The sequence below is a fragment of the Chrysemys picta genome, chromosome 13 (genome assembly GCF_011386835.1).
Source record: "Chrysemys picta bellii isolate R12L10 chromosome 13, ASM1138683v2, whole genome shotgun sequence".
Taxonomy (NCBI): domain Eukaryota; kingdom Metazoa; phylum Chordata; order Testudines; family Emydidae; genus Chrysemys; species Chrysemys picta.
Genome location: NC_088803.1, coordinates 6,112,220 through 6,182,111, shown reverse-complemented (window position 1 = coordinate 6,182,111; position 69,892 = coordinate 6,112,220). Strand labels below are relative to the sequence as shown.

The 69,892-nt window shown below is 54.5% G+C and overlaps 2 protein-coding genes across 2 annotated transcripts in view; both read left to right on the top strand.

Moving 5' to 3' along the window:
- The first annotated feature begins 19,452 nt into the window (after nt 1-19,452).
- On the top strand, nt 19,453-37,488 carry LOC103306609 (immunoglobulin superfamily member 1-like). Its single transcript, XM_065565374.1, has 10 exons — nt 19,453-19,655; nt 20,203-20,240; nt 21,198-21,290; nt 22,534-22,572; nt 28,401-28,709; nt 31,660-31,947; nt 33,472-33,807; nt 33,913-34,014; nt 36,037-36,158; nt 36,920-37,488. The coding sequence occupies exons 3-10, from the start codon at nt 21,260-21,262 to the stop codon at nt 36,968-36,970; spliced, it is 1,278 nt and encodes a 425-aa protein (XP_065421446.1). The 5' UTR covers nt 19,453-19,655; nt 20,203-20,240; nt 21,198-21,259; the 3' UTR covers nt 36,971-37,488.
- A 22,940-nt stretch (nt 37,489-60,428) lies between these two features.
- Nucleotides 60,429-69,892, top strand: part of LOC112060484 (Fc receptor-like protein 5) — a 21,080-nt gene continuing 11,616 nt past the window's right edge. Inside the window, exons 1-5 of the mRNA XM_065565369.1 lie at nt 60,429-60,657; nt 65,951-66,017; nt 67,420-67,743; nt 68,336-68,632; nt 69,565-69,852. Coding sequence (XP_065421441.1) covers nt 67,644-67,743; nt 68,336-68,632; nt 69,565-69,852 — 685 coding nt within the window. The 5' untranslated portion in view covers nt 60,429-60,657; nt 65,951-66,017; nt 67,420-67,643. The remainder of the gene's footprint in view (nt 60,658-65,950; nt 66,018-67,419; nt 67,744-68,335; nt 68,633-69,564; nt 69,853-69,892) is intronic.

The window sequence follows — 69,892 nt, the reverse complement described above, 5'->3', positions numbered from 1 at the left end:
TCTGCTCTACGAGCTGCTCCGCTCACCAACCTGTGAGCCACTCCAGTTGTCCCCACAAACAGCTCCACTCACCATTCCTTGGGCTGTTCCAACCATCCCCCCAAGGCACCATGCCACTCGTTGCTCCACCAGCCACTTAGCAATATAGTTTCAGGCTTCCCCACTATTTAACACAGTGCTCAGTGATCTCAGCTCTTAATAACTTTAGCTCTTTTATGATTTCAGCTCATAGTAGGGAAGCCCCACTGCTGGTGCACCATTGGCCCAAAGTGAACTCAGCTCAGCAACCTGTAACTAGATTCCTAAGGGAATCAAAGTTAGCTCTGACATTCAACAGTGGAGAAAAAGAGAAGGTGGTACAATTGGTGCCTTGAGCCCTCAAAAGGGGGCAAGGCAAGGTCATCAAGTACAAGTATCTACCATCCCCCTCTCCTCTCTCAATTCACTGGGTTGTGGAACCCACATCCCTTGTCTAGCGAGTGCTACTTAGGTGATGGTGAGACCCTCTGTCATAAAACAGTTTCATTGTCCTTGATTCACATAATCAGGGTAACAACACTTTATTCCTCCTGCCCCAATAACAGAGAAACTGGGGATCCCACCCCATCCAAAGTAACCACTATCAGTTGCTGTTGTCTCATGCCAGGTGGGTGGGTGTGCCTATGCAAAGAAGATCAGCCCCTGGAGTTCTTTTCCACACTCACCATAATTCACCACCAGATGTCAGGGTAGAGCTCATTCTGACTCTGCTTACATCCTCCCCACAACTGAGAATTTGTCGTCCCGACAAATCACACTCCCTATTATACCAACTCACTGGTTCCCTCCAAAGGGCCTCAGATAGCCCACTTTAGCTTCCACAAGCCTGTGTGCTAAACATATTGGTTCCCCACTAGTCACCCCAGGTGCACCATAAGTCAACCGTTTTACTGGTCTTATTACCCTGTCTCGTCTATCGAGAATCTCTGTTGCCGTGGTAGGAGGAACAGCCTCTTGAACGACGGATGGAGAGGTTTCCTTTGACGGCCCCTCGGTTACTGGGATAGGCCTCTGCATTTCTATTTCTAACAATGGAGGATCCAAGGTGCCCAGGACATCTTCCACCTGTATGTCTCCACTGTCCAATAACCTGTGTGTGTCATCACATGGGGGTCCCACCAGTGGCTCAGGGGTGTCAGGAATGGGCCTAAATACTTCTGCCATGGGGTTTAGGGCGGAAGAGGAGGCGCTCTCTTTTGATTCAGCTGATCGAGACTGAAATCTTGTCTCCATCCCAGGATACACCATGGTTGTGTCTTCCTCCTCAGACTCACTCTTGGATGTGCTGCATAGGGGTAGGTTAGCTGCAGGGGGCTGGCTGTCCACGTTGGAGAGCAGCTTTGGTCCAACACCTTCGTTCTGCCCGGTTGCCCTGTTGTGGCCCATCTCATAAGGGGTGCCTACCAACTGCCCCACAGGGAGCAAAAGGTTTCTATGCACTGTCTTTGTCTGCCCTGGACCATCTTCAGGTTTGATCTTGTAGACCGGCAGGTCTCCTAGATTTTCCATCACCAAGTAAGTTATTGCCTTCCATCTGTCAGCTATCTTGTGTTTGCCAGCAATACCCAAATTTCGCAGCAGGAGTCTGTCCCCCGGCTGGAGCTCTTGCAGACGTACCCTAGCATCATATCGCTGTTTGTTGCGGTCTGCGTTCTTCCAAGCTGCAGATGTAGCTAAGTGATAAGCATCCCGCAGCTTTTCTCTTAGTCGGGCTACGTATTGCTGTTGAGTTTCATAGCTATCTCCATCCTCTGATACATCAAAGCACAGGTCTATGGCTAATCTTGGTTCTCGCCCAAACATTAAGAGATATGGGGTGATTCCTGTAGCATCATTCTTTGTGGCATTGTAGGCGTGCACCAGAAATGTGACATATTGGCTCCAAGTTGCCTTCTGCTCTGGCCGCAAAGTCCCCAACATATCTAATAAGGTTCGGTTGAACCTCTCTGGCTGAGGATCACCTTGCAGGTGATAAGGCATTGTCCTAGACTTTTTAATTCCCGCTATCCTCAGCACCTCCTTCAGACTCTCAAAGTCCCGCCCCTGATCCGAGTGTATCCGGGCTGGAAATCCATAAACTGAGAAATATTTCTCCCACAGTACTCCAGCAACAGTGGTGGCCCTCTGATCACGTGTGGGATATGCCTGTGCATATCACATATAATGGTCAGTCACTACTAGAATGTTCCCAATATTCCTCTTGTCTACTTCTAAAGACAAGAAATCAATGCATACCAGCTTCAGAGGTTTGTTGCTGGTGATGTTCTTCAGATATGCAGCCCTCGTGGGCAGAGTTTTCCTTTGAACACATCGAACACAGGTCTCATATTTCCTGCGAACATCTTCAGCCATCCGAGGCCGATAGAATCTACTACGAATAAGTTCCAGGGTCCTCTCCATCCCTAAATGTCCAAAGTCATCATGAAGGGCCTTCATGGCCAGGGCTCTGTACTCTTTTGGCAGCACTAGCTGTGCTCGTTGCTGTGGTCACTCGGTGTAGTACTCCCTGAATCAGTTTTAGTTTGGTCCATTCTCTCAATAGTAGTTTACCCTCTGGGTTAGGTGGGACAACCACAGCTGGGCTTCGCCCCTCCTTTTTGGCAAGTAGTGTATCACGAATGTCAATATCTTGCAGCTGGGCTTCCTGCCAGACAGCCACATTGAGCATGGGCAAAGGAGATTGGTCCAATGCAATATAGTTCACTGAAGCAGAAGGCACGCATTCAGGGGGAGGCCCAAAGCTTCTGCAGCACATCCATGAAGACTCTCATGGACCTCTGGCTCTCGGCGACTCACACTGCATTAGTGGATATCACAGCAACTCCTGGTGCCTGTGGACGCCTGGACAATGCATCTGCATCTACATTGCTTCTCCCTGATCGGTATTGAATGCTGAAGTCATAGCTAGCCAAAGCGGCCACCCATCTTTGCCCTGTAGCATCCAGCTTAGCACTTGTTAACACATAGGTCAGTGGGTTGTTGTCTGTCAACACCTGGAACTGAGCACCATACAAGTAGTCTTGAAATTTCTCAGTGATGGCCCATTTCAAGGCCAAGAACTCCAGCTTGTGGGTGGGATAGCGAGTTTCACTATCAGACAGTCCTCAGCTGGCAAAGGCTACAGGTTTACGTTTTCCTTCCACTTCCTGGTACAGTACTGCTCCCAGACCCTCCAAACTGACATCAGTATGCAGGATAAACAGCTTGCTTGGGTCAGCAAAGACTAGGACCGGAGCATGAGTTAGGCAAGTAACGATTTCTCGAAAAGCCCTTTCACATCTCTCATCCCACCGTGGCCCAAATGATTTGAAGGGGCCATAATGTCTCTGCACAGGAGGCTTTGGGGACCTCCCCTTATTCTTGGGCTTAGATTTGTTCTTGCTGGACTGGTATCCCCTGGTAAGATCATTCAGAGGTTTTACAATCGTAGCATAGTTGTTCACAAATCTGTGGTAGTAGCCACTAAACCCAAGAAAGGTCTTGAGTTCTGTGTAGTTACTTGGACATGGCCATGTAGTGAGTGCTTCTATTTTATCGGGATCAGTACTCACACCCTCTTGGGATACGATGTGACCCACATACTCCACTGAGGTCCTGCAGAACTGGCATTTGTCAATTGAAAGCTTCAAACCATAATCCTCTAACCTATCAAGCACTTTAAGAAGTCTTTCTTCATGCTCCTCCAAGGTTCTTCCAAACACAATCAGGTCATCCAAATAAACTAACACTTGCAGTAAATTCATGTCTCCCACAACTTTCTCCATAAGACGTTGAAATGTGGCAGGTGCTCCAGAAATCCCTTGGGGCATGCGTTCAAACTGATAAAACCCTAATGGGCAGATGAAGGCCATCTTCTCCTTATCTTCTTCACCCAGAGGGATCTGGTAGTATCCACTCCGAAGATCCAACACAGAGAACAACTGGCTTCCCAGCAAACAGTCTAAGGCATCTTGGACTCAGGGCATTGTGTACTGGTCAACCACAGTACAGCGGTTTAGGGTGCGGTAGTCAATACACATCCGGATTTTCCCATTCTTTTTATGGACCACCACAATGGGTGAGGCGTATGGGCTGCGGGACTCCGTAATGATGCCATTTGCAGCCAGCTCCTGAAGATGTTGTCACACATCTTCCATCTCGGAGAGGGCAATCCTCCTAGATCTCTCCCTGAAAGGTCGAGAGTCATGTAGTCTGATGTTGTGCTCTACTCCTTTTGCACATCCCACATCCCGCTCATGCAATGAGAACACCTTGGATCTTTCACAAAGTTTCCTCCTCAGGCGATCTTTCCACTCCTTGGACAACGGTGAATCTCCAAAGTCAAACTTTGCAGGGTCTATTGTCGGAACTTGAATCTCACACTGGGGTTTTACAATTGATTCAGGCTCAAAGTGGTCTGCTATCTTTTGTCCTTGCTTCACAACAACATCTCGACTTGTTTCATTAGCAATCAGTATAGTCACCTTTTCCTGGGCTTCAGCAGGTAGGGTTATGACTCCACTGGGGACCAGCACTCCTTCCAGGAGCTCTTCTTCAACCGCCTGCTCTACCATTGCTAATGCCCCTTTACTGCCTTTCAGCCGGGTACTCATGACAAGCACTTCTTGCTCCGTCCTTGCAGGCACTACTAAGGGTGTTGTGCCCATGTACTTCAGTGCCCCAATCGGTAGCTCAGATGTCTCCTTTTTAGCACCCTCCATCTTCCTATAGGCTTCAGCACAAAGCGTATGGATCATCAGGGTATTCAGGTACTGGTCCCCAGCCCGTCGTCTGCAGTAATCTGCGAGCACCTTGAAGAGACTGGAGTTGGTCCCTATCAGCACAGACACATCAGAGGTCCTTTTAGGGTCAGGGCATATTAATGCAGCTGTGTCCACCTCTTCTCTTACCCCAGCAACCTCCTCTGGGAATTCCAGGTGCACTATGACATATCCTTGGTAAGGGTATTCATCCATGCTGAGACCACACAGACCAAGGCCAGTCAGTGGCTGTATAGGCAGGTGCCTAAGCATTTGTTGGTAGAATGACTGAAATATAATAGTCACTTGAGATCCAGTGTCAAGCATGGCTTTACACTCCGCCCCTTCAATCCTCACCGTGACCTCTGCTCGAGGCCCTATCAGTCCTGCGGGGATCTCAGCTGGACGGTCTTTTCTGGGGAATCTTCAAATCTTGCAGGCCTGGGTGGTCCCCATCCCCGGACTCGTTGGCAGCTACCGGATCTCTCCCAACTGATCCTCAGCTTTCCATACACTAAGGAGGGGTTTTCTTCATTATGGCACTTGGCAGCACTGTGTCCATCCTGACCACATAGGTAGCAGAAGAATTGTCCTTTCCCCCTTCGCCCAGATGGGATGGTGTCTCTAAATGCTGACTTCTCCATCGCCACAGTCAGAGGCTCCTTATTCCTGGAAATCTTAGCTCGGTCAATGGTGCTTTGCAGTTCAGCTATCCGTTCTGTCAGGACCTGCACTTGTTGGGCAAGTTCCTCTGTGGTGCTCACCATCAGTACACTGGCCATTTGCAGTGGTGTTGTGCCAGCTGGCTCCAATGTTTGGGCTTCCCAAAACTCGCTGGCAGCCTGCCTTTCTTCCTCTTCTCTGACCTCCTTTATCAGCTGGGAATAACTTGGGGGATGTTCCCGTCATTCTCTTAGCCGGAGATGGAGTAGAATCGGGTTCTGGTACTGAGCTCCTCTTACAATTTGAGCCAGTCTGGTCTGATCCATCTATTGAGCAGTCACTGCTCCCCTCATGACAGCTCTCTGAAGCAGTCTCTCCAGCCTCTGTATATAGGCTGAAATCTTCTCACCCTATTGCTGTCGGGAATTAAGGAACTTACAGTAACTGTCTTCAGGGCCCTCTACGCTCCCAAAGGTCTGATCAAGGGCTTCTAGGCAGTCCTTCACACTGACCCCAGGGTCAATGAGCTTCAGCGTGCGAATCACATCTAATGCTGGGCCACTAAGGCTCTCTATTAGACATCTTCACTTTTCTGCATCAGGTACGGCCCACTCCTGCAGCATTTCAGTGGTATGCTCCAACCAGGGTTCGAACTCCTCTGCCCCAGCAAATAACCTTAACTTATGACGAGAGTTTGACGTAGCCTGGGACAGCACAACCTTTTCCAATATTTGCCCCAGTGCTTTTGCCCAATCATTGGCTGAGGCTGTGGCCCCTGAGCTAGAGGCTGCAGGGCCGGGGCCCAACAAACCTGACATATTCGCCATTATACAAACAGTAATTTCATCAAAATATAAACACAATGGTTTCCCAATGCAGTGGAATACTCAACAAGTGCTTGTGAGGGGTACTGACCCCGGGCATCCTGGACGAGCCCCCAAAAATGTAACCCTCCTGCCCATCTAAGTTGGCAGCAACAAGGGCCGGGTTCTGTATCTAGGGGTTCCGTTTCAATAACGCAATGCAAAACCGTCTCGAGCCCCCACCCAATGACCTGGGACAATTACATACCACCCCCTGGGCGCCTCTAAGAGGAAATACTTCCCCTCTCACAAGCATGGAGTCTTAGTGTAGCAGAAAATGTTTAATAACATAAGGTAAATGACATCAGCATTAAATTGGACAAACACCACAAACAGGATTCAGCATGAGCAAAAGACCCACCCCAGCAAATTGGGCTGTGTCCTTTCCCTTTGGTTCTTGAATCCAGCAACCCAAAAATCACCCAGAGTCCCCAAAGTCCAACATCCCCAAAGTCCCAAAGGTCCAACAACCCCCAAAGTCTCTGTCCCTGGTCAGTGCAGCCCCAGAGTAAAAGGGGGGGCACGCAGGGTGTTAAGGGGCACCTTACGTGATCCGAGGCCGGCCGGCCGTCTCTCCGTGGGGTTCTGCCGCAGCCTTCACCACAAGCCAGTCCACTTCCTGCCGTCCCACAAACTGCTCTACTGTATGAGCTGCTCTGCTCCGCTCACTGATCTGTGAGCCGCTCCAGCTGTCCCCACAAAGGGCTCTGCTCACCATTCCTTGGGCTACTCCAACCATCCTCCCAAAGCACCACACCATTCACTGCTCCTCCAGCCATCCCCACAACCTGCTCTGCCAGCCACTTAGCAATATTGCTTCAGGCTCCCCCACTATGTAACAGAGCACTCAGTGATCTCAGCTCTTTTATGATTTCAGCTCAGAGTAGGGGAGCCCCACTGCTAATACACAATTGGCCCAAAGTGAATTCAGCTTAGCAGTCTGTAGCTAGACTCTTAATAGAATCAAAGCTAGCTCTGATATTCAACACTGGAGAGAGACATTGGTCATCACTCTCAAATACAAACACTCATTCCCATCCTTTCCCAATTCACTGCATTGTGGAACCCATGTCCCTTGTCTAGCGAGTGCTACTTAGGTGATGGTGAGACCCTCTGTCATAAAACAGTTTCATTGTCCTTGATTCACATAATCAGGGTAACAACACTTTATTCCTCCTGTCCCAATAACAGAGAAACTGGGGATCCCACCCCATCCAAAGTAACCGCTATCAGTTGCTGTTGTCTCATGCCAGGTGGGTGAGTGTGCCTATGCAAACAAGATCAGCCCCTGGAGTTCTGTTCCACACTCACCATAATTCACCACCAGATGTCAGGTTAGAACTCATCCTGACTCTGCTTACATATAGATCACCTCAAAAACAACATCTATAAAAAATGCATTAGTGCGCCTCCCCTGGTGGTCTATCACACTCCAACTCAAACCTAAAAAGTGCCACAAATGGTCTGCTGTTCTAAAAAAGGGCCTCAGTATATCTGTAGGTGTAACGTGTTTAAAACAAACACTGTTTTGTATAAACTACAAAAAAATACAAAATTCATCATCGTCAACCCTGGAAAGGCTAACCAAGTAAAAAACTCCAATAAGAAGGGTAACCTATGCTAAAAGTAACCAATTTTGCCTGGTTACCAACCGAAAAAGGTACCAGTATGGTGCCTTAAAGTGTTCTGTCACAAAGATTCAGGGTTATTACATGGGTTACGGTTATTTTGCCAACACTGGTACCTAGGGAATTTAGGAACCCCTTGTTTTAACCCTGGTGGAGGTTGAGGTTTCTTAATTTTTACAGTGGGATTACTTTGTGGTTTTGAAGTACTGCAACAGGAGCTTTACACCGACCTATTTTAGAGCCTTTTTGTGCCTACGCCTTGGCCAGTAAGGCTAATGCCTTTCTAAAAGAAGTATTACTAGTTATATGCATAGTAACCATTTCTTGTAACTGGGGAAGAGAGTTATTAACCAGCAAACTAACGTGGGGTGGCTTATTTGTTTTTGTTTTTTTATATGACTTTGCCAGGCTGCACTTAACCACAGATGAAACTGATGTGGAGTTTTAGTTTTTTGCTTTAGGTTAGACAGAATTCCACTTCAGCTTGCCCCGGATGCTGATTATGGTTTAATAGGGCTACTGTTTTTTTAAACGTTTTTTTTTTTACCCTATACTTAGGTGGCAAAGTACGTTATAATGCTTGATTTACTGTAAGTTGTAAGATTTTAACCCAATTTTTTTTTTTTTTTGGTAAGCCAAACACTTTTGCTGTTTTTTGCACACGTTATGCATGCGTTGCAACTGCAGAATTTTTTATTATTTTTACTTACTTAGCTACCAGGTTTAGGGTTTTAATATTTGTAACAACTGCTACAGGACAATTAGAATTAGAATTTGAGGATTTTTTTTTTTTTGGATCAGGATTTGGGCTTTTATTTGAGCTTGAATTTATAATTTTTATGTTTTGACTTTTTTTACCTAAATTTAATTTTTTTTTATTTGAGCCATTAGAACTTTTTACTTGAGATAATGTTGGATATGTTGGATAATTTTTTATAAAACCTTTATGTTTTACACTTAGGGCATTTTCACACTGATGCAGGACATTACTTAGGCCTTGGCTACACTGGCGCTGTACAGCTCTGCAACTTGCTGCGCTCAGGGGTGTGAAAACGCCCCCCCCCCGAGCGCAGCGAGTGCAGCGCTGTAAAGCGCCAGTATAATCAGTGCCTGCAGCACTGCACGCTCGTTAGCAGCGCTGCAAGCTATTCCCCTCGGAGATGTGGAGTACAGACAGCGCTGGGAGAGCTCTCGCAGCACTGGCGGTGTGACTACACTCGTGCTTCACAGCACTGCCACGGCAGCTCTGTGAATCCCCAAGTGTAGCCAAGGCCTTAGTTTGCTAAAGTTTGGTGTAGTGGGGCATTTTACCGGTACACCAGGTGATACCAGCATATACCAAGAGGGTGTAGAGAGTTTACGAAATTTTGGGGGTTTAGGCAATGTTGATTGCCCAAATGCCAATAAATGTCTACCCAAAAGGACTGGATTTTTTAATTGATATAGTGCTAATGTAATATTGGGTGGAGGAGCAGGAATTTTATTTTTTGATTGTTGTAGTTTTTTTTGTTGTAACTTAGAGATTACTACATTACATGCACTTGTGTCACTTGTGACACTGCATTTTTTAATTTTTGAACAATGACAGTTTTTAAAGGTACTGCCTTTTTACTATTAGGGGCTGGCACTAACAGAGGAGAGAATATTTCCCCCCCCTTTTGTTTTGCTTATTTTATTTGATTTATTTTTTTTGTATTACTAGCCGCCTTCTTTATGACACTTATTTTCACCTCCTGTGGTGCCTGAGCTTGTTAACCCTTTACAGGTAAAAGGATTTTGGTGTCTCTGACCAGGAGGGATTTTATAGTATTGTACACAGGAGGGCTGTTACCCTTCCCTTTATAGTTATGACAGTTCCACCATACCGATAGGGAAAGGAATCAATTTTTTATTTTTTTACCACACCTTTTTTTTTAAAAAACTTATTTTTTTTTAACATTTGACCATGGTTTAATTTATAGGCCTTTAGCATTTGCTGATCTTTTTTGAATACCATTTTTTTTTTAATTTAATTTTTTTTCCAGTGAATTACAAGCCATGAGCAGGCATTTAACAGCTATTTCCTTTACCAGTTTAGCCCTTCTTCTTCTTCTTTTTTTTTTTTTTTTGCTTTGTTGTTACATTAAATACCTTACTTATAAAACCCCATGGGTTACCATGCTTAGAAATTATTTTAGTATTTTTTAGCTGTTTTAAACCTTTTTTATGTTTTTTAATATATTTTTGGCAACGTTTTTTAAAGCCAGACTGTGGGCAACTTTCAGCGACTTTACTTTTGCCCTTGCTTTACTTTTAACACAAAATATAGAACTCATTTTAATTTTACAACTTTACTAACTAATTTAATAAAGTAGAATAAATACTTTGTTGCTTAACTTTGAAACTGAAGGCGTTCCTTCTCAGAAACAACAGGAAATAACACCCCTTACCGGTTTTTTACATTTTGTTTAATAAGTCCCAAGTAAATAATAGAGGGATGGGGGTACGTTCCTTCTTTTTCCTCAATGGCTTGTAGCAAATCGAGAGGTCTTTTTTCCTTGTTGGGACCTGCCAAATACTGGGGAATACTGAGGCAGACGGATTAGAGGTGCAGTTTGGGAGAGTTAAGGAGACTGAGATAAGGTATTTTTGAACTGTTTAAGTTTTGACTTATTGCGGCCTTTTTGGCAGCGATTAATACCTTCATTTGTTAACTTCCCCGCCACCCTAGTGTGGGTCATTGGATTTAATGCTACTGCTAATATTTTATCGGTACCATTTGTTATAACTTTAACCTTTACAAAACCCCTTAAATGCGCATATTACTTTAAATAATATTACTTTTGTTAATAACTTTATTACTTTATCATATTTAATTTTTATCTTGTAGTATCATATTTAAAACCTTAAACTTAAACTTTTAAGTCAAAACCACAAATACTTCTAAGTTAAAACCACAAAAACCGGAAATACTGGGACTGCTGCCAAGCCGCAGTCACAGGAAATTAGGTTTCTGCTTTTTTTAAGAGAGAGAGGGTGAGACGCACAATTTGCAAGTCTTTGTCATTTTAACCATTTACTTATGCCTTAGGTGAGATTTGATAAGGGTCTAAGGATGCCTGGAATTTCTGAAAATTTCTGTCACACACTCCTCGAAACTCCTGGCTGGCTCGCCACCCTGTAGCCTGATTTGGGGTGTGTTAGTAATGTTGATTGGATTTATTAACTTAATGTAATTATATTTTAATTAATTTTAATTAATTAATAATATTAATAATTATTATTAATGTTAATTACTATGGGTTTAGGCATGCCAATTTATTTGATTAGAAGATAAAAGTGTGTATCCCAAATCAGGATCCACAGAATTTATAAAGGGACCTTTGGGGGTATGACAGGAAACTTACACTGAGACAGATATAGTTATAAAGACTTTTTATTAAAATTAATGAAATAGTAAGTAAATGGTAAAACAGTTAGAATTACAGAATTACAATTGTATTAGTGTTATTTAAGAGATACATATGGTAATACAATATTATGTGCTGCAAACTTTGCTTAATACTTACACCCTGTTTTGATAACTGTCACGGAGTGTCGGGGGACACAAGGCCCTGCACCCCCAGCTTCCTGCGATTCACCATAACTCTCAGCCAGCCAGTAAAGCAGGTTTATTTAGACGACAGGGACACAGTCCAAGACAGGTCTTGCAGGCACAGACAACAGGACCCCCCTCAGTTAGGTCCATCTTGGGGTCCCAGGACGCCCCAGACCCCTTGCGAGGTCAGAGCCCCGTCTGCCTCCCAGCCAGCTCCTGAAACTCTGCCTTCAGCGCCCCCCCCCCCCCCACAGCCTTTGTTCAGTTTCCCGGGCAAAGGTGTCACCTGGCCTCTAACCCCTTCCTGGGTTCTCATGTTACCTGCTCAGGTATTCTCGGTCGGTCAGTCTCCCATCCCCCAATGCAGACTAGCCTAGCCACACTCCCTGTCAGCATTCAAAGACCACATTAAGAACAGTCCCAGTTCATCACAATAACCTGGTGTTGGAAGACACAGGACCTCGCCTTTGGCGGTTTCGGTTCTACACCTTTTGCAGAGGCGTGCAGAGGAAACTAATGTGAAGAGCTGTTAAAGCTACTTTAGAATTTGCTTTTTAGCTTAACTAAAATAATGTAATACACAAACTAAAAATAAAGTTTAGGGAGACCAAGCTTAGCTGAGTTCCTTTTGAACTTAAAGTATGAAAAGAAAATAAGTACGGCCTATTACTGGTTAATAGCCATCGTAGATGGATAGCATCAATATGTACTTGAAGATGAAGATAGTGAAGTGTAGTGAAGAGAAGAGGAGGAGAGTAGGGGAATAGTGTGGTAGGTTACCTCTTTTTCTAGGAATAAATGCTGGAAATCTTTTCTTTTATGCCCAAATTTTATTTTTCCCCCACAGAAATGTTAGGGTACACTTATCCTATAGGCTAATATGTATGTGTCACGGAGTGTGGGAGAGTCAGGGCCCCGCACCCTCACTTCCTATGATTCACTGAGACTTTCAGCCAGCCAGTAAAATGGAAGGTTTATTGGATGACAGGAACACAGTCCCAAACAGAGCTTGTAGGTACAACCAGGACCCCTCAATGAAGTCGTTCAGGGGGACAGGGAGCTTAGACCCCAGTCCTGGGGGTTCCCTCCATTTCCCCAGCCAGCTCCAGCAGTCTCACTCAGCCTCCCCCCGGCTCCTCCCCCAGTCTTTGTCCAGTTTCCCAGGCAAAGGTGTCACCTGGCCCCACACCACCCCTCCTGGCTCAGGTTACAGGCTCAGGTATCGTCCCTCAAGTAAAGTTACCCCTTGCTCTCCCATCCCCAATGCAGACAGTCCCAGTAAAACTAAATGACATTCCCAGGTCAATCCACCCTGCTCCCTACTGCATCACAGTATGTGCGTATGGATGACAGGTATGTGAGCATTTGTGGTGTACTTGTTAAGTCTGTGGGTACAACTTTGAAAAATCCTCTATTGTCTATTGGTCTAGGTAAAGGTCTTAGACCTAGGCGTAGGCACTTTATTTAGGTATATGAAAAACAAGATAAAAGGTCAACTTTGCCTTTCTGGGTAAAAGGGCACAGGATAGATATGCTAACTTTGCTTTAGCTTAACATGCAGGTTTTTGGCCTGTAGGTTTTTTGCATTACAGCCAAATTTATTTTTAATATGAATTTATAAACCTATTACAATACTAATAAAACCTAATACAATACAATACTCATAAGAAAAGATATATCTATGCAGGCAAGCAGATTAATCCTGAGGGCTACACTGCCCTTTGCTCCTTGTGTCGGCGATTCGCGTCCTCGCCAGGAGATCTTGCACCGATTGTTCTGTCAGCGCGGGGCATTGGCGGGACAGCTCCTGAAAGCCAGCAACAGTAGACATAAGCGACGCCGTGTCTACACTGACACTGCATTGACCTAACTACATCGCCCTTGACTCTACACCACTCGGGGAGGTGGAGTCATTACGGCAGCGTAGCGAGGTGGTTAAGTTGGTGGAAGAGAAATTTCAGTGCAGACGTTTCCGTGGTTAGGTTGACGTGAGCTACCTTGCACCAGCCTAACTCTCCGTTTAGACCAGGCCTCAAATATGGGTAGCTAGGGCTATAGTTGGGTGTGATGAAGTGGGACTGTTCTTAATGTTTCCTCTGAATACTGTAGGGGTGCCTCAGTTTCCCCTATCCATTTCTTAAGTCTCTAGCTGGTGGGATAAGGGGGTGTAATTGTTGCAGAGCAAAGGGCCAGTGTACATAAATAGCCGACACTCTATCTCCTGGCAACTAATGGCCTGGGCCCTTCCCCCCTGCAAGGTGATAGCTAGAGGTGTTGGAGAACAAAGGAATCAGGTAACCTACTGGCCCGGGAAAGGGACAAAGCCCAGAGGAGGAGGGGCTGGAGGGTGAGTCAGTTTGGGGCTGGCAGGGGACGTGGAGTGAGTGCAGACATGGGTGTCTGTCTCCCTGTCCCCCAAAATGGACCCGGCTGAGGGGTCCTGTTCTCTGTACCTACAAGCTCTGTTTTAGACCGTGTTCCTGTCATCTAATAAACCTTCTGTTTTATTCTGGCTGAGAGTCACGTCTGACTGCGAAGTGGGGGTGCAGGACCCTCTGGCTTCCCCAGGACCCTGCCTGGGTGGACTCGCTGTGGGAAGCGCACGGAGGGGCAGAGGATGCTGAATGCTCCAAGATCAGACCCAGGAAGGTGGAACCCATGTGAGCTTCTTGCTCAGAGAAAGGGGACTTCACCAGAGTCCTGACTGGCTTCGTAGGGAGTAGTTCCACAGCATCGCCCGGGGACATTGGGCACAGAGAGAGACACAGGGTTTAAGGCCCAGAAGGGTCCATCATGGGCCAGTAAAAAGCACCTAGATGCCCAGTAACAAGCCCACCCACCAGAATTCGACCCAATTAAACCCAGCCCTCGAGAGACTGAACTCTGCAAACCAGGCTCAGAAGAGGCAGGTGCTGGGCACTGATTGAGTAAGATATACCAGAGAAGCCGGGAAGAGCCTACAACCTTCTGGAAGTAAGATGCAGAATGGCCCGGAGACGGGGTGCGCTTTGTATACACAGATCTGGGCGTGCATTGAGGGATGTTGTCTGGTTCCAAGTGCAAACCTCAGAACCAGGGCCGGCTCCAGCATTTCTGCCGCTCCAAACAAACAAACAAAAAAAGCCTCGATTGGCGGCGGCAGTTCAGTGGCAGGTCCTTTGCTCCTAGAGGGAGTGAGGGACCTGCCCCCCGTGAATTGCTGCAGGTGCCGCCCCTCTCCCTTGGCCACCCCAAGCACCTGCTTGTTAAGCTGGTGCCTGGAGCCGGCCCTGCTCAGAACTGCCCAGAAAACCCACCAACAGAGACACGACAGCAGGGAAAACACACAGCCCCTTTGGGACTTAGCTTGGTCTTAAACCGGTGCAGGGCTTCTGCCAACAGACCCACTGACACCTATCCTGGTCTCCTCCGTTGGCCTGGGCTCCCAGGGCTCCTTCCCCAGGGCTGCAGTTCCTCTGCTGGCCACTGGGGGCAGCATGACACAGCTACACAAATAAAAGCCTGGCAGTCAGAAACGCTGCCCGTAAAGGGGAGGTATCCAGGTGCATTAAGGTTAGAGATGTGGGAGAGGTGGTGGCACCGAGGGAGGCAAAGGTGCAAAGAAATGCAGACTGGGCTGAGGTGAGAGAGCAGTGAGGATTAGCCTCCCCCAGGAGCCATCCAAATCTCCCCACAACAAGCACAAGACCCACAGCTCTGACCTGTGTTCTCCAGCACAGACACATGGAGAGCCAGAAGTGCTTTTGAGATCTGCACCTGTTTGCATGTGGGATCAGTGCCTCCTCAGCCCCACAGGGGATCTCTAAGGCACAGGAGGGGGAGTGGGGTCTAAGGGGCACTGGGAGCCAGGATTCTTGGGTTCTGTACCTGACAGGGGTCATAGAATATCAGGGTTGTAAGGGACCTCAGGAGGTCATCTAGTCCAACCCTCTGCTCAAAGCAGGATCAAGCACCAATTTTTGCCCCAGCTCCCTAAATGGCCCCCTCAAGGATTGAACTCATAACCCCGGGTTTAGCAGGCCAATGCTCAAACCACTGAGCTATCCCTCCCTCCCAGTACTTAAAGAGCGGGGAGGCTGGGACTCAGGACTCCTGGGTTCTATCCCTAGCTCTGGGAGGGGAGTAGGGTCTCCTGGGTTAGAAGAGAGAGGGACTCACAACCAGGATTGCTAGGGTGTGTTCCAGGACTGAGAAAGGTTTTCAGCATTTAGCTCCATAAATTGCGAAGATCAGTGGGGATGAGTGTGTCTGCATTGTTTTTAATAAGCACTGCGGTTGAGTCGAGTCCGGCCCCATATCAGGGGCACTGACTAACTGGTTCAGGTGAGATAGGAACAGAATATGGAACCTTTCCCCTCTAGGGGGCACCGGCTCCCAACCGGCCCCAGAGCAGGGACTGGCTGGCTCAGGATGGTGGGGAATGGACATGGGGCCTTTCCCGCTAGGGGGCGCTGGCTCCGATCCAGCCCCAGGGCATTTCTATGGGAGAGGATTGGAATCGGTTCTGTCTTAGGCCCCAGCTGCCTTCTGCTCCAGGCGACTCAACACTTTGAAACGGAAGCCCTGTGTGAGCAGCAGGGGCCTTCTTTGCCCCCCGCTTGGGGTTCCAGTTGCAAAGGATGTCCGGGAGCCAAGCCCACAGCACAGCTGCAGCCGGCTCCCCTTGCCGCCTCATTTCCTGTGAATACAGAGGTGCTACTGAACGCCCAGCCACGAATGGGTCTGTCTCCCTTAGCTGCGCGGAGCCATGGCTGGGGACTGTCACTGCACTTCCTGTGTTTGTCACTTTTCTGATCAAAGCAGAGACTGGGCCACTAGCTGAGCTAAGAACCCAGCTCCCACCCCAGAGCGACCGGCTCCGCATGGCGCTAACTCTCCTTCTGCCAGTGCTGGGTAAGTGGCCTCCCTCGGCCCCCATCCCTCTGTCTATCTATCAAGAGATCCCCCTGACCCCATCCCTCCATCCCTCTCCACCCCCATCCCTGCCCAGGAGCTCTCACCCCATAATGGTCCTCACTCGGTTGGGGAGCATGGCCTATTGGTCACAGCCACAACCCCTGACTGCCAAGGAGGGTGCGGGGAGGGCCCCCCCCCATTCCACCAGGCCCCAACCCAGGGCCCTTTGGCCTACCAGTGGTCTGGCAACCAAGGCTGCTTAAGGCTGTCCTCCCTGGGCCAATTCCTCTCATCCCCGAATGGGTAAATTTAATCCAAGGCTTTCCCATGGTGGGGAATTCCAAACCAAATAAGTAAGAGGGGGTTACCAATGTCCAAGCTTCACAGGCAAGGGGGCCAGGGATACTTCCCTCTCAGTTTGTCTCTGGGTTGCAGGAAGGAGGTCCACACATCCCTCGGGGAGGGCCCCTTTGGGCAGTTGTGTCAGATCCTTAGGCTTCCCTCTTCTCTGCACTACTGGAGCCGGGGGCTGCAGGTCTGCTCACCTTTTAATGCCTCCAGATGGAGCATTTGCTGCAGGTGTGGCGGGGCAGGGGGGAGGATATGGCTGAGCCCAAAATAATCCCTTAACCCCTTGTTGCCCAGGGTGGGATTTGTACACCCCATCACATACACCCTCTCCAGCTTCTCCCCCAGCCTGTGTCCATAGAATCCTAGAATCATTGAATATCAGGGATGGAAGGGACGGGGAAGGGCTGTGGGGGCGCCCAGAGGCACGGAGAGCCAATCCCACCAGAGGGGACTGGGGGAGTTTGGCTGGTTCACCCCAGTCGCAAGCTTCCACAGGGCTAACTCCACTCGCTTCTCAACTGTGAGGGCTGCTCTCATCTTGGTATTCTGGAACTTCAGGGCAGGGGAAAGCAAATCACAAAGTTCCATGAAAGTGCCCTTACGCATGTGAAAGTTTCGCAGCCACTGGGAATCGTCCCACACCTGCAACACTATGCGGTCCCACCAGTCTGTGCTTGTTTCCCGGGCCCAGAATTGGTGTTCCACGGGTAGAACCTGCCCCATTAACAACATGATCTCCAAAGCGCCGGGTCCCGTGGTTTGAGAGAATTCTGTGTCCATGTCCTCATCACTCTCGGCTCCGCGCTGCCGTAGCCGACTCCTCCTCGCCTGGTTTTGAAGGTTCTGGTTCAGCATAAACTGCACGATAATGCGCGAGGTGTTGACAATGTTCATGACTGCTGTCCTGAGCTGAGCGGGCTCCATGCTTGCCGTGGTATGGCGTCTGCACAGTTCACCCAGGAGAAAAGGCGTGAAACGGTTGTCTGCCATTGCTTTCATGGAGGGAGGGGTAAGGCTGTACCCAGAACCACCAGCAACAATGTTTTTTGACCCATCAGGCATTGGGATCTCAACCCATAATTCCAATGGGCGGGGGAGACTGCGGGAACTATGGGATAGCTACCCACAGTGCAACACTCCAGAAGTCGACACTAGCCTCGGTACATGGACGCGCACCGCCGAATTAATGTGCTTAGTGTGGCCGCATGCACTTGACTTTATACCATCTGTTGCCAAAAATCAAATTCTGTAAATTCGGAGTAATCCTGTAGTGTAGACATACCCTTAGACCCCTTATTTGACCCCTTATTGTGGAAAATCACAGCAGCAGATGGAGTTTGGAGTCACATGGGTAAGTCATGTATCAGAGGGGTAGCCGTGTTAGTCTGAATCTGTAAAAAGCAACAGAGGGTCCTGTGGCACCTTTAAGACTAACAGAAGTATTGGGAGCATAAGCTTTCGTGGGTAAGAACCTCACTTCTTCAGATGCAAGTGAAGAAGTGAGGTTCTTACCCACGAAAGCTTATGCTCCCAATACTTCTGTTAGTCTTAAAGGTGCCACAGGACCCTCTGTTGCTTTTTATGGGTAAGTCATATGTCCATGCATGACTCAGTTTGCAGGCGGCAGCCATTGCTCACATGCTACCTTGAATGTTCCCAGGAAGTCTCCTCAGATGTGGACTGGAGTGTCCCAAGGTCCATTGTCAGTTAAGCGTTTCTTGATTGGGCACTTGCTCAGAATAGTCCTTTCTCAAGAAGCTGACCAAATGCTTCGCTGATGCTACTTAGAAGCAAATACATTGAGATACAAGTACAGAGCCAATATTCATAACTTCAAATGCAAAAATGATACACACATACAGACAGCATAATCATAACCAGCAAATTACAACTTTTCCATAGACACCTTACTTGATCATCTTGGTTGCAACAATGATCTATATGGTCACAATTTATGTCAATAACGTCACACCCCCAATTCCCTTCCATGTCCTATCGGAAGAGCAGGGAGCTGGATAATGAGACAGTGTATAAGGGGGAGGGGTCTGGTCTCCCTGGCCCTGCACCCACAGAGGACTAGTTCTAGGCTCACCCCCCACCCCCAGTCTAGTTTGCTCACACCCTCTAGGGGCAACACCAGCACATAGCAGGTCGTACAGCCTGGATGGGGGCTGGGCATTGAACTCAAGTGATAGGGGCTCCAGTCAATGGATCCAGGTGACCGGGGGAGTCAATCTATGGGGGTACTTGGCCCATGGAAAATAAAGAGGGGGATTTCTGTGGCTGGGACACTGAATGATAAGAGAGGGCTGGGGGCCATGTGGGGCATTGGATGGCTACATACTCCATGGGGTTGATCTCAATGGGGAACATGAGGGGGAACAGGGATTGTTTGGAGGGTGGGGGAGACCAGTGTGGATGTCAGGGGAAGATGCGGGGCAGGGAGACCAGGCTGGGTGGAAGGGGGTCAAATAGTGCACAGAACAGGAGGGAGGTTGGGGGAGGGGAAATCAGTAGGGAGGGTAAGGAAAAGAGAATGAAGAAGGGAACTGGAGCACGTCCAGAGAGAACGAGCAAAGGGAATGGAGCAAAGACAGGAGAAATCAATGGAGGAAAGGGAATAAATAGAAAAAGGAGGAGAGGAGGAAAAGGGGGAGGGAGGAAGGAGAAAGAATGAAGGAGATGGAGGAGGACAAAGAGGATGATCAGCTAGGAAAAGAGGAGAGAAGAGAAAGTGGCGACCCAGAATCCTTTGCAGCAGTGTGGGGTATTAGGAATCATATGGGCTGACCTGTCCCCACCCCCATAGAGCACAGGGGGCCCCAGCAGCCTCCCGCCCCACCACTGACCCTCCGCTTCTCCCTTTGCAGGTCAACCGACATCTCTGGGGTCAATATATGTGAGTAACGACTGCCCCCCGACTGCTCCCAAATCTACAAATGAAAGAGAGAACATGGAATGAATGAATTAATGAGTTTGAGAGGAGAGGAATGAAAGAGAGGATGAATGGGAGACAGAATGAAAGAAGGAGACTAAAGGAGTGCATGAATCAATGAAGGAAGGAAGTAGAAGAGATGACTGGGAGACAGAGAAGGAAGTGGTGGGTGAAAGAGGGAACCAAAGAGAACAGAAAAGTAATAATAAGAAAGAATGAATGAAAGTAAAAGAGAAGATGATTGAGAGAGAGAAAGAATAAAGAAAGGAAGGAAGGGGAATGAATGTCCAAGTTTGCAAAGAGATGAATGAGAAAGAAAGATGAATGAAAGGGAATGGATGACTGCAAAAAACAAAAGCTATAGTAACCTTCACCCAACCATCGCACCCATCTACTCTATCCCCAGTGCCATTCCCCCGAGGACCCTAAATCTTCCTGCCCTGGGATCAGAACTCCAACCCTTCCCAGCAGACCCTGCGCCACCACTGATGTTTGGTTCTCTCTCTTTCAGACCTGTGTACGTCAACAGACCCTTCAGGGCCAGCACAGGTGAGTAACACTCCCAGGTGCCCCCACAGGTGATGTAGACACATACCCCCCTGCTGGGAGACATGGGATCTGGAGTGGGGTCTCTGGTGCACTTCCCCTTTAAGGGGGGAATTTCTGACTGCCACACTCTGGCTTCCTTGTGGGTAACTGTGCGGTTGCCACCTAGCGGTTAAAGATGGGAACCACAGCTGAGGAGATATTCCCCCTCTAGGTTCCCAGCAGAGAGGAGGAAAGTACATCTCGGAGGCTGTGGTGTACAGCAAAATCCTCTCCTGATCATGGCCTCTGTGACCACCCCGTCCCCGTCCCTGTCCCACCCCCCACTGAGAAGAACTCGCATAATGCCCCATTCCCGCAACCTTACCTTCCCTGCAGAATCCTCTAACGGCCACAAATTTCTTCCTGGCATACTCTGAATGTAAGGGCGGGGGGTGGGAGCCAGGACTCCTGAATTCTGTCCCCATATCTGGGAAGGGACTGGGGTGGAGTGGGGTCTGATGGGGTGGGGTAGAGCACGGCAGGGTAGGGAGTCATAACCCCTCGGTTCTATCCTAGTTCAGGGAGGGAAGTCTACTGGCTTGAGCAGGGGACCTGAGAGCCAGGACTCCTGGGTTATATTCCCAGCTCTGGGAGGGGAGTGGGGTCCAGTACTTAGAGAGCAGGGGGGGCTGGGACTCAGGACTCCTGGGTTCTATCCCTAGCTCTGGGAGGGGAGTAGGGTCTATTGGGTTAGAACAAAGAGGGACTTCTTGGCACCCCTGCTTGGGATTCCAGTTGCAAGGGATGTCCAGGAGCTGACCCCAAAGTCCAGCTGCAGCCGGCTCCCCTTGCCGCCTTGTTTCTTGTGAAGACAGAGCTGCTGCTGAACGCCAAGCAGCTAAGGGGGCTGTGTACCTTGTGGGGGGAATGACTGTGGGCTGTCACTGCATTTCCTGTTTGTCACTTTTCGGAGAGCAGCAGAGACGGGGCCACTGGCTTAGCTAAGAACTGAGCTCCCACCCTAGAGCGACTGGCTCCGCATGGCGCTAATGCTCCTTCTGCCTCTGCTGGGTAAGTGGCCTCCTTTGGCCCGCATCCCTCTGTCGATCTATCCAGAGATCCCCCCACCCCCATCCCCTCCCAGGAGCTCTCACCAGATAATGGTCCTCACTCGATTCGGGAGAGTGGCCTATTGGTCACAGCCAGAACCCCTAACTGCCAAGGGGAGGTGTGGGAAGGGGAGCCCCGCCCACCAGGGGGCTCCAACCCAGGGGCCTTTGGCTGGCAGCCAAGGCTGCTTAAGTCTGTCCTCCCTGGGCCAATTCATCTCATCCCCAAATGGGTTCGTTTCTTCCAAGGCTTTCCCATGGTGGGGAATTCCAAACCAAATAAGTAAGAGGGGTTGACCAATGTCCAAGCTTCACAGGTGGGGGGGACAGGGATACTTCCCTCTCTGGTTGTCTCTGGGAGGTGGGGGGGTGTCCTCCCATACCTCAGGGTGGGATCCTTTGGGCAGCTGTGTCAGAGCCTTAGGCTTCCCTCTTCTCTGCTCTACTGGAGCCGGGGTCTGCAGGTCTATTCACCTGCATCTCTGCCCCCCAAATCAACTCATTGCCTGTCTTGTAATGCCTCCAGCAGATGGACCATTTGCTGTAGGTGTGGTAGGGCACAGGGGAGGGGCTGTCTGAGCCCCAAATAATCCCTTAACCGCTTGTGGCCCAGCATGGGGTTTGTACACCACATCACACATCCCCTCTTCAGCTTCACCCGTGGCTCGTGTCCGTAGGGAGACCAGCTATAGAGTGTGGAAAATTGTGACACTTTTTTTCAGGGTGCGCAGTATAGTTCTCTATATAAGACAAAGCCCCCTACTATCGGGACGGTCCCGTCGGGACGCCTGGTCACCCTAGCTGTCCCCAGCCGGGAGCGACGTCTCCTGTCCTTGTTAAGAGGCCCTTGCTGGAGAGGTGTGTTGGGTGTGGGGTGCCCTCCCCTCTCATCCCACTGCGGGTTTGAAAATGCCAGTGGGTGGGGATCATTGGGGGTCCCCCCCCCCAGGCCTCTCCCCTCCCCACGGGTGAGATGTCTCCTCTGGAATCCAGCAGCAGCGTCACTTGAGATTCCTGGCCAGGGTGACCCTGGCTCATGAGGGTCGTTTGTCCTTCCTCCCAAATCGGCTGTACCCCACCTCCAGAGTTCTTCCCTCCCCCACACTAGCCCCCCGTAATGTCATCCCCCCTTAACGATCTCCCTTCCTCTTCCATTCCCATGTCCGCTCTCCGGGGGCTCTGACCTGTTCTACTCTCCTGCACAGCCTGTCTCCCGACTGTCCCACGGCTGGTCTCACCTGCAGGTAACCGTTTCTCCTGCCACCCTGAGATGCCACCTCCGGGGTGGGGGAGGGTCTCGGAGTGGGGGGAGCTGCCACTCTGATCACGCAGCGGGGGTTGGAAGTGTGACACAGAGGTAGGCCTGTTGCATTTCCCTGCAATCTCACAGATGGCAGCTCGGACCCAGTCTCCGTTGGACGGGACTGGAGAGCATCCCTGCCTGAGGCCTGTTTGGTGAGATGAGTTTGCAGGGTCTCGGTTCCCAGCGAGACAGGGGCTCGCCACGGTCACTGACAGCTCCCTGCACTGATGGGCCCAACCGAGGGCTTGGCATTGTGTAGGGAAGGGTTTGGGGGGGTTCCAAGAAGCCCCCTTCACAGCGTCAGTCTCTCCTTTGAGCTGCAGTGCCTCGGCTTCCCCACCACGATCTCCCCTGGCCACAGCTGTTTGGAGACACGGGGCAGAGGGAGCGAGGGGGGGGGATTTGCCAGTGAGATGGGCTGACTGAGCTACAGGTCTGGGGGTCCCCTCCTGGGTCTAACCTGGGCCAGACGCTAGCACTGGCTGTCGTATAAAACCCTCTGTGATTACAGATGCCAGCCCCCAGCCCCGTCACTGACTGCGACCCCACAGGGCCCCCCCCCTGCACTGGAGGATCTCTGACCCTCGGCCACACAGCGCCTGCCAGCAGCCCTAGGCCAATGCACTCAGCACGACCATCTGCCCAGCCCCAGGGTGCTGCACGCTGGGTCGTACAGCTGGACGTGCTGGGCCCGCCGAGCTGGGCAGATGGATCCATCCAGACAGGGCCAAGCCATGTCCGTAGCTGTCCAGGGAGCAGGGGATACGGGAGAGGAACAGGCCATGGAACCTGGACTCTCCTCTCAGCCAACGAGTGTCCCTTCAGTGCAGGGGATGGCACATTTTGCGGGACCATTTGGGGGGCACATGCCTGAGCTGCCCACAGAGCCGCCAGGCGCTGCAGAGCCAATACCTTCAAGCAGCAATTGAAAACCAGGCTGCAAAACCCGCCAGTCGTGGAGGAAACCCATCCCCCTGCTCATATCCGGCAGCACTTCTCACCTTTCTCTCTCACCCGGCAGCTGCAGTTCAGCACAGACACTGCCTCCAACGGGCCCTGTGAGCCACACAGCTCAGGAGAGGGAAAGGGAGCTGGTGCACATGAGCATCACATGAACCACCTGTTGGGGGAGGCTAGTCCTCAGCTGTCACGGAGTATTGGGGAACTCAGGGCCCTGCACCCCCGGCTTCCTGCGATTCACCATGACTCTCAGCCAGCCAGTAAAGCAGAAGGTTTATTTGGATGACAGGAATACAGTCCAAGACAGGTCTTGCAGGCACAGACAACAGGGCCCCCCTCAGTTAGGTCCAGCTTGGGGTCCCAGGGCATGCCAGCCCACCCCCTTGGGGGGTCAGAGCCATCTCTGCCTCCCAGCCATCTCTCCAGCCTCCTTCCAGCCTGCTTCCAGCACTCTGCCTTCAGCGACCCCTCCCACAGCCTTTGTTCAGTTTCCCGGGCCCCGGAGTCATCTGACCTCCAACCCCCTCCTGGGTTCTCATGTTACAAGCTCAGGTATGTTCCCTTGGGCCGGCTCCCATCCCCCGATGCAGACCATCCTAGTCACACTCCCCTGTCAGCATTCACACACCCCAGCAAGAACAGTCCCAGTTCGTCACATCTCTCCCCCCTTCGAGACCGAACTGAGCAGGGTCACTTTAGCCAGTGACCCGGGGAAGTTCGAACCTACCCCCGTTCCCATGGATGCCCCCGCATCCCTCCAGTTCCTTGGTGAGAATTACACCAGGCCCCTTCCGTTCCACGCCCCCCCTTAGGTCGGGGGTGCTTGATGGCACTCGCAGTTCGCATGTGGGAAGGTTTATGCGGCCTGTGCCCTTTCCCCACCCCCATACCTCTGGGGTTCCAACTGGGCTGTGGTCTTCTCCCAGCGCTCCAGTCTGGAGGTCTGTGCTTTGGGCTCTCTTGGTTTAGAGCCGCCCTTTTAACCTTGGCCACCCTCTGGACAGGATCCTTTATGCTGGGCAAGGGTCCTAAAGCTCTTTTCCCCTTGTCCCAGGCCTTCCTCCCCCTCTGACAGGGGTCACAGGATCCGCAGTACTGTCGGACAGTAACAAAGACCCCAGGCCAGTAAAAGCTCCGTAGCAGCCTCTGCTGGGTACGCCAGGTTCCCTGGTGCCCTGAGAGGGGAATGTCATGGGCCCGGCACAGCAGCTGGCGGCGATACTTCTGGGGTACCACCAGCTGCCTCCTGATCCCCCCTGACTCCATTTTCCCTGGGGGAGCCCATTCTCGGTACAGGAACCCCTTCTCCCACAGGAACCTTTTCCGGCCACCTCGTCCCATGGTCTGTACCGCATTGAGGTCGGCCAGGTCCCTTATCTTCCGCAAGGAGGGATCTCTCTGTAACTCGGCCTGGAACTCAGCAGCTGGGACAGGGATGGCCACCTGCTCTTTCTCGCCCGCTGGGTCCGAAGCTGCAGCCTCCCTGCGCCGTGTCCCTGGGCGTTCCCTCCCCACCAGGTTAGGGTCCTGCGCCTCAGGCAAGGCACCCCCCCCAAGGCCAGGGCGCAGTGCCCCTCGCCGGCTCTGACTGCGGGTCACAACTAAGGCGGTCTGGGGGCTGCTTGGCCAGTCCTCTAGGTCCCCCCCCATCAACACCTCAGTGGGCAAATGGTGGTGCACTCCCACGTCCTTGGGGCCCTCCTTGGCCCCCCATTTCAGGTGTACCCTCGCTACGGGAACCTTGAATGGGGTCCCGCCCACCCCGGTCAGGGTCAGGAAGGTGTTGGGCACCACCCGATCTGGGGCCACCACCTCGGGCCGGGCCAGTGTCACCTCTGCGCCCGTGTCCCAGTATCCATAAACTTTCTTCCCATCCACCTCCAGGGGAACAAGGCACTCGCTCCGCAGGGACAGCCCCGCGCCAACCCTGTAAACGGAGAACTTTGAATCCGGAGCATCTGGCCCCCCAGAGAAGCTGGCCTGGGGCCCTTCTCTCTCTTGAGCAGTTGATAAGCTGCCAGCCCCTCTTGCGTTAGAAGCCTGCCCCTCGTCCGTCTGGGCCTCTACCAAGTTAACCCGGTGCGGGTTCGGTCTGCTCAGTCTGTCCTTGAGCTTGGGGCACTGGGCCCGAACGTGGCCTCTTCGGCCGCAGTAATAGCAGCTCAGGTCCCGTGGGTCCCCTCGAGCCGGTCGGTTGTCCCTGACGCTGGGCATTCCCCGTGGGAGGGGATTCCCCATATTCCCCCTTTGGGAGGTCCCAGGGTGACTCTCTCTCTGCATCGCGGCGGGCCTGTTCCTTTGGGGCTCCTCCCTGCCACCCCCTGACCGGCTCTTTACAAACTCATCAGCCAGCTGCCCGGCGTGTCGCGGGTTCTCTGGCTTTCTGTCCACCAACCACAGCCTCAGGTCGGATGGGCACCGCTCATACAGTTGCTCCAGTACCAGCAGTTTAATCAGGTCCTCCTTCGTCTGGGCCCCACCAGCCCACTTGCTGGCGTATCTTTCCATGCGGGCGGCTAGTTGCAGATATGAGATCTCAGGGGTTTTATCCTGACTCCGGAACCTTTCCCGGTACATCTCAGGAGTCAGCCCAAACTCTCGTAGCAGGGCCTTTTTGAATAGTTCGTAGTCCCCTTTCTCTGCCTCTCCCAGTTGGCGGTACAATGCCACGGATTTGGGGTCCAGTAAGGGGGTAAGGACCCGGAGTCTGTCCGCGGGATCCACCCGGTGCAGCTCGCAGGCCGTCTCAAAGGCCTCCAGGAAGTCATCCATGTCCTCCCCCTCCTTGTATGGGGCCATGATGCACTTATCAAAGCCCCGTGCAGTCCTGGGTCCCCCCTCACTCACCGCAGCCGGGGGTTCGCTGCCCTTCAATCTCGCCAGTTCCAGGTCATGCTGACGCTGTCTCTCATTCTCCTGTCTCTGTCTCTCTTTCTCCTCCCGTTCACGCTGATGCTGTCTCTCATTCTCCTCCCGTTCATGCTGTCTCTGTCTCTCTTCACGCTGATGCTGTCTCTCTTTCTCCTCCCGTTCACGCTGATGCTGTCTCTCATTCTCCTCCCGTTCATGCTGTCTCTGTTGTTCACGATCCTCCAGCTCCCTCAGTTTTAGCTCTTTCTCCCATTCCAGCCAATTCCGCTCCCCGGATGCCGAACGTCGCCGGGAGGATCCTCTGCTGGCCGGCGAGCTTCGCCGGGGGGACCCCCTGCTGGCCGGGGGGGTCACGGCGCCTTCGGTATTTGCTGGGCTCCTCCCCACCCTTCCCCTAGGCATAGGAAGGAGGGGTCTCGGGAAGCCCTCAGCAGCGGGCTGACCACTCCCAGCTGGGACAGACACTGGTGCCTGCGCTGCATTTTCCAGGCTGCTTCCCTGAGACACAGGGATCAGTTCATTCGCGCGATCTTCCGCCTCCAGCTGGGCAATGAGCTGTTCTTTGGTGAGCCTCCCAATGCGCAGCCGCCTCTGCTTGCACAGCTCCACCAGGTCGCTCTTAAGCCGCTTGGCATACATCTTCCTGCTGGCCACTCACCGGCCTGTGTGCTCACAGCTCCCCACAGTTCCCAGGGGGCCCCCTAGTGTGCCAGCCCTTCTCGAGGTCACCGCCTCTCCGCCAGGGTCGAGCTGCAGACTCCTCCGCCCCTGGGACCACTCGCTGCGATCCCCCCGGGGGACCCTGTTACTGCAAAAGTCCTTCTCGCTGGTCACACACTCCCAGGGGTAATAACCGTCTCTCTCCCACTCTTCAGCAGGCCTGGTTCCCGTCCATCCCCCTTCGTTTTACTGCTCCCCAGTCACTTACTGCAGGAAGCGCCGTCCACGGGGTGCAGTAGATCCCACCGCTGCCACCAGTTGTCACGGAGTATTGGGGAACTCAGGGCCCTGCACCCCCGGCTTCCTGCGATTCACCATGACTCTCAGCCAGCCAGTAAAGCAGAAGGTTTATTTGGATGACAGGAATACAGTCCAAGACAGGTCTTGCAGGCACAGACAACAGGGCCCCCCTCAGTTAGGTCCAGCTTGGGGTCCCAGGGCATGCCAGCCCACCCCCTTGGGGGGTCAGAGCCATCTCTGCCTCCCAGCCATCTCTCCAGCCTCCTTCCAGCCTGCTTCCAGCACTCTGCCTTCAGCGACCCCTCCCACAGCCTTTGTTCAGTTTCCCGGGCCCCGGAGTCATCTGACCTCCAACCCCCTCCTGGGTTCTCATGTTACAAGCTCAGGTATGTTCCCTTGGGCCGGCTCCCATCCCCCGATGCAGACCATCCTAGTCACACTCCCCTGTCAGCATTCACACACCCCAGCAAGAACAGTCCCAGTTCGTCACATCAGCCCACCCCTTCCACTCCCTTCCCAGCCAGAGCCGCAGGCCCCCTGCCTTCCATGGCCAGAGGAGCCCTGCCCCACTCACCCAAAGTCCCGGCCTGGACTGGGGCCACAGGGGAAGAGCAGGGAACCATGAGGGAGTCTTGGGGTGGAGCGTGGGCAGGGCTACACCTGGCTGTTTGGTGAGCCTTAGCCTCCCCTGGCCTGTGAGACCCACCTCCCATGCTGGTGGGGCTGGGAGGACCAGCGTGGATCACACATGGGGTGGGCCGATGGGATCAGCCTATGAAAGAAAAACTGCAGTCGCACCTGGGGGCCGTGCTGGGAGCTCCGCTCCTGTGTCCTCGCCATGGCACGGGGGATTCGGACCCAACAGCAGCGCTCGGAGCTTTGTGGGGGCCGCTCACAGATGGCTGGGATGGAGCAACTCAAATGGAGAGGTCCCGTAACCACCATCTCCTTGGCTTTCCTTCTGTCCCATGTCCACAGCGTTTCCAGACGTGGCTCCCCGGGCCCCAGAACTGTCTGCAAACCCCCACAGGCCCGGCTACCTCCCCGGGGAATCCCTGAACCTCACCTGCTCCGTGCCCGGAGGGGACCAGGTGGTGAAATTCCAGCTGTGGAAGGACGGGGCGGCACAGCCCAACATGGACAGCCACGGGCAGCGGGTTCACAGCTTCCCTCTGGCACAGCTCGGGGTGCAGGACTCCGGGTCGTACACCTGTGCGTACTGGGTATGGCTATCCAACAGACAGAGGCAATCCTGGAGGAGTAACCCCGTTTCCGTCTCTGTCTATGGTACCGTGAACACCTGCTCTGGGGCTGCAGCTCTATGGGCAGGTTATTGAAGATTGAGTGGGGAGGAGGAGAGCAGTTTCCTTTTCTGCGAGGTGGGCACAGGCTGGGAAGCCGAGTTCCCCGGCTGTGATGATATTCTGCCCAGCAGGTGTCAGGGGAGGGGATGCCACCCCCAGTGGGCTATCAATGCATGGGGGGGCTGTTCCCACTGGGTTACCGGGGAGCGTAATTTACCGGTGGTTTATCACACGATATTTCATAGATGGGGAGCTCAGTCTTGGCAGGGCCGGCTCTAGGTTTTTTGCCACCCCAAGCAAAAAATAAATAAATAAAACCTCCTGGAATGCGGAATGCCGCCCCTGAAATTGTGCCGCCCCAAGCACGTGCTTGGTTTGCTGGTGCCTAGAGCCAGCAGATGGGAGACCTGGCCCGGCAGATGGGAGGAGAGTCTGCTGTATGTTCCTATGCTGGGGTCTTGCTACCACCTATTCCCTGCTGCTCCACTCCATGGGGGACTCCCCCACTGCACTAACCCCCTGTCTCTACTCCAGACCCCCCCACCCAAGCAAGAACCATCTCCTCCACCCAGCATTGTCCAGCTCCCTTGCCAGCCCCCCACGTCTCCCTGAATCCTCCTACCCTGTCTACACATCACCCTCACCCGTTCAGCTCCCCGCAGTGTCAGGGTACAGATTCCCCACCCAAAGCAGGGAGAGGATCTGGGAAGGGGACCCCATGCCGCATGAGGGCTGCCGGGATGGAACTGGTGGGGGACATGGGGACCAGTAGGGTGTACAGCTGCAGGTACTGATGTAGGGAATTGGGCGAGACGTCCTGCCCAGACAGACAGCGCCGTGCCGATGTCAGTGACGGGGAGTTCCTGTGTCCATCACTGGTGATTCCATTAGGCTGCCAAAGCTTTTGGCAACCGTGTGATCGCCAGCTGTGCAGTGGCAATTCCTTGGTAAACACGGCATCAGAATCTGTCGGTTTTCCATCCAGCGGAGGAAGATGGTGAGACTCAAACCCAGCATCCTCTGCTCTTCGCCTTCCTCGGTGCCCGCGTTTCACTGCCACACAAACAGAGCTGGTACACGCACGGTTCTGCAGATCTACAGCGTTGTAGAGAGCTAAATAGTCCCTGTTGATAAAAGGGGGAACAAGGAGATCCGGGGAATTATAGACCAGCCGGCCCAGCTTCAATACCTAGAAAGATACTGGAGCAAATCATTAAACAATCACTTTGTCAGCACCTGGAGCATAATAGGGTGATGAGAAAGAACCAGCAAGAACAAATCGTGCCAAACCAACTTCATTTCCTCCTTTCATAGGGCTAGTGACCTAGGGCATAGAGGGGAAACTGGAGACGTGATAAGCCTTGATCTGAGTCAGGCTTTTGACACAGTGCCACATGGCATTCTCAGACGCTAACTCAGGAAATGTGGTCTAGATGAAATTACTAGAAGCTGGTTGCACAACTGGTTGAAAGAGCCTAGTCAGAGAGTGGGAATCGATGGTTTGCTGTCAGACTGGGAGGGTGTATCTAGTGGGGTCCCACAGGGTGGGTCCTGGGTCCGGTACCATTCAATATTTTCATTAATGACTTCAATAACAGAGTAAAGACTATGCTTATAAAACATGTAGATGACACCGAGCTGGGAGGGGTTGGAAGCACTTTGGAGGGCAGGTTTAAAATTGGAGAATTGGTCCAAATTCAACAAGATGAAAGTCAATGAAGACAAGTGCAAAGTACTTCACTTAGGAAGGAAAAATCAAATGTGCAACTATAAACTGGAGAATAACTGGCTAGGTGTAAGCACTGGTGAGAAGGATCAGGGGGTGATAGTGGATAAACCATTGAATATGAGTCATTAATGTGATGCAGCTTCACAAAAGGCTAATATGATTCTGAAGTGTATGAACAGGCATGTTGTGGGTGAGACACGGGAGGTCATTGTCCCATTCTATCCAGCACTGGTGAGGCCCCAGCTGGAGAACTGTGTCCACATCTGGGCCCCACACTTTAGGAAAGATGTGGACAAATAGAGGGAATGCATAGAAGAGCAACAAAAGGATCAAAGGTTTAACAAGCCTGTGAGGAAAGGTGAAAAAAACTGGGCATGTTTTACTCTTGAGAAAAGAAGTCTGAGGGGAGACCTGATAACAGCCTTCAGACATGTGAAGGGCATTTATGGAGGATGGGGATCGATTGTTCTCCATGTGCACTGAAGGCAGGACAAGAAGTGATGGGCTTCACCTGCAGCAAGGGAGACTGAGGTTAGATGAGGACAAACTTGGTAGCTCTAAGGGGAGTTGAGCTCTGGAATCACTTCCAAGGGCGGTTGTGGAATCTCCATTATTGGAGGTTTTCAAGACCAGGCAGGACAAAACCCTGTCAGGGCTGGTCTAGGTTTACTTGGCCCGGCCTCAGCACAGGGAGCTGGATTAGATACCCTCTCGGGTCCCTTCCAGCCCGACATTTCTAAGATTCTAAATGCCTAAAACATGCCGTGGCTGCTGCTCTCTGAGCATCCGTATCTCTCACAGCCACACACACAAATTCAACTGCAGCCGTGTGCGGTTCCATTCCAGTCTCTCTCTCTATTATTCTGATGCTCCCAGGCCCCTCTCTCCCCCTGAAACATTTCTCCCTGGCGTAAGAGGATCGGCACCATGGGAAGCCCTTTTCAGGGGTGGCCAGCTGTACTGTAACCGGAGACATGAAGTTTTTGCAGAGTGAGTCTGTAAACTTCCGCTGGGTGATTCACAGACTCATCGATTTCCAGGCAGAAGGTCAGGCTAGTCTGATCCCTCATAGCCCATAGAACGTCCTGTCCTCGGAGCTTATGACTGGGACTCGGGAGGGCTCGCCGGAGCTTAGGGAGAGGGCAAGGGGATGCGTATGAGACGCTTTCTTTCAACGTTTCACATTGAACCTTGTGTTTTTCAGACCATCCTGCAGCACCGGCCCTGTCTGTGAGGCCTCGGTGCCCCGTGTACCTCCTTGGAGAAGCTGTTACCCTCCAGTGTATGGCTCCCCCTGGAGCTCATCCAGTTACAAGATTCCAGCTCTCCAGGGTTGGTGGAAGGAACCTCTCATGTGGAAGCAATGACACCCACACCCTGAGCATCACGGGGCTGGGAGATGCTGGGTCCTTCACCTGCCTGTACTGGATATGCCCATCCAGACGGTGTATCCAGTCCTGGGAGAGCCTCCCCATCTCCATCAATGTAACAGGTGAGCTCTGCGCTGACTCTCACACGTTTCCCCCTTGGGTGTAGGGATATTTTATTCGGCCATCTTGCAGTCATGGATGCAGATTTTCTCTTGGTCTTGTTCTCCTTCTGCTGCTGTGTTTGAGTTGATTCACTTTCTGATCTAGTCGCTCAGTTTTCCTAATCAAAACTGGCAGCATTTCTCTCCTATTCTGTGAGTTTTTTCTTAACTTATCTTCCCCGAAGTCTCTCATCCAGTCGGATTGGGAGCAACGTTGCTGCCCATCTGCCATCAATATGGCAGTCCAAGATGGCTGCCCAACTGCCAACAACATGGCAGCCTAACTTCAAGCAACATTGCTGCCTGATGAAGCCAGTATGAGTGCCCAAGTGCCTACAACACATCTTCCCCATATGTCCTGACCAGATGATCAGCTACCAACACATGCCAAAAACAAGAATGCCCCTTTTGCTGATCTCTTTGACTGTAGATACCTCGTTGGGTCATGTCAAGGCTGTATCCCCACTTTGAACTTTAGGGTACAAATGTAGGGGCCTGCATGAAAACTTCTAAGCTTAACTACCAGCTTAGCTCTGGTCTGCTGCCACCATCCCAATTGGATTCCCTCCCTGGGAAGCCTTGAAAAACCTTTCACCAATTCCCTGGTGAATACAGATCCAAACCCCTTGGATCTTAAAACAAGGAGAAATTAACCATTCCCCTCCTTCCTCCCACCAACTCCTGGTGAATACAGATCCAACCCCCTTGGATCTAAAACAAGGAGAAATTAACCATTCCCCTCCTTCCTCCCACCAACTCCTGGTGAATACAGTTCCAACCCCCCTGGGATCTTAAAACAAGGAAAAAATCAATCAGGTTCTTAAAAAGAAGGTTTTTAATTAAAGAAAAAGGTAAAAATCATCTCTGTAAAATCAGTATGGAAATTAACCTTACAGGGTAATCAAACTTAAAGAGCTCAGAGGACTCCCCTCTAGTCTTAGGTTCAAAGTACAGCAAACAAAGATAAACACTCTAGTAAAAGGTACATTTACAAGTTGAGAAAACAAAGGAAAACTAACACGCCTTGCCTGGCTATTTACTTACAAGTTTGAAATAGGAGAGACTTGTTTAGAAAGATGTGGAGAACCTGGATTGATGTCTGGTCCCTCTCGGTCCCGAGAGCGAACGAAAACCCAAAACAAAGAGCACAAACAAAAGCCTTCCCCCCCCGCCCCCAAGATTTGAAAGTATCTTGTCCCCTTATTGGTCCTTTAGGTCAGATGCCAGCCAGGTTACCTGAGCTTCTTAACCCTTTACAGGGAAAAGGATTTTGGAGTCTCTGGCCAGGAGGGATTTTATAGTACTGTACACAGGACAGCTGTTACCCTTCCCTTTATAGTTATGACAGGTCATGATGCCCTCAGTCAGCATGGCCTCAAGGTTGAGGAAACCACCATGGGCCGGTCGGACTTTAGAGAAGGTGGGTGAGATGGGAATTTAACTATCAAAGCCCCTTCTGACCGCTCCCCATTGGGCTCCTCTCAGATCCACCTTCCCGGCCAGTGCTGAGCGTAGATCCCCCATCGGGAGTGGTGAGCGAAGGGCTCACGCTGCTCATCAGCTGCATAGCCCCCAGTGATGCCAGCGATCGGAGGTTCCACTTCTACAAGGATGGAGACGAGCTCGTTCCTGGGGACGCTGGGTCTGAGATCAGCACCACAGAGCCCAGCACCGGCTCTATGAACGTCTCTGTGCTCAGCATCCCACGGGCCGGTCCCAACAACACCGGGGAATTCACCTGCGGGTACGAGGAGAACGTGAGTGGGAGGTGGATCCCATCCCCCAGGAGCCATGCTGTGACCGTGAACATCACAGCGACAGGTGAGTTTCCCTATCCAGAGAGTGTCTGCCCAGCTCCAATAGATAGAGTATTACTCTTGGTTCCTGACCAGTCCCTTGTCACCTTTTCTCTTCTCTCACAAGCAGCCTGGGCCCAATCTAGAAACTTGCTGCCGGCATGTGGGATCCTCATGGTTCCGGGCATGGCTCTGGCTGCCCTCATGTGCTACTGCAGGAGGAACAAGAGAGGTACATCAGGGAATTAGAGCCATCAGACACTCCCAGAGCTCTAGTTATTTGACTCCCCCTTGAACTCCAAAATTAAGCCAAAATCTGCATGTCTCCTTCTCTGCACCCTGGTGAGTTGTTCCTTAACTGGCCACATGGGGTGGTGTTGAGTGACATTATCAGAGCTGAGTTAGCTGCCCCTGTGGGGCTCCCAGACCACTCACCGGCTCAAGCGAAGGAGAGACTGGGATAGGGAATGGGATCGGCGTGGGAGAAGACTCTACCCAAGCCCCTGTAATATTCCCAGTTCACAAGGAGCGGGCAAGCACCTGCTGAAATGTCTAGGGTTCCCTCCAGCACAGGACTGGTGGCTCATCAGCGGGTGAACACGTGGTGGAAATGGCAAAGCACCTGTAATAAGAAATGCCCATAGTCCTGCTAAAATAAAAGGACCCTTCTCTTGTTCACCATAATATTGTAATGCCATGAGCAGCACCCAAGATTCAGTAGTGAGTCTGTGGGGAACCAATGTAAACACTGACTTCAAATGATGTTCTGTACCTCGAAAGGAGAACCACTTGAGGGGCAGGTCAATGAAAACCTGTACACCCTACCGAGCGTGTATTCCCTCAGTGTAAATAACAATGAATATACATTGCCAGTCAATGGGTTGTAACCTGCACATTCAGGTGGAAGTGGGGGTCTCTTAGGAGTGTTCTGCAACATTTTATGCAGTCAAAAATAGGTCCTATTATCCCCCATTTGATAGTTGAGAAACTGAGGCATGGAGCGAGGCCATGACTGGTCCAAGATCCCACAGGAAGTCCATGGCAGAGTCAGGAATTGAACCTTTGTCTCCCAAGTTAAAGGACAATTCCCCAACCCCTGGAGTATGCTTTCTAGAGAGGGTCTCTGGTAATTTGCTATGACTAAAAATAGTTTTCAATGATTTACAGGGCTGGGAGGGATATGGTCTGGGTTCAGATCAAGTGTTCAGCTTTAAGAGTAAGACTAGGTATTAGGCTTGTTAGGGGTAGGGGTTAGGGTTGGGATAAAGGTTATGGACAGGATAAAGGCTATGGGTATAATAAAGGCTAGGGGTTAGGATTAAAATCTGGAATTAGGACTAGGGTTAGATGTTAGGGTTAAGATTAGGTTTTATGATTAGGATAAAGGTTAATATTGGATTATAGGGTTAAATTTAGATTTAGATCTTAAGGTTAGATTCATGGATTCATTGATTCCAAGACTGGAAGAGACATTGATAATCTAATCTGACCCCCTGCATAACACAGGCCAGAGAACTTCCCCGAAATAATTCCTAGAGCAGAGCTTTCAGAAAAACATCCTGTCTTGTTTTAAAAATTGTCAGTGATGGAGACTCCACTATGCCCCTTGGCAAATTGTTCCAACGGTTAGTTACTCTCACCGTGACAAATGTACGCCTTATTTCCAGTCTGAATGTGTCTAGCTTCCACTTCCAGCCCCTGTCTCAGGTTAGTCCTTTCCTTGCTAGACTGAAGAGCCAACTATTAAATATTTGTTCCCCAGTAGATAATCTTATCCTCTAAGCTCAAATTTATGGTTAGGGTAAAGGTTAGGGGTTAGTGTTAAACTCAGATGATAGGGCCACATATAGATGGCAGCATATGGTTAAGGTTAGCTTTAAAGATTATGATAAAAGATAATGTTTCATTGTAGGATTAAGGTTAGTTTGAAATGTAAGTGTTATGATAAAATTCCCTATGGAAAGGAGCAGCTGTTACATTTAGTGCTAAGAATAAGGTTAGAAATTAGAGCCAACTGCTAAGTTGAATGACAAGAAAAGCTGACGGGACTACATTTCAGTACTAGAGTTACTATGAAGGTCCTGGGTTCGGGTTAAGTTTAGGGAATGAGGGAAAAGATTTCAAAAACCTCAAGAGTCTCCTAACTTCGGGGGTCTATGTTTAGTCAGTTCAACTAAAGTGAACCAATGAAATCTGAACCCCAGGGCCCCGGTCAGGCAGTTCTCTCACCACGCTCTGTCTATCTGCGGTTTAGTTCCGGAGCCTTCGCAATATCTGAGGGGATCTGAGCCCGGGGAAGGCGATGGGGAACTGGACTCCAGGAGGTGCTATGAGGAATTGAAATCCAGCAGTGTCAGAGTGGAGCTACCAGAAGAGGTAACAGGGATCTCTTAACAACAGAATTTCAAACACGTCCACAATCCAGAGCCTCCTTGAGCCTGTAAATTCCTTGCAGAGAAAATCGCTTGGGGGGGGAAATGAGAGTAGCTGAAATGCACATTAGCTCCATCAACCTGCCATTCCTGCTGGGGCTGTAACCATGGGGGATAACTGTGCAAAATTCCACAGCTCCATCAGTTCCCTTCTATTCCACCCTCACCATAGTCACACTGAGCAGCACTTTGGGACAGGAAGTGAAGGAGAACCCTGTATCCAATAGACACTGCAGGTGGGGCTCAGAGGCAGGATGGATCCGCTGATTTAGGGATGTGCTCAGAACACCTGGGTTCCATCCCCAGTTTGGGGGAAGTTCCCAGTGAACATCAATGAGTGGGGGAGGCCATTCTGTGTCTCATTAACTCCCCTTTGGCAGAGATTGGAGTGGAAGGGGATGTTAGAAACTGACGGCAGTTGTGGAACTGCCACAAAGCAGGGGGTGACACACAGCGCAGGAGAATCCAGCATCCCGTACACGACAGAGCAGGGCAGAATGGGATAAGAGAAGGGGTGAGGGCTGGACACCGGGGATCACAGCGTGACTCGTGGGGGGCGAAGCACAAGGGGATGGTTAATGATCAGGATCAGGTTGAGGGGCTGGTTTGATATCTCATTAGCGCCCCCTTGGAGGGAACGGTGAATGTGCCTCTCCCCTCCATGGCTCCCCTGCTGCCCCATTCACTCTGTCTCTTCCTCCCCAGGGCTCCGATGTGTACACACTCCTGACCTTCCCCTCCTCTGCAACGCCCTGAGCACCGGGGATGGCGACTAGAGCATTGGGAACAGAGGGGGTCCTGCACTGCGAGGGGCTGCCCCGGCACATCCAGGGAGCCACTCGGTGAGGGGCACGGAGGGAACATGGAAATCCAAATCAGGGGCCCTTTAACATTCAGGGCTCAGACACCCCAGCCTGGCCGCCTCTCCCTGTGGCCGATCATCCAACTGCCCTCATACACACACGGACAGGGTCCCATCTCCTCCAGCAGGGGGCAGCAGGGACACACACACACACACACACACACAGAAGGTCCCATCTCCTCCAGCAGGGGGAAGAATTGACACACATACACGCACACGGAGAAGGTCCCATCCCCTCTAGAAGGGGGTGAGAGGAACATACACACACGCACACAAACACACACACACACACGCACACACAGAGTTCCTACCATTCTTAACCTTTATCACTGTCTCTTGCTTTTGTTGCATTTGCTGTTCCATTAACATTCATTCTCCAAGGACAGAGAATAAACTCAATTTCAATTAGAAAGGCGTGACTGTTTCTGTCACAAACTGCGCAGTTCTGTTGCTGGGAGGAGAAAGGAAACACCAACCCCCAGGGAGAATCGGATCATGAAGAACATCCTTCCCACCTAGGGGAGCTGGAGGGAGCTGCCCATGGGCGATTGGTGATCACACCAAGGGGGACTCAATGGGAGGTTCAACCAGGCCAGGCAGCTGCTGTGGGGACTCTGGCAGGGACACCACCTTTGGAGAGACAGATGCAAAGAGCCAAAGGGGAGATCCTGGGGAAAAACAAGACTCTTTTTCTGGGCTCCGGGCTCCCTGGGGAACCTGTAACAGAGACATGACAGCAATGAAAAGGCGTCGACCCAGTTGTGAGTCTGATGCTGTGACATCTGAAATGTCCCCCACGCAATCTCCCTTTGGGATGTGCCACACCCATTGCTCTGCTGCAATCCCAGATCCCTCCCCTCCAACCTCTGCTCTGCACCCTGCTTCCACAGTGGGCCAAGACCTTCTGCCTCCAGCCCCCACCCCGCCGGGCACAGCCCTGGCTGCAATACCCACTGCTCAGAGATTCATAGACTTTAAGGTCAGAAGGGACCATCATGAACATCTAGTCTGACCTCCTGCACATCGCAGGCCACAGAACCTCACCCACCCACTCCTGTAATAGACCCCTCATCTCTGGCTGAGTTACCGACATCCTCAAATCATGGCTTAAACACTTCACTTTACAGAGAATCCCCCATTTACACTAGATAAAACCTGCAAGTGACCCATGCCCCAGGCTGCAGAGGAAGGTAAATAATCCCCAGGTCTCTGCCAGTCAGACCCGGGTGGAAATTCCTTCCCAACCCCAAATACGGTGACCAGTTAGGCCTTGAGCATGTGAGCAACACCCAGGAGCCAGAAACCTGGAAAACAATTGTCTGTAGTAATTCAGAGCCCTCCCCATCTAGTGTCCCATCACCAGCCATTGGAGATATTTGCTGCTGGCAGTCACAGATCGCCTACATGCCATTGTAGGCAGTCTCATCATACCGTCCCCTCCATAAACTTATCAAGCTCAGTCTTGAAGCCAGTTAGGTTTTTTGCCCCCACTGCTCCCCTTGCGAGGCTGTTCCAGAACTTGACTCCTCTGATAGTTAGAAACCTTCACCTAATTTCAAGTCTAAACTTGTTGATGGCCAGTTTAGATCCATTTGTTCTTGTGTCCACATTGGCACTTACCTTAAATAACTCCTCTCCTGCCCTGGTATTTATCCCTCTGATGTATTTATAGAGAGCAACCCTATCTCCCCTCAGCCTTCTTTTGGTTACACTAAACAAGCCAAGCTCTTTGAGTCTCCTCCCATAAGGCAGGTTTTCCATTCCTCAGATTATCCTAATAACCCTTCTCCGCACCTGTTCCAGTTTTAATTCTTCTTTCTTAAACATGAGCGACACAGTATTATAGATGAGGTCTCACCAGTGCCTGGTATAATGGTGCTAACACCTCCCTGTCTCTACTGGAAATTCCTCGCCTGATGCATCCTAGAACTGCATTAGCCTTTTTCATGGCCACTTCACATTGGTGGCTCATAGTCATCCTGTGATCAACCAATGCACCCAGGTCTTTATCCTCCTCTTCCAGCTGATACGTCCCCTCCTTTCTTACCTCTTGGCTCTCTCCATAAAGCACCAGGCACTTGAAAATCAATGACATGGCACCAAGAGGCTGCCTGGCCTTGAATGGGACACCTACCTTCACTCTAAAGGCAGTGGTGGGTGACAAGGAAGATGAGGGCGTTGATGATGAAGAAGGAGCCTCCCATTGCAAGGTCTATGGCCAATGGGAAAGCGATGCCCTGGGCTGTGGACTGAGGGGAATCGCTCCTGAAATTTCAGGCCCGTTGGGATCTCTCCAAGATAAGGCCAGCTGGAGATGACTCCCACTGCTTGACTTGGTAGAGTTCAACTGGCACCTCTCCAGCCCCCAGTCAGGCTCCTTCCCTCTCTGTCTATCCAACAAAGGTGGTGGCCTGTGTTATACAGCAGATCAGATTACACAATCCCGGGGACCCTTCTGGCCATGAACTCTCTGACTCTTCCCCATGAGGAGTACTGGGATCCAGACATGTCACTATCCAGGAAGCCAGATATAGAGAACCTGGATTATGTGGGATAGGGCTGGAGACTATGAGTTCACCTGTCACTGTGACATTCCCAGTGACAGTCAGAGCCTGGCTCCTGGTGGACAGGATCCATCTCCCGCTCATGTTCTCCTCATACCCACAGGTGAATTCCCCCGTGCTGTTGGGATTGTCACAAAGTGTTGGGCCCTGCACCCACACTTCCTGCAATTCACCGTGATTCTTAGCCAGCCAGTAAAACAGAGGGTTTATTAGACAACAGGAACACAATCTAAAACAGAGCTTGTATGTACAGAAAACAGGACCCCTCAGTCAGATCCCTCTTGGGGGCTGGGGAGCCCAGACCCAGGTTCTGGGCCTACCCACATCTCCCCAGCCCACTCCAAACTGAAGCCCCTTCCTGCTGCCTCACCCACCCACACCCCGGCCCCTCCTCCAGCCTTTCTCCAGTTTCCTGGGCAGAAGGTGTCACCTGGCCCCAATCCCCTCCTGGGCTCAGGTTACGAAGGGCAGCCGTCATCCTTTACATCCTGGCTGTCAAATATCATCCCTCAGTGAAGTCACACCCTTATTTCCCACCACCATCTAGTATTGGTGCAGTACCCCAGAGAAATGGAGGCACGTCCCGTGTTAGCAGAAGACAGTAAACTAGTAAAACTCCCATGCACCATTACCAGGTTAATACTCCCTACTCCATCACATCTCTCCCCCCTTCGAGACTGAACTGAGTGGGGTCACTCGAACCAGTGACCTGGGGTAGTTCAGGCCCCTCTCTCCGGGACAGTGCATCAGCTATCACACTGGCACTCCCCTTCACATGGACCACCTCCATGTCATAATCCCACAGGAGCAGGGCCCACCTCAGGAACTTGGCATTGGCTCCTTTCATCTGGTGTAGCCAGGTCGGGGGAATGGTCAGTGTACACAATGAAGTGTCGCCCAAAGAGATATGGCTCCAGTTTCTTAAGGGCCCATACCATGGCCAGGCATTCCTTTAATGGCTGTGTAGTTTTGCTCCCAACGTAACTTCTTGCTCAGGTACATGATGAGGTGTCTCTCCCCCTTTTCATCAACCTTCATTAACACCGCCACCAGCCCCGTGCCTGAGGTATCGGTGAACACCATAAAGGGCTTGTCACAGTCTGGGTTAACCAGCAATGGGCCCCTGACCAGAGCCTCCTTCAGAGCACTGCTCGGTCCAGACCACCTTGTCTGGCTTCCCCTCTTGCATAGCCCAGTGATGGGGGCGTCTATGGAGCTAAAGTGGGGCTCAAATCTTCGATAGTACCCCGCCATCCCAGTAAAGGCCTGGACCTGCTTTTTGGTCTGGGGAGCGGGACAGTCTCTGATCACCTCCACCTTGGCTGGTTCTGTCTTTAGGCAGCCGCTCCCCACCCGGTGGCCCAGGTAGGAGACTTCAGCCATCCCCTCCTTGCACTTCTCAGCTTTTATAGTCAGCCCAGCCTCCTAGAGTTGGTCGAGCACTTGTTTAACCTGGGACACATGGTCCAGGTCTGGCTAAAGGCACAGATGTCATCAATGTATGCCACGGCAAAACTCTCCATCCCCCTCAGTAGCTGATCCGCCAGGCGCTGGAAAGTAGCAGGTGCCCCCTTCAGGCTGAAAGGCAGGGCCAGGAACTCAGAGAGCCCCAGAGGGGTGATAAATGCAGATTTTAGCCTGGCATCTGCATCCAGTGGCACTTGCTAGTAGCTCTTTGTAAGATCCATGGTGGTAAGGTGCCGAGCGCCTCCCAGCTTGTCTAGGAGCTCGTCAGGCCTGGGCATGGGGTAGGCATCAGACACGATGATGGCATTAAGCTTCCAATAGTCCACACAGGACCAATCAACCCGTCCTTTTTGGGGACCAGCACCACAGGAGAGGCCCAAGGACTGGAAGATGGCTGGATCACCCCCAAAGCCAGCATGTCCCTGACATCTCTTTCCAGGTCCTGAGCAGTTTTCTCTGTGACCCAGAAGAGGGAGCAGCTGATAGGAGGATGCGATCCTGTCTCCACCCGGTGGACAGTCAGATTAGTGAGTCCAGGCGGGTTGGAAAACAGCAATCGGTCAAACACAGCACCCCTCTGATTTCAGCTTGCTGGGCAAGGCTTAGCCAATCAGAGAGGGGAATTGATTCCAGGGAGGAGCCTGCTCCTGTCTCAGGGAATAGATCTACTAAAGGGTCATCTCCCTGCTCCTCCCAATGTCCACACACAGCCAACACCACATTTCCCCTGTCATAATATGACTTCATCATATTCACATGGTAAACCCGGCGGTGTGCCCGGTTCGACAGCTCCACCACATAGTTTACCTCATTTAGTTGCTTGACAACCTTGAAAGGACCTTCCCACGCAGCCTGTAATTTGTTTTTTCTCACAGGGATGAGAACCATCACCTGGTCCCCGGTGGTGTAGGCCTGAGCCCCTTCCGTGCAGTCATACCAGACCTTCTGCTTCCTCTGGGCTCTGGCCAGATTCTCCTTGGCCAAGCCCAGCAAGTCTCTCTCGGAAGGTCAAGACATACTCTACCACTGATTCTCTATCGGGAGTGGCCTTCCCCTCCCATTCGTCTCTCATCAGGTCCAGTGGTCCCCTTATCCTTCTTCCGTATAACAGTTCAAAAAGTGAAAACCCGGTGGACTCCTTGAGCACTTCCCTGTATGCAAACAGCAGGTGAGGTAAATTCTTGTCTCAATCCTGCGGGTGCTGGTTCATAAAGATTTTCAGCATCATTTTTATTCTTTTGGGACTCCTCCGTTCCAACCCCTGACCGGTGTCCACAAACTCGTTGTCCAGATGCCCAGCACTCTGCCGGTCCTCTGGCTTCTCGTCCACCAACTATATTCTCAGGTCGGATGGGCAATATTCACACAGGTGCTCCAGTACAACCAGTTTAACCATGTCCTCCTTAGTCTGGGCCCCATCTGCCCACTTGTGGACATATCCCTCCATTCAGAGGTTCAGTTCCAGATATGTGTCCTCAGGGTTTTATGCTGACTCTGGAACAGTTTCCGGTATGCCTCAGAAGTCAACCCAAACTTGCATAACAGGGCCTTTTTGAACAGTTCATAGTCCCCTGCCTCCACCCCTTCCATTCTGCTGTACATCCCTACGGCTTTAAGGTCCAGTAAGGGGATGAGAAACCAGAGCCTGTGTGCAGGGTCAACCCTGTGCAGCTCACAGGCCATCTCAAAGGCAATCAGCAATTCATCTATGTCCTCCCTTCCTTAAACTGGGACAAGATGTGCTTATCAGAGTTCCATGTAGTCCTGGGTCCCCCCTCACTCACCGCTCGCTGCGCCTCAACTTTGCCAGCTCCAGTTCATGCTGCCACTGTTTCTCCCGATCTCCAGCTCTTTCAGTTGTATCTCCCTCTCCTATTCCAGCCACCTCAGCTCCAGCGATGGGGAGCTTGGCTGTGAGGATCCCCTGCTGGCGTGGGAGTCACAGTGCCCCCAGGGTTCACCTCGCTGCTTCTAGCCCCTCCCTAGTCATAGGTAGAAGGGACCTTGGAGTGCCCTCGGCAGCAGTCTGACCACTCCCAGCTGGGACAGACACCGGTGCCGGCGCTGCATCTGCCAGGCTACTTCCCTCAGGGACAGGGATCAGCCCCTCTGAGCGATCCTCCTCCTCCAGCTGGGCAATCAGCTGTAGTTTGGTGAGCTTCCCTCTGCAAAGCCCCCTCTCCTTGCACACCTCTTAAGGTGATGGTTATACATCTCCCTGTGGTTCCCAAGTTGTTGTGGACTCACAGGCCTGTGTGCTCTCAGCTCTCCACGGTTTCCAGGAAGAACCCCTACTGTGCCAGCCCTTCTCAAGGTCACCATCTCTCTCCCAGGGTGAAGCCGTAGACTCCTTCACCCCTGGAACTGCTTGCCGCAGTCCCCAAGGGGACTCCGTTACTGCAACAGTCCTTCTGTCTGGTCACACACTCCCAGGGATTAAGCGTAGCTTCTCCACCCCCTGAAACCGCTCCTCTCTGAGCCTTCAGCACGCCTGGTCCTTGTTAATCCCCCTTCGTTTTACTGCTCCCAAGTCACTTACTGCAGGAAGCGCCATTCATGGGGTGCAGCACATCCCACCTCTACCACCAGTTGTCACGGAGTGTGGGGGAGTCAGGGCCCTGCACCCCCCACTTCCTGCAATTCACCATGACTCTCAGCCACCCAGTAAAACAGAAGGTTTATTAGACGACAGGTTGGGGAAGGGGCAGCTATACTGTATAATGGGCACTAGGGGGCAGCAGAGGGTGAGGACAGGGAAGGGGCGGCTGTACTGTATAATTGGCACTAGGGGGCAGCAGAGGGTGGGGGATGCGGAAATGGCAGCTGTACTGTATAATGGACACTAAGGCAGCAGGGGGCGGGGGAGAGCCGTCTACAATGTAGAACAGACAGTGTCTGTAACAGTCATGCTCAATGTCACCGGCTCACTGGGGGGTGAGCGGAGGTGGCGCCCATGGAGCTCTGCACTGTACCAACACCGGTAGGTCCCACTGTCGCTGGGGGTGACGTTCAGGGCAAGCCAGGGCCCAGGCAAATCTCAAAGTGGCGCCCCATCTCGCAGCACCCAGTGGGCCTGGGGGATGTAGGGCCCAGCTGGGATGACACACTCGGCCGTCACCATCTCCCCCGTCATGTAGAGCGGGAGGGGCAGGCTGAACTGCAGGGATGGGGTGGCCAGCACTGGGAACACGGAGACGGAGATGGGGTCGCTGGAATAGGAGAACTTCCCTCCCCTGGATCAGCTGCACATAGACACAGAAGGACTGGGTGGCATTTCCAGTGCCAATGGCTTCAAGACCCCTCCACCAAGTTGTGGCGTCTCCCAGTGAGGGTCCTAGTGGCTCCTCATTCTCGTAGAGCCTGTACTGCACCGGGGAGGCACCAGGGGGAGCTGAGCAGCAAATTTCCACCCTGTCTCCAGCCATGTAGGCCGGATAGTCCGGAGACAGGGACACCGAGGGCTTCCCGGGAGGGTCTGGGTGGAAAACATGCCTCAATCTCGGACTCCTTCCAGCGAGGGTCTCCAAGCTCCCCATGGGGGAGCTGGGGATGGTTGGGTATTTGTCCCCGCCCCCGCTCCAGCCAGAGGCTGGCCCAAGGCATCAGATCAGAAACCTTCTCCCCATCACCAGCCTCCAGCGAGCCCAGCCCGGCTCGTCCCTTTGTTCTCCTGTCTCCTTTGGCCTCCATCGCTCAGCCCCTGCGCAACCACTCCCTGAATGGAAGCAGGCACCATCAGACCTCACTCCATGCCCCTGGGCACCCCCCAGCCCTTTCCTGCCCCTGCTCCAGTCAGGATCCAGCATCTCCCAGCGCCCAGAGCCAGGGCCAGGCTTCCAGCTGAGCTCTGGCCAGCCCCCAGGAGCCCAATGGGGTGACCTTCCCTCCAGACCTGGCTGTGTGGGGCTTAATGAGGGATGGTTCCCATCAGCCACTCCAGGGTGTGGTGTGCAGGGGCATGGAGTGCAGGGGGACAGGGTGCAGGGGCACCTGGGGATGGGATGAAAGGGGTAGGGGTATGGGGTACAGGGTTCAGGGATGCAGGTGGATGGGGTACAAGGGGCAGGGCGACAGGGGTGAAGGGGGACAGGGCACAGGGGTGCAGGCAGTGAGGGTGTGGCAGTGCAGGGGGAGGGGTGTCAGAGACCAGACCAAGCTCACCTGTCATGGACATGGCAATGGGCCTGCTCTCCCCAGATGGCATCTCTCGCCCGGCGCGCAGTGTCCGGTATGCAGACATACAGCCCGGCCATCCCCGTCTCAGTCCTGAGCTCCAGCCAGGCACCCCCAGTTGGCTCAGGGACCCCATCAGCGATCAGCCCACCTCGCTGCCTGTAGAATCTGTACCTGGCCACCCCCTCACCCTGGGGAGCCAAGCACCTGAGGGTCACCCGCTCCCCTGGGACGTACACGGGGTGCGGGACAGGGGAATCTCTGGAGTAGTGTGACATTATTGACACAAACTGTGACTGTATAGTATCAGAGGGGTAGCCGTGTTAGTCTGAATCTGTAAAAAGCAACAGAGGGTCCTGTGGCACCTTTAAGACTAACAGAAGTACTGGGAGCACAAGCTTTCGTGGGTAAGAACCTCACTTCTTCAGATGCAAGACAGATGTGACTGTATAGACCATTGTTGCAACCAAGGCCTGTAGTGGCACCAAATCTTGTATAAAGGGGGTCAAATAAGGTGTCTAAGACAAGGTTATGGTTTGCTGGTTATGTTTATGCTGTCTGTATGCATGTATCATTTTTGTATTTAGAGTTATAAGTATTGGCTCTATACTGTCTGTAGTTCAAACTTGTGCTAAGCTTCTGGGTGACACCCCAGACAATTTGGCATCAGCTCTGCCTAGCCTGCTTGATGGCCCATTAAGGACCATCAGCTATACAATAGACCCATTGAGAGAAGGCAGATACACCTTGTGACTCAGCAAGGCATGCAGGGACAGGCCTATGGACAGAACTCTAAGGTTTTTCCATGCCATGTGCTGGGCAGCTTGTATTTGAGACTAAGGAAGCACAAGCCACATGGCAGAGGGTATAAAAGGCCCTGGAAATGCCTCCATTTTGTCTTCAGTCCTGCTTCTTACTTCTGGAGGAACCTTGCTACAAACTGAAGCTCTGAACAAAGGACTGAATGACCCATCCCAGCTGGGGATGTTCCAGAGACTTGATTTGAGCATGCGGTTTATTCCATCACTGCTACAAGCCTGAATCAAGAACTTTCCCCTTACTGTATAAATTGGTTCCATTTAACCATTTTAGCTCTCATCTATATTTCTTTCTATAAATAAACCTTTAGATTTTAGATTCTAAGGGATTGGCAACAGCATGATGTGTGGGTAAGATCTGACTTGTATATTGACCTGGATCTGGGGCTTGGTCCTTTGGGATCAGGAGAACTTTTTTCCTTTTACTCGGGTATTGGCTTTCATAACCATTCGTCTCCACAACAAGTGGCACTGGTGGTGATACTGGGAAACTGGAGTGTCTGAGGGAATTGCTTGTATGACTTCTGGTTAGCCAGTGGGGTGAGATCAAAGTCCTCTCTGGCTGGCTGGTTTGGTGCCTCAGAGGTGGAGAACCACCAGCCTGGGGCTGTAACTGCCCTGCTCAGCAATTTCTCCGGAATTGGTTCTCTCAGTTGTGTCTCGCCAGTGGCAGCATCATTACAGTGGCGTAGTCGTGCTGGGATCCACAGAACCCGGTCAATTAAGCCTTGGATCACAACCCTGCGCTCTCCAAATCTCAATTGGGGATTGAGAGTTTTGTTGGTTAAAGATCAGTGGCCAGGAGCCGAGAAGCATCAGCAGAAGAAATCAAGCTGCAATCTAAACATGAACCAAAGTGGCAGAAATTCGACTGAGAGAGAAGCAAGCCTTGGCCCAGCTGGAGAAGGAGGCTGAGGAGAGAGAGGCGTATGGAGCGGCTGGCTGCTGAGGAGAGGGAAGGGCTCGTAGGGGGCGTATGGAGCGACTGGCTGCTGAGGAGAGAGAAGGGCTCGTAGGGGGCATATGGAGCGACCGGCTCCTGAGGAGAGGGAAGGGCTCGTAGGGGCGTATGGAACGGTTGGCTGCTGAGGAGCGGGAAGGGCTCGTAGGGGGCGTATGGAGCGGCTGGCTGCTGAGGAGCGGGAAGGGCTCGTAGGGGCGTATGGAATGGCTGGCTGCTGAGTAGAGGAAAGGGCTCGTAGGGGGCGTACGGAGCGGCTGGCTGCTGAGGAGAGGGAAGGGCTCGTAGGGGCGTATGGAGCGGCTGGCTGCTGAGGAGCGGGAAGGGCTCGTAGGGGGCGTATGGAGCGGCCGGCTGCTGAGGAGAGGGAAGGGCTCGTAGGGGCGTATGGAGCGGCTGGCTGCTGAGGAGAGGGAAGGGCTCGTAGGGGCCTATGAAGCGGCTGGCTGCTGAGGAGAGGGAAGGGCTCGTAGGGGCGTATGGAGCGGCTGGCTGCTGAGGAGAGGGAAGGGCTCGTAGGGGCGTATGGAGCGGCTGGCTGCTGAGGAGAGGGAAGGGCTCGTAGGGGGCGTATTGAGCGGCTGGAGGCTGAGGAGAGGGAAGGGCTCGTAGGGGGCGTATGGAGCGGCTGGCTGCTGAGGAGAGGGAAGGGCTCGTAGGGGCGTATGGAGCGGATGGCTGCTGAGGAGAGGGAAGGGCTCGTAGGGGGCGTATGGAGCGGCCGGCTGCTGAGGAGAGGGAAGGGCTCGTAGGGGCGTATGGAGCGGCTGGCTGCTGAGGAGAGGGAAGGGCTCGTAGGGGCGTATGGAGCGGCTGGCTGCTGAGGAGGGGGAAGGGCTCGTAGGGGGCGTATGGAGCGGCTGGCTGCTGAGGAGAGGGAAGGGCTCGTAGGGGCGTATTGAGCGGCTGGCTGCTGAGGAGAGGGAAGGACTCGTAGGGGCGTATGGAGCGGCTGGCTGCTGAGGAGAGGGAAGGGCTCGTAGGGGGCGTATGGAGCGGCTGGCTGCTGAGGAGAGGGAAGGGCTCGTAGGGGGCGTACGGAGCGGCTGGCTGCTGAGGAGAGGGAAGGGCTCGTAGGGGCGTACGGAGCGGCTGGCTGCTGAGGAGAGGGAAGGGCTCGTAGGGGCGTATGGAGCGGCTGGCTGCTGAGGAGAGGAAGGGCTCGTAGGGGGCGTATGGAGCGGCTGGCTGCTGAGGAGAGGGAAGGGCTCGTAGGGGCGTATGGAGCGGCTGGCTGCTGAGCAGAGGGAAGGGATCGTAGGGGGCGTATGGAGCGGCTGGCTTCTGAGGAGAGGGAAGGGCTCGTAGGGGCGTATGGAGCGGCTGGCTGCTGAGGAGAGGGAAGGGCTCGTAGGGGCGTATGGAGCGGCTGGCTGCTGAGGAGAGGGAAGGGCTAGTAGGGGGCGTATGGAGCGGCTGGCTGCTGAGGAGAGGGAAGGGCTCGTAGGGGCGTATGGAGCGGCTGGCTGCTGAGGAGAGGGAAGGGCTCGTAGGGGGCGTATGGAGCGGCTGGCTGCTGAGGAGAGGGAAGGGCTCGTAGGGGCGTATGGAGTGGCTGGCTGCTGAGGAGAGGGAAGGGCTCGTAGGGGTGTATGGAGCGGCTGGCTGCTGAGGAGAGGGAAGGGCTCGTAGGGGGCGTATGGAGCGGCTGGCTGCTGAGGAGAGGGAAGGGCTCGTAGGGGCGTATGGAGAGGCTGGCTGCTGAGGAGAGGGAAGAGCTCGTAGGGGGCGTATGGAGCGGATGGCTGCTGAGGAGAGGGAAGGGCTCGTAGGGGGCGTATGGAGCGGCTGGCTGCTGAGGAGGGGGAAGGGCTCGTAGGGGCGTACGGAGCGGCTGGCTGCTGAGGAGAGGGAAGGGCTCGTAGGAGCCGTATGGAGCGGCTGGCTGCTGAGGAGAGGGAAGGGCTCGTAGGGGGCGTATGGAACGGAGGCTGCTGAGGAGAGGGAAGGGCTCGTAGGGGCGTATGGAGCGGCTGGCTGCTGAGGAGAGGGAAGGGCTCGTAGGGGCGTATGGAACGGAGGCTGCTGAGGAGAGGGAAGGGCTCGTAGGGGCGTATGGAGCGGCTGGCTGCTGAGGAGAGGGAAGAGCTCGTAGGGGCGTATGGAGCAGCTGGCTGCTGAGGAGAGGGAAGGGCTCGTAGGGGGCGTATGGAACGGAGGCTGCTGAGGAGAGGGAAGGGCTCGTAGGGGCGTATGGAGCGGCTGGCTGCTGAGGAGAGGGAAGGGCTCGTAGGGGCGTATGGAACGGAGGCTGCTGAGGAGAGGGAAGGGCTCGTAGGGGCGTATGGAGCGGCTGGCTGCTGAGGAGAGGGAAGGGCTCGTAGGGGGCGTATGGAGCGGCTGGCTGCTGAGGAGAGGGAAGGGCTCGTAGGGGCGTATGGAGCGGCTGGCTGCTGAGGAGGGGGAAGGGCTCGTAGGGGCGTACGGAGCGGCTGGCTGCTGAGGAGAGGGAAGGGCTCGTAGGGGCGTACAGAGCGGCTGGCTGCTGAGGAGAGGGAAGGGCTCGTAGGGGGCGTATGGAGCGGCTGGCTGCTGAGGAGAGGGAAGGGCTCGTAGGGGCGTATGGAGCGTCTGGCTGCTGAGGAGAGGGAAGGGCTCGTAGGGGGCGTATGGAGCGGCCGGCTGCTGAGGAGAGGGAAGGGCTCGTAGGGGCGTATGGAGCGGCTGGCTGCTGAGGAGAGGGAAGGGCTCGTAGGGGCCTATGAAGCGGCTGGCTGCTGAGGAGAGGGAAGGGCTCGTAGGGGCGTATGGAGCGGCTGGCTGCTGAGGAGAGGGAAGGGCTCGTAGGGGCGTATGGAGCGGCTGGCTGCTGAGGAGAGGGAAGGGCTCGTAGGGGGCGTATTGAGCGGCTGGAGGCTGAGGAGAGGGAAGGGCTCGTAGGGGGCGTATGGAGCGGCTGGCTGCTGAGGAGAGGGAAGGGCTCGTAGGGGCGTATGGAGCGGATGGCTGCTGAGGAGAGGGAAGGGCTCGTAGGGGGCGTATGGAGCGGCCGGCTGCTGAGGAGAGGGAAGGGCTCGTAGGGGCGTATGGAGCGGCTGGCTGCTGAGGAGAGGGAAGGGCTCGTAGGGGCGTATGGAGCGGCTGGCTGCTGAGGAGGGGGAAGGGCTCGTAGGGGGCGTATGGAGCGGCTGGCTGCTGAGGAGAGGGAAGGGCTCGTAGGGGCGTATTGAGCGGCTGGCTGCTGAGGAGAGGGAAGGACTCGTAGGGGCGTATGGAGCGGCTGGCTGCTGAGGAGAGGGAAGGGCTCGTAGGGGGCGTATGGAGCGGCTGGCTGCTGAGGAGAGGGAAGGGCTCGTAGGGGGCGTACGGAGCGGCTGGCTGCTGAGGAGAGGGAAGGGCTCGTAGGGGCGTACGGAGCGGCTGGCTGCTGAGGAGAGGGAAGGGCTCGTAGGGGCGTATGGAGCGGCTGGCTGCTGAGGAGAGGAAGGGCTCGTAGGGGGCGTATGGAGCGGCTGGCTGCTGAGGAGAGGGAAGGGCTCGTAGGGGCGTATGGAGCGGCTGGCTGCTGAGCAGAGGGAAGGGATCGTAGGGGGCGTATGGAGCGGCTGGCTTCTGAGGAGAGGGAAGGGCTCGTAGGGGCGTATGGAGCGGCTGGCTGCTGAGGAGAGGGAAGGGCTCGTAGGGGCGTATGGAGCGGCTGGCTGCTGAGGAGAGGGAAGGGCTAGTAGGGGGCGTATGGAGCGGCTGGCTGCTGAGGAGAGGGAAGGGCTCGTAGGGGCGTATGGAGCGGCTGGCTGCTGAGGAGAGGGAAGGGCTCGTAGGGGGCGTATGGAGCGGCTGGCTGCTGAGGAGAGGGAAGGGCTCGTAGGGGCGTATGGAGTGGCTGGCTGCTGAGGAGAGGGAAGGGCTCGTAGGGGTGTATGGAGCGGCTGGCTGCTGAGGAGAGGGAAGGGCTCGTAGGGGGCGTATGGAGCGGCTGGCTGCTGAGGAGAGGGAAGGGCTCGTAGGGGCGTATGGAGAGGCTGGCTGCTGAGGAGAGGGAAGAGCTCGTAGGGGGCGTATGGAGCGGATGGCTGCTGAGGAGAGGGAAGGGCTCGTAGGGGGCGTATGGAGCGGCTGGCTGCTGAGGAGGGGGAAGGGCTCGTAGGGGCGTACGGAGCGGCTGGCTGCTGAGGAGAGGGAAGGGCTCGTAGGAGCCGTATGGAGCGGCTGGCTGCTGAGGAGAGGGAAGGGCTCGTAGGGGGCGTATGGAGCAGCTGGCTGCTGAGGAGAGGGAAGGGCTCGTAGGGGGCGTATGGAACGGAGGCTGCTGAGGAGAGGGAAGGGCTCGTAGGGGCGTATGGAGCGGCTGGCTGCTGAGGAGAGGGAAGGGCTCGTAGGGGCGTATGGAACGGAGGCTGCTGAGGAGAGGGAAGGGCTCGTAGGGGCGTATGGAGCGGCTGGCTGCTGAGGAGAGGGAAGGGCTCGTAGGGGGCGTATGGAGCGGCTGGCTGCTGAGGAGAGGGAAGGGCTCGTAGGGGCGTACGGAGCGGCTGGCTGCTGAGGAGGGGGAAGGGCTCGTAGGGGCGTACGGAGCGGCTGGCTGCTGAGGAGAGGGAAGGGCTCGTAGGGGCGTACAGAGCGGCTGGCTGCTGAGGAGAGGGAAGGGCTCGTAGGGGGCGTATGGAGCGGCTGGCTGCTGAGGAGAGGGAAGGGCTCGTAGGGGCGTATGGAGCGTCTGGCTGCTGAGGAGAGGGAAGGGCTCGTAGGGGGCGTATGGAGCGGCTGGCTGCTGAGGAGAGGGAAGGGCTCGTAGGGGCGTATGGAGCAGCTGGCTGCTGAGAAGAGGGAAGGGCTCGTAGGGGGCGTATGGAGCGACTGGCTGCTGAGGAGAGGGAAGGGCTCGTAGGGGGCGTATGGAGCGGCTGGCTGCTGAGGAGAGGGAAGGGCTCGTAGGGGAAGTATGGAGCGGCTGGCTGTTGAGGAGAGGGAAGGGCTCGTAAGGGGGCATATGGAGCGGCTGGCTGCTGAGGAGAGGGAACGGCTCGTAGGGGGCGTATGCAGCGGCTGGCTGCTGAGGAGAGGGAAGGGCTCGTAGGGGGCGTATGGAGCGGCTGGCTGCTGAGGAGAGGGAAGGGCTCGTAGGGGGCGTATGGAGCGGCTGGCTGCTGAGGACAGGGAAGGGCTCGTAGGGGGCGTATGGAACGGCTGGCTGCTGAGGAGAGGGAAGGGTTCGTAGGGGGCGTATGGAGCGGCTGGCTGCTGAGGAGAGCGAAGGGCTCGTAGGGGCGTATGGAACGGCTGGCTGCTGAGGAGAGGGAATGGCTCGTAGGGGCGTATGGAGCGGCTGGCTGCTGAGGAGAGGGAAGGGCTCGTAGGGGCCTATGGAGCGGCTGGCTGCTGAGGAGAGGGAAGGGCTCGTGGGGGCGTATGGAGCGGCTGGCTGCTGAGGAGAGGGAAGGGCTCGTAGGGGCGTATGGAGCGGCTGGCTGCTGAGGAGAGGGAAGGGCTCGTAGGGCGTATGGAGCGGCTGGCTGCTGAGGAGAGGGAAGGGCTCGTAGGGGCGTATGGAGCGGCTGGCTGCTGAGGAGAGGGAAGGGCTCGTAGGGGCGTACGGAACGTCTGGCTGATGAGGAGAGGGAAGGGCTCGTAGGGGCGTATGGAGCGGCTGGCTGCTGAGCAGAGGGAAGGGCTCGTAGGGGGCGTACGGAGCGGCTGGCTGCTGAGGAGATGGAAGGGCTCGTAGGGGCGTATGGAGCGGCTGGCTGCTGAGGAGAGGGAAGGACTCGTAGGGGGCGTATAGAGCTGGCTGCTGAGGAGAGGGTTCGCCAGAAGTGACAAGAAACTGCCAGACTTCAGCTCCAAGTCAAAACAGCAATGGAAGAACAGCACAAACTGTATCCTCTTGAAAGTCCGGTTTAAAACAATGTTGCTATGCTGTATTACTCTGAGCAGTTTTCTGTGTTTGACCCATTATGCTATGAGCAGGAGGAGGGGGACTCTAACGTGGTGAGAAATAGCTGTTTGTCTGTGCGAAAAAGCAGTTAGTCTGTGAATGAAGTGTCTGAATGTCTGTCTAGTGTCTCAGAAGTGAATCTGGAATTAGATCAAGAGCAGAAAGATGTCATTGGTCAGGACAATGTTTCTCAGGAGCAGATTAAAGTGGATGGTCAGGTTGAAGCCCTAACTGAGGAAGGAAAGGGCAGATTTTTGATGGGTGATGGATTATTGGTAAATACAGCTTGTAAAAGTGAACCTGAAAAGGGTAACTGTGATTTGCTGGCAGTAGCTCAGTGTAGTGAGAAGAGCAGTAGTGTATCTGTTGGGAGTGGCCATGTGCCTAGCATGGAAGCTGCCCCACTCTCCCAGTATTTGTCTGTGAACAGCCCTGTGTGCTGGGACAAGGGCAATGAGATCCCAAGCTGTGGGTCTGGTAAAGGAGAAGCTGTCTCCAGTTCTTTGTCTGGTGAGCAGACAGAAGGTGTCTTTCTGCCTGTGATGGTTGAGGATAATGCAGTTGTCTCAGTTCTTGGCTACACTTACAAGTTAGAGCGCATTAAAGCAGCCCAGTGCGCTCTAACTCACGAAGCATTCACATTGGCAAGGCATTTAGAGCGCTCTGACTCCGCGGCTAGAGCGCTCCTAGTTCTCCACCTCGGCGAGTGGAATAATGTTTGATGTGCCCCCGCTGGAGCGCCGCGGCACCAATGTGGACACCCCGGTCTGTTAATGCGCTCTGATCGGCCTCCAGAAGTGTCCCACAATGCCTGTTCTAGCCACTCTGGTCATCACTTTGAACTCTACTGCCCTGCCCTCAGGTGACCAACCATCAGACCCGCCCTTTACATTCTCTGGGAATTTTGAAAATCCCCTTCCTGTTTGCTCATCCAGGTGTGGAGTGCTCTCAGCGAATCTTTCCAGGTGACCATGCCTCCACGCGCCAGGCAAACCCCAGTATGGAGCAATGGCGAGTTGCTGGACCTCATCAGTGTTTGGGGGGAGGAAGCTGTCCAGTCCCAGCTGTGCTCCAGCTGTAGGAATTACGATACCTTCAGGCAGATGTCAAGGGACATGATGGAAAGAGGCCATGATCGGGACGCACTGCAGTGCAGGGTTAAAGTGAAGGAGCTGTGGAATGCTTACCGCAAAGCCCACAAGGCAAACCGCCACTCCTGTGCTACCCCCACGACCTGCCATTTCTACAAAGAGCTGGACACGTTACTTGGGGGCGACTCCACCTCCACTCTGAGCACCACCATGGACACTTCAGAGCCTAGTTCAACAAGGCAGGAGGAGGAGGAGGAAAGCGGGAGCGAGGGTGCTGAGGAGGAAGGAGACACCCTAGATGCATGCAGCCAGGAGCTGTTCTCAAGCCAGGAGGAAGGTAGCTAGTTGCGGCGGCTGGTGCTTGGGGAAGGACAAACACCTGAGGAGGTTCAAAGTAAGCGGCTTTTTGGGGGGAAGGAAGTTATTCAGTGTGGGCTCTTGGGGCGAGGATGGTTGGGGCTGCATGCATGCTTAGATGTGGAATAGGGCGTTGATGTGCTCTCTCACATCACGGTAATCGGCCTCAGTGATCTCTTCAAAGGTCTTATCCAGAACGTGGGCAATGCGCTTGCACAGGTTTCTCAGGAGAGCCATTGTGGTCCTTGTCCCAGTCAGGCTAACGTGTCCGCGCCACTGTGCCGTGACGGGCGGGGGGACCATTGCTGCACACAGGCAAGCTGCATATGAGCCAGGACGGAAACCGCATTGTAGTAGAAGACCCTCCCTTGCTTCCCAGGTCACCCTCAGCAGCGAGATATCGTCCAGGACGAACTCCTGTGGAAAATGTGGGGACAGTGTTCAGTATAAGGGCCCTTGCAGCTGTTGGCTCTCCCCAGGCACAGAAACCCAGAGGACAGTACAGCTGTGAAACAATCAGTCCCTTTTGCCCCTGTGCTTACTCACCATTTTGGACCTCCCGTGGGTGATGTGCGCTCGCTTTGGGATGGGCAAATTATGCTATTGTGTAGACTGTCCTTGCCCTCCTTAAGTGAGGGGGAATCATTGCTCTGTCTGGTGTGAACAATGCTGCCTCTGTTAAGTGTTGCATTTTGCCTTTACAGATGCAACCTTGAGATCTCAGCCGTTTGTCTTATCACCGGCCGAGAGAATCAGGAAGAGGCCACGTAGAAGCAAAGAGGACATGCTGCATGAAGTAATGCAGCAGTCACTTAACGAGAATCTAAAAGCGCAGGAGTGGAGAAGAGTGAAAGGAGGATCCGCTAGCAGAATGTGGATCGTCAGCATAAACGCGCAGAGCTCCGGCAGCAAAGCACAGAGCGGCTGATAAGCATCATGGAGCGCCAAGTGACCTCTCTCCAGGCGCTCGTAGCCATGCAGGTGGAGCACTACCGCACCTGCCCCCCCTTGCAGCCCTTGTCCCAAAACTCTTTCCCTTGTGCCCCCATGTCACCTCCAACCCACTTTCCCCAACATCCGGGTTCTTATCACCACCAGCTGCCTCCAACATCAGTAGCTTCACCACCCAGCCCTGCAAACTACGACCCTTACCCACTGCACACAACCCCCATCACCATGCAGTACAGCCAGCCTGAAGTGCAGCACTCACTGCACAGCACTCCAGACAGGAAGGCTGAGTATGATAACAGGACATACGCAAATCTGTGATTGTCCCGTTCCCCACCTCACCCCCTTGCCCTTTCTGTTTCCCAAGCAGTTGTGTTTCTTTTCAATAAATGGATTTTTTGGCTTTGAAAACATTCTTTATTAGTGCATAAAGTAAAAGATACCGTACCCAGGAAAGCAACAGGCTCTGCAAGTCAGTGCATCATACATAGCAAACACAGATTCCTACTAACATTGGAACTACAAAAAGAACAGGAGTACTTGTGGCACCTTAGAGACTAACAAATTTATTAGAGCATAAGCTTTCGTGGACTACAGCCCACTTCTTCGGACGCATATAGAGTGAAACATATATTGAGGAGATATATATACACACATACAGAGAATATGAACAGGTGGGAGTTGTCTTACCAACTCTGAGAGGCCAATTAAGTAAGAGAAAAAAAGCTTTTGAAGTGATAATCAAGCTAGCCCAGTACAGACAGTTTGATAAGAAGTGTGAGAATACTTACAAGGGGAGATAGATTCAATGTTTGTAATGGCTCAGCCATTCCCAGTCCTTATTCAATCCTGAGTTGATTGTATCTAGTTTGCATATCAATTCCAGCTCAGCAGTCTCTCACTGGAGTCTGTTTTTGAAGTTTTTCTGTTGTAAGATAGCCACCCGCAGGTCTGTCATTGAATGGCCAGACAGGTTAAAGTGTTCTCCCACTGGTTTTTGAGTATTATGATTCCTGATGTCAGATTTGGGTCCATTAATTGTTTTGCGGGGAGACTGAGCCATTACAAACATTGAATCTATCTCCCCTTGTAAGTATTCTCATACTTCTTATCAAACTGTCTGTACTGGGCTATCTTGATTATAACTTCAAAAGTTTTTTTTCTCTTACTTAATTGGCCTCTCAGAGGTGGTAAGACAACTCCCACCTGTTCATGCTCTCTGTATGTGTGTATATATATCTCCTCAATATATGTTTCATTCTATATGCATCCGAAGAAGTGGGCTCTAGTCCACGAAAGCTTATGCTCTAATAAATTTGTTAGTCTCTAAGGTGCCACAAGTACTCCTGTTCTTTTTGCGGATACAGACTAACATGGCTGCTACTCTGAAACCTGTCATTGGAACCACAGCACTTCACTCCCGTGCAGGGCACCAGACATTACAGGTGGCTTTCAGCCTCAAATTGCTCCCTCAAGGCATCCCTAATCCTTGCAGCCCCATGCTAGGCCCCTCTTATAGCCCTGCTCTCTGGCTGTGCAAATTCAGCCTCCAGGTGTTGAACCTCCAAGTTCCATGCCTGAGTGAATCTTTCACCCTTCCTTTCACGAATGTTATGGAGGGTACAGCATGCGGATATAACCGTGGGGATGTTGTCGTTGGCCAAGTCCAGCTTCCCATACAGAGAGCACCAGCTGACCTTTAAACGGCCAAAAGCACACTCCACAGTCATTCTGCACCGGCTCAGCCTGTTGTTGAACCGTTCCTTGCTGCTGTCAAGGCTCCCTGTGTAGGGTTTCATGAGCCATGGCATTAAAGGGTAAGCGGGGTCTCCAAGGATCACAATGAGCATTTCAACTTCCCCTACGGTGATCTTCTGGTCTGGGGAAAAAGTCCCGGCCTGCAGCTTCCTGAACAGGCCAGTGTTCCGAAAGACGCGTGCATCATGCAACTTTCCTGGCCAGCCTGTGTTAATGTCAATGAAACGCCCACGGTGATCCACAAGCACCTGGAGAACCATAGAGAAATACCCCTTCCGATTAACGTACTCGGAGGCTAGGTGGGGTGGTGCCAGAATAGGAATGTGCGTCCCATCTATCGCCCCTCCGCAGTTAGGGAAACCCATTTGTGCAAAGCCAGCCACAATGTCATGCACGTTACCCAGAGTCACGGTTCTTCTGAGTAGGATGCGATTAATGGCCCTGCAAACTTGCATCAACACGATTCCAACGGTCGACTTTCCCACTCCAAACTGGTTCACGACCGATCAGTAGCTGTCTGGAGTTCCCAGCTTCCAGATTGCAATAGCCACCCACTTCTCCACTGGCAGGGCAGCTCTCAATCTCGTGTCCTTGAGCCGCAGGGTGGGGGCGAGCTCCTCACACAGTCCCATGAAAGTGGCTTTTCTCATCCGAAAGTTCTGCAGCCGCTGCTCGTCATCCCAGACTTGCATGACGATGTGATCCCACCACTCGGTGCTTGTTTCCCGAGCCCAAAAGCGGCGTTCCACGGTGCTGAGCATGTCCGTGAATGCCACAAGCAATCTCGTGTCGTACGCGTTACTCGAGTCGATATCATCGTCGGAGTTCTCACTGTCAATTGGGATGTTAAGAAGTAACTCAACAGCCAAACGTGACGTGCTGGCGAGACTCGTCCGCATACTCCTCAGCACTTCGGACTCCATTCCCGCAGACCGAAAGGGAAGACAGAGCGCGCAGCACAAAAAACGTTGAAAGATGGCGCCAAATGTGGACGGAAGCACAGGGATTGTTGGGATGCAAAGCGATGCATCACGGGGCGTTAGGACAGGACCCAGAATGCCCCGCACCCCCCGCCCCCTTCCCACAAGCCACAGCACCAGAATGGGAAGAGGTGATCTGTGGGATAGCTGCCCATAGCTCCCAATGCCACTGCAAGTGCCACAAATGTGTCCACTGTCAGTGTGGACAGACTGCAGCGCTTTCCCTACTGCGCTCTTCAAAGGCTGGTTTAACTCAAAGCGCTCCACATCTGCAAGTGTAGCCAGGCCCTAGGTTGCATCCAGTTAGTGTCCTACAAAATCCCAGAGACCAGACAATTCTGGTGCTTGTATTTTCCCTTGTGCTAATGTGTGGCTGGAAAAGGGTGCGGCAACTGTGTCTGATCAGGGTGATATCCTAGCCAGGGCACAAGGAGAGCAGAAAGGTGATTTGGTTGTGTTACCTACTGACAGTTTGACAACTTGTAGCAAGAAGGAAAAGATTCCTGAGCTTGTGTGTGGCAAAGGGAAGGAAAATGCTTCCGACCTTTTAACTATGAAATCTAGCAGTTTGCCTGAAAGGGGATTGCGTGGGAATCAGCCTGATGGGCCAAAGGTGGTCCTGGATGTAAGTAAGACCCAGACAGAGTCTGTCGTTGCTCAGGGAAGTGTTCCTTTAGAGCAAGCCCTAGGTGAAGAGGGTAAGGGCAGAATTTCTGTGCGGGGTGAATTGGTGCTTAGAGAAGCTGCTAGGGAAAGGAACCCTCATGGTAATCTGTGCAAGCAGTGTGCTGCAACTGAAGGATGTGGAAGTGATTTAATCAAGGAAGTTTCAGTTCCTGACAGCCAGAAATTAGGCTCCGTGCTGCAGCTCCCTGCACAACACTCATTTTGCAGCCCTCACCCACGTGTGTCCTGGTTTGGGGGACGGAAAGAGAACAGACGGAAGAGGGAGATAAGAGTGAACGGACCAGGGTGTGGGGAAGGGAGAGGGTGTGAGTGGCCGCAAGAGATGGAGAGAGAGAATGAACGTGGGAGACAGAGGAAAAAGACAGGAACAAATTGTAGTGTGAGAGAAAGAGCAGAGAATGAACGAGGCAGGGGCCGAAGGAGGGGGGCAGAGGGGAAGGGGGGACCGAGGCAGGAGCTGAAGCCGGGTTGGGGGTGTCACTCACCCAGTACAAGGAGAACGTCAGTTAGCTCCATACTGGGTTGAACTGGGCAAGGCTGGGAGCTGCATCCCCCATGCCCGGCCCTGCCTCTCTGCTGACAGCAGCCGGGGCCCCGGGGCCACTCTCCGTGCAGCGGGAGGAAGAGCTGTCCGAGGGACGCAGCCACCGCCCTGCCCCAGCACCGAGGCATGAAGAGCTACAGGCTCAGAGCCAGGCTGAGCCTCGGGGCTCCCAGCATGCCTTGCAGCTACCAGCCGCTCTGCACTGCCCACACTGACAGCTCCAGTGTGAGTAGCGAGGGCTTTGGGGCGGGGAGTGTCACATCCTGTTACATCTTGTGTCCCAGAAATGCAGCCAGTTCTGGGGTGGGGTAGCTGGGGAACAGCCACAGAGCAATACTGCCTAGGGTCCCCTCATTCTGGGGTAACAGGCAGCACCCCCTAGTGCCATGCACAGGCACAGAGGGCAGCACTGACTCCAAGGGGACAGTGCCCCCTTGTGAGCCCCCTTCCCCACTCCCTGCAGGACAGCGCCCTCTGCTGAGCCCTCTCAGCCCCTCCCCCAAAGCACAGGGCAGGGTCTCAGTCCAGCCCTGCTCCCCACTTCTTGCAGTGTTTCCAGGAACTGCTATTTGGGGCTGGGGGGGACAGTACAGGGGTGACTAGCACCAGGTCTCCCCAGCACCAGGCGCCCAGAGGCTGCAGCCGGCTCAGCTGAACTCTGTGGCTTGAGGTCGGGTCTCAGCTCAGCTGCGTCTGGGTCTCTGCTCCAGTAACAGCCACTTCCCCTCGGCCCGGCCTCGGCGCGTCCCCAGGACGGGCACTGCACCGGCCACAGCCCAGCCCCCGGGCCCCAAAAGCAGCTCCTGTAAATGCTGCAGGAACTGGGGAGTGGAGCTGGACTGAGACCCTGCCCAGCGCTGCGGGGAGTGGGGCAGGGGCCTCACTAGGGGGGCACTGTCCCCTTGGAGTCAGTGCTCACTTCAGTGCCGCAGCGTGGCACCAGGGGACGCTGTCTGTTACCCCAGAATGAGGGGGCTCTAGGCAGCGTCGCTCTGCAGCTGTTCCCCACCCCAGAGCTGGCTGCATCCCAGCCCAAGGCGGGACGTCCTGTGCGGCGTTATGTGTGGCTGGAGCTGTCAGTGTGGGCAGTGCACAGCGGCTGGTAGCTGCAAGGCATGCTGGGAGCCCCGAGGCTGGGCCGTGGTCGGCCTGGCTCTGAGTCCGTAGCGCTTGATGCCTCGGTGCTGGGGCGGGGGTGGCTGTGTCCCTCGGACAGCACTTCCTCTCGCTGCACCGAGAGCGGCCCCAGGGCCCTGGCTGCTGTCAGCAGAGAGGCTGAGCCGGGCGCAGGGGATGCAGCTCCCAGCCTCGGCTACTTCAACCCAGTATGGAGCTAACTGGCCTTCTCCCTGTGCTGGGTGAGTGACACCCCTCCTCCCCCCCCAACCCGGCTTCAGCCTTGGTTCCCTTCTGCCGTTCTCCCTTGGTACCTGCCTCTTTCCCTCTTCCCCTCTGCCCCCCTCCTTCCACCCCTGCCTCATTCCCTCTTCCCCTCTCCCCCCCTCCTTCAGCCCCTGCCTCTTTCCCTCTTCCCCTCTGCCCCCCTCCTTCCACCCCTGCCTCATTCCCCCTTCCCCTCTGTCCCCCTCCTTCCACCCCTGCCTCATTCCCTCTTCCCCTCTCCCCCCCCTCCTTCCACCCCTGCCTCATTCCCTCTTCCCCTCTCCCCCCCTCCTTCAGCCCCTGCCCCATTCCCCCTTCCCCTCTCCCCCCCTCCTTCGGCCCCTGCCTCAGTCCCCCCTTCCCCTCTGCCCCTGTCCTTCAGCCCCTGCCTCAGTCCCCCCTTCCCCTCTGTCCCCTCCTTTAGCCCCTGCCTCATTCCCCCTTCCCCTCTGCCCCCCTCCTTCAGCTCCTGCCTCAGTCCCCCCTTCCCCTCTGCCCCCCTCCTTCCACCCCTGCCTCATTCCCCCTTCCCCGCTGCCCCTGTCCTTCTGCCCCTGCCTTGGTCCCCCCTTCCCCTCTGCCCCCCTCCTTCGGCCCCTTCCTCAGTCCCCCCTTCCCCTCTGCCCCTGTCCTTCAGCCCCTGCCTCATTCCCCCTTCCCCTCTCCCCCCCTCCTTCAGCCCCTGCCTCAGTCCCCCCTTCCCCTCTGCCCCTGTCCTTCAGCCCCTGCCTCATTCCCCCTTCCCCTCTGTCCCCCTCCTTCCACCCCTGCCTCATTCCCTCTTCCCCTCTCCCCCCCTCCTTCCACCCCTGCCTCAGTCCCCCCTTCCCCTCTGCCCCCTCCTTCAGCCCCTGCCCTCATTCCCCCTTCCCCTCTGCCCTCCTCCTTCAGCCCCTGCCTCATTCCCCCTTCCCCTCTGCCCTCCTCCTTCAGCCCCTGCCTCAGTCCCCCCTTCCCCTCTGCCCTCCTCCTTCAGCCCCTGCCTCAGTCCCCCTTCCCCTCTGCCCCTGTCCTTCAGCCCCTGCCTCATTCCCCCTTCCCCTCTGCCCTCCTCCTTCTGCCCCTGCCTCATTCCCCCTTCCCCTCTGCCCCCCTCCTTCAGCTCCTGCCTCAGTCCCCCCTTCCCCTCTGCCCCCCTCCTTCCACCCCTGCCTCATTCCCCCTTCCCCGCTGCCCCTGTCCTTCTGCCCCTGCCTTGGTCCCCCCTTCCCCTCTGCCCCCCTCCTTCGGCCCCTGCCTCAGTCCCCCCTTCCCCTCTGCCCCTGTCCTTCAGCCCCTGCCTCATTCCCCCTTCCCCTCTCCCCCCCTCCTTCAGCCCCTGCCTCAGTCCCCCCTTCCCCTCTGCCCCTGTCCTTCAGCCCCTGCCTCATTCCCCCTTCCCCTCTGTCCCCCTCCTTCCACCCCTGCCTCATTCCCTCTTCCCCTCTCCCCCCCTCCTTCCACCCCTGCCTCAGTCCCCCCTTCCCCTCTGCCCCCTCCTTCAGCCCCTGCCTCATTCCCCCTTCCCCTCTGCCCTCCTCCTTCAGCCCCTGCCTCATTCCCCCTTCCCCTCTGCCCTCCTCCTTCAGCCCCTGCCTCAGTCCCCCCTTCCCCTCTGCCCTCCTCCTTCAGCCCCTGCCTCAGTCCCCCCTTCCCCTCTGCCCCTGTCCTTCAGCCCCTGCCTCATTCCCCCTTCCCCTCTGCCCTCCTCCTTCTGCCCCTGCCTCATTCCCCCTTCCACGTTGCCCCTGTCCTTCTGCCCCTGCCTTGGTCCCCCTTCCCCTCTGCCCTCCTCCTTCTGCCCCTGCCTTGGTCCCCCTTCCCTTCTGCCCCCCCTCCTTCAGCCCCTGCCTCAGTCCCCCCTTCCCCTCTGCCCCTGTCCTTCAGCCCCTGCCTCAGTCTCCCCTTCCCCTCTGCCCCCCTTCAGCCCCTGCCTCATTCCCCCTTCCCCTCTGCCCCCCTCCTTCTGCCCCTGCCTCATTCCCCCTTCCCCTCTGTCCCCCTCCTTCAGCCCCTGCCTCATTCCCCCTTCAGCCCCTGCCTCCTTCTCCCTTCCCCTCTGAGCCCCTCCTTCAGCCCCTGCCTGATTCACTCTCTGCTCTTTTTTTCACTTTACATTTTGCTTTTTGTCTTTTTCCTCTGTCACCCACTTTCATTCTCTCTCCCCATCTCTTGCTCACACTCCTCACCCTCCCCCCACCCCGGCCCGTTCACTCTTGTCTCCCTCTTCCTTCCGCTCAGTTTCCATCCCCCAAACCAGCCCACAGGTCGGGTGAGGGCTGTGAAATGACTCCGTTTCCTGCAGGTCTTCATGTCTTGAGCATGGCTGATAAGACGCTGTGGCTTGGCTGGACCGGATTGTGTCTGCGAAACAATAAATAAATCCCACGCGACCTCTGCACACCTCCTCTGTCCTGTGTCATTCCCTCTGTGTCGGTTCTTTCTCTCTGCGTCACCCTCTGCCCCCCTGCTTCAGCCTCTGTCTCATCCCCTCTGTGTCTGTTCTTTCTCTCCTAGTCCCTTTTGTTACCAGCTTTGCCCGTTACTTTGGGGTATGCTCATTTATTAGGGTTACTCTTCTGGGGGGGTCTGTACTTCTATTAATATGCTGCTTGTGTCACGTGTTCTCATACAGAGCTCCACTTCTCCCTGCTGCAAGTCCCCTCCCAATGGAGCGATCCTGCAGGACCCAGGTTCCCCAGGGCTGGGCTCTTCCAGCCCCAGAATCAGACAAACACACACACACACACACACAAACACACACACACTAACAGAGCGTCTGAGTGGACCGGGTTAATCAGCACTCCCAAGCTGACCCCTCATATCCCCCTGGATTCAGCAGACTGGGTCGAGCAGCATTTCCAAGCTGCCACCCTCACACGTCCGAGGTTCAGCACGTCCCTATCCCCACTCACGTTACAGTTGTTCTGGCAGTAACCCACTTGGTGAGCAAACCCCACAGGAGTTTTGGGCGCTGCCGGGATCTTTAGCGTAGGTACGAGGAGCGTTGCTACAGAGCGAATGAGGAAACCAAAAAAACCCACCCACGAGGGGGAGGGAGAGACAGAAGGAGAGAGAAGCCACCAGCTTAATCATGAGAATTGTTTATTGCCAGGTAATAACCATAGGGGAGCCAGACAAATAAAACAGTGATAATATTAAATCGAACTTAAACTTGATTATAAAAGTCAGGTTTAGAAAACGATAACTGGTCACAGAGTGAGGGTCAGAAGGCTTTACCTAGAGAGAGAGAGAGCTGGGTTCTCACCACTCCATGAAGCTTGAATCAATCGGGGATCCCAGATGATGATAGTAGCTGGGGGTCCGGAGTGCTGGAGACAGGCAGAGCCCCCAGCACGATCCGTCAGGGGAAGATGAAGTCCCAATGGAACTGATGCAGGTTTTGGATCCAGGCATCAGAGCACTTACTTGAGCGTGGGAAGGGGTTTTGTAGGGAAACAACCATAGTTCAAGGGAGACACTAGATTTGTTTATGTGTAAACAAGGGAGATACCAAAGTAGTTTTGTTCAGCCTAGACATGGGAACTGATCATTCCTGGCTGTGGGCAGTGCTCCTTGGAGTGTTACCTAGCAGCTCTGTGTTCTGGGGGAACCGGGGCGCAGTACCCAGCCTGTCTGACTCACGAAAGACCGCCCCCCCGCCTAACTGCATAACTTCACAATGCAGTTAGGGAGCTTCACTATTTTGTCTGATAACTACTGGGCTGGGTGTGTGCACCGAGTTCATTAGCATCTGGAGCAGAGATCCCCCATCATGCACTGCTTCCCTGCTTTGCTGGTCCCTAGGGTGACCAGAGAGCAAGTGTGAAAAATTGGGACGGGGGTGGGGGGGTAATAGGAGCCTATATAAGAAAAAAAACCAAAAATCGGGACTGTCCCTATAAAATCGGGACATCTGGTCACCCTACTGGTCCCAGAGCTCCCTGCGGTTCTTGCCTTGGAATCTCTGGTCTCCATTCTGTAGCTAATGGAGATGCCTCCTTGTCCCATCTCCAAGGCAGGGGCCAGGGGAGTTTCCTTAATCCTGTCACCCTTATGCCAGGGGTTTAGGTGTGTCTAACACGGCCTTTCCATTGCTTGTTGTCAGTCTTTCTTCTGATGCAGATTTGGTTCAAGCAGAGGCGGGGGGGCGGTCTTTCGTGAGTCAGACAGGCTGGGTACTGCGCCCCGGTTCCCCCAGAACACAGAGCTGCTAGGTAACACTCTCTGCTCCCCTCCTTCAGCCCCTGTTTGATTCCCTCTGTGTCTGTTCTTTCCCTCCGAGTCACCCTCTGCCCCCCGTCTTGCATCTCCCTGCCTCATTCCCTCCTTCACCTCTGCCATCCTCCTTCGGCCCCTGTCTCATTCCCTCTCTCCCTCCATCAGCTCTCTGCACCTCGGACGCCTGGGTTCCTCAGAGTTTCACTGTTTTCAGCATGTTCAGTTCCATACAGGCAGACTCTCATACCCGCCTGGGTCCCCTTACCTGGGGCTTTTCCCTGCTCCCCAAAGGCAGCAGCCCCTTTCTCAAGCTCGTGGGGGTTGGCGCCCCCTTCGGGCTCTAGTTCTGCCATTGGTTATTCTCCACTGGGTGAGACCCAGCCTCAGTTTCCCCATTGCCCTGCAGCACTGTGTGCGCTGCTGTGCAGGGAGCTGCAGCACAGATCGTAAGTGTGTTGTTTGATGGGGACTTTCCTAGAGCAACAGGCCCCATCAGGCCAGGCGCTGCCCAGACCCCGGCCGAGATCAGGGCCCCCCTTGTGCCGAGCTCTGCACAGACATGGATCAGGGCTCCCCCGCCCCTGTGCATACACACAGTGAAACGGATAAGAATCGTGTCAGTTTCACCCAGCAGGTCTGGGGGCCCTGCCATGGGCCAGGCTCTTCCCCCAGAGCTCCCAGGCTCCAGGGCCAGCTGGTTCCCCGGCAGGGAGCGGGAAGGCCTGGCCTAGGAGACCGGGATCCCCTGCAGCCTGCCAGGAGCCCGGCCTGCAACCCACTGACAGGCTGTCGAACCTGAAACATTCCCAGGCCCAGCTCTAGTGGGACCAGAGCCCAAGTGTCCTGACAGCCAGCCCCGGCCCCATCCACTGACCATCGTCCGTGTCCAGCCCCCGCCCCATTCACTGAATCAATCTTTCTTTCTTTCTTTCCCCTCCTCCCCATAACACAGTGGGATGGACTGTAAATCCAGTATCCAGAGTCATTTGCCCCACACCCCTCGCTCCTGCCCCCCATCACCCGTCCCACCCCAGAGCTCTCACCCCACTCTTGTCTCCTCTCTTACAGCCTGGCTGCAGATCCTCCCCCGGCTGGTGTCGTCCGAGGGGGACCGAGGGACCCAGTTCATCCCCTGGTCTGTGCACGGGGGTCTGTGGGTGTCGTTGTTGGAAGGGGGGACTGGCTGGCTTGGGGGGGGGGGGGGGGGGGGAACGGGGCCTTTCCCCTTTAGGGGACACCAGCTTCAATATGACCCCATGGGGGGAACTGGCTGACTGGGAGGTGCCATCTCTTGCCCTTTCCCCCATTTCTCGTGTCTCTCTTGAGCTGTCTGTTCTGACCACAGCCCCTGAGTCGGCTCCTTCTCTGGGACTCCCAGGACATGGGGTGGGGTGGGGGTGGAAAGTGGGGAGGGGGGCTGGGGCCCTCCCAGCAGAGCCAGGGCCCGGGATGAGCAGACTCTCTCCTGGCCATGCTGGGCAGACAGACAGACCCTGAGGGTCTCTCCAGCCCCCAACCAGTGAACAGCTGGGACCCTCGTCCTGGGGAACCGTGCCAGGACTGCAGGCTGTGGGCTGTGGCACTAAGTGGGTGCCAGGCTGTCACCATTGGACCTGGCACCACCCGCAGGCCGTGAGTTCAAGGCCCATCCGGGAGGAAGGATCCCCTGGGAGCAGGGTCGGGGGTCAGGGCGGAGAGCTCGGACGCTGGGTGGAGATCCGGGGTGACCCTGCCAGCTCGGCTTGGGGTGTCTGCCTTGGATCTAAGCTCCGCCCACATCCCCTCTGTGCCCATAGATCTAACCCCACATCCCACCCCCCGCACCCACCCACAGACTCCAGACTCCTCTGTGGCCTGAGGAAACCTTACAGCCAACTCTGTCCCCGGTACCGCGCTGGATCCTCTGTCACCCTGACGTGCTCGGCCCCCCTGCAGACCGGGCGGCTGGATTCTGGTTCTTCCATGGTATAACATCCATGTGCGCTCTAGGGGCCGCCCCCCAGGCCTCCTGCAGCTACCAGATCCCCCGGCTCGGCCTGGAGCACGCCGGCACCTACACCTGTTAGTACTGGGTAGAGCAGGACGGCCAAGAGAGCCCATCCCCCGAGAGCCGCCCTGTATCCATCACAGTGACCGGTGATGCCCCATTCTCCTGGCATGTGGGGCAAGGGTGCTGGGAGGTCTCTGCTGGGGTATCTCATGCCCACAAGCACCACCTGGTGCCCCTAGATAAATGGGGGGGCTCCAGATGACAGAGACCCCCCAAAACCCACCAATACCCTCCCTTCCGCTCCAGGCCCCACTGACAGCAGGCAGCTCTCCAGCCCCCAGCCCCACCAGGGTCCCCCCAGTGGCAGCAGGAGGTACTGCATCCCCCAGATGTAGCGGGATATGTCGAGGTGGTGAGGGATGATCTGTTCTGTGGGTTACCTCCCGTGTGCTGTTTCATAGGCTGGGGGAGAGCAGCGGGCAGGGAAATGTGGCTAGTTTTTATCACTGTTTTCAGGATCTCACCAGCCCCTTTTTCCCTCCCGCAGCTGTCTCCCCCTCTGCCTCTGTTCCAGGCCCCCTGCCGCCCCCCACACTCTCTCTGGGCTCCCCGGACCCTGTGTATTACCAGGGGGAGCGTGTTAACCTCAGCTGCTCAGCCCCCAGGGGCGAGGCAGTGACGAGATACAGATTCTACAGGGGAAGAGGGGACCAGACCCCAGAGGAGCTCCCATCTCCCAGCGGGGCAGCCTGGCTGGAGCTCAGGCCAGAGATGGGGAATCAGGGGCCCTACACCTGCCAGTACTGGAGAAAGGAGTCTGGGCAGGAGATCCCATCCACCGAGAGTAACAAGGTCTATATAACCGTGCAGGGTGAGTGCCCTCTGGCCGGGTATAAAAAGGGCTGTTTGTTACCTCGCCCAGGGGAGATGGGCTGGTGGGGCCGATCCAAGGGGAGGGAAGAGAGGGGGCCACACATGGCTCAGAAAGGCTGATCTGGATCATGGTGGGGTCCAGTGATTGTTCTAGCAGGTACCTCATGCGAGTCTTAGATCTGGGCCCCACAGCCTGGGCCCCACAGCCTGCCCCAATGATGCCCAGGTTCTGAGGTCTCCCCCACAAGTCACTTCTGAGCAACATTCAGCTCCCACCAGCTATTGCTCTCCGCCAGCCCCCCAGTGCTGCATCCTGCTGCCCCCCAGCATGGCTGGTGCTCAGAGCCCAGTGGGATGCTGCCCCCCAAGTGCAGCGACTGAGTGCTGGTGTCGGGGGTGCATGGGGGGAGGGTGTGAAGGGGGTTATGGGATGGTTGCTTGGAGACACAGGGGTGAGGGGCCAGACTCACTGTGGGAGAGGGCAGCTCCCCCAGTGGGGGGGGGGGCATTGGCTGTTCAGTGAGGTATTTCTCACTCTAAACTCTCCCTCATTCCCCCTCCCCCTGTGATCTCCTCGCTCCCTATCCCAGCCCCCCCGGTGGCCCCCACGCTCTCCCTGCACCCCCCACACCCGCTCTATCTCCCAGGGGAGCGTGTGACCCTCAGGTGCTCGGCTCCAGGGAGCGACAGGCTGCAGGGATACACGTTCTACGGGGAACAGGAGAGGCTGATCCATGACGAGGTCCCTGCCCCGGCTGGGGGCGCTGGGCTGGAGATCGTGGCCGAGATGGGGAAAGTCGGGGTGTATACCTGTGCGTACTGGATCCCGCGATCCGGGCGACATATCCTGTCAGAGAGAAGCCGGCCAGTGTCCCTATCAGTGCAAGGTGAGGCCTCTTTCCCTGGGGGGATGCAATGGGATATGGGGGGTATCCTCTCCCCTGGGGTCTCTCCCCACCTCCCTAGCCCTGGATCCCCCCATTTCCTGCAAACTCACCCCCAACCCCACCCATCCGCCTGGTTCCCTCTGCCCCCCACATGCATGGAAAGTCATCCCCCTCGCCCCAGGCCAGCAGGCGGTCCAGCCCCCTGCAGTGCTGAACACACACACACACACCCCAGCAGGAGCCACTTTCTCTGCTGGACCCTCTTTGTGCTCCCTGTCCTAGCGGGAGTGCTGCCTAGTGGTTAGAGCCCCAGGCTGGGGCTTGGCACACCTGGGATCTGCTCCACACTTGGCTGCATCACGTCCCCCCCATGGAATCAGGTGTGACGAACTGGGACTGTTCTTGCTGGGGTGTGTGAGTGCTGACAGGGGAGTATGGCTAGGATGGTCTGCATCGGGGGATGGGAGTCTGCCCGAAGGCGCATACCTGAGCGTGTAACATGAGAACCCAGGGAGGGGTTGGAGGCCAGGTGACACCTTGGCCCGGGAAACTGAACAAAGGCTGTGGGAGGGGTCGCTGAAGGCAGGGTGCTGGAAGCGGGCTGGAGAGATGGCTGGGAGGCAGAGATGGCTCTGACCCCCCCAAAGGGGGGTGGGCTGGGATGCCCTGGGACCCCAAGCTGGACCTAACTGAGGGGGGCCCTGTTGTCTGTGCCTGCAAGACCTGTCTTGGACTGTATTCCTGTCATCCAAATAAACCTTCTGCTTTACTGGCTGGCTGAGAGTCATGGTGAATCGCAGGAAGCCGGGGGTGCAGGGCCCTGAGTCCCCCAATACTCCGTGACAACAGGACAATGCCCCGATCTCCCGGGTACAGCGCTGAGAGCTCTGTGGTGGACACTGAGGGTGAGGGATTGTTCCTCTCTCTTTCAGACCCCCCAGAAGCTCCATCCCTCTCCCTGAGCCCCCCACACCTCGTGTACCTCCCCGGGGAGTCTGTCACGCTCACATGTTCCCCTCCACGGGGGACACCAGTGGCTGCCGGATTCCAGTTCTCCAGGAACGGGGGATGGAGGATCACATCCAGGAGCAGCAATGCCCACGCCCTGAACATCACAGGGCCGGAGGACTCCAGGTCGTACACCTGTGTGTACTGGATACGCCCATCCGGGCGGAAGATCCAGTCCCCAGACAGCCGCCCCGTCTCCATCAAGGTCACAGGTGAGCTCCACGTGCCCCCTCCAACTCCTGGGACATGCAT

Coding starts and splice junctions, on each gene's coding strand:
- LOC103306609 (XM_065565374.1), top strand. CDS start 21,260: ATGGCGCTAATGCTCCTTCTGCCTCTGCTGG. Junction 31,948..33,471: donor CATCTCCATCAATGTAACAG/GTGAGCTCTGCG, acceptor GGCTCCTCTCAG/ATCCACCTTCCCGGCCAGTG. Junction 34,015..36,036: donor CTGCAGGAGGAACAAGAGAG/GTACATCAGGGA, acceptor TCTGCGGTTTAG/TTCCGGAGCCTTCGCAATAT.